This window comes from Erythrolamprus reginae, chromosome Z, assembly GCF_031021105.1.
Source record: "Erythrolamprus reginae isolate rEryReg1 chromosome Z, rEryReg1.hap1, whole genome shotgun sequence".
Classification (NCBI taxonomy): domain Eukaryota; kingdom Metazoa; phylum Chordata; class Lepidosauria; order Squamata; family Dipsadidae; genus Erythrolamprus; species Erythrolamprus reginae.
This window is the reverse complement of record NC_091963.1, coordinates 106,820,794-106,886,989: the sequence shown is the minus strand read 5'-3', so window position 1 is coordinate 106,886,989 and position 66,196 is coordinate 106,820,794. Positions and strand designations below refer to the sequence as shown.

The 66,196-nt window shown below is 39.3% G+C and overlaps 1 protein-coding gene and 1 long non-coding RNA gene across 2 annotated transcripts; both read right to left on the bottom strand.

The window, feature by feature from the left end:
* Window positions 1-21,306: 21,306 nt before the first annotated feature.
* On the bottom strand, window positions 21,307-24,703 carry LOC139153491 (uncharacterized). Its single transcript, XR_011556842.1, has 2 exons — window positions 24,353-24,703; window positions 21,307-24,264 (listed from the first exon to the last, which is right to left on the bottom strand). It is a non-coding gene; the product is annotated as an uncharacterized lncRNA (long non-coding RNA).
* A 4-nt stretch (window positions 24,704-24,707) lies between these two features.
* Window positions 24,708-62,891, bottom strand: IGFBP4 (insulin like growth factor binding protein 4). Its single transcript, XM_070727490.1, has 4 exons — window positions 62,437-62,891; window positions 30,771-30,940; window positions 30,049-30,183; window positions 24,708-25,952 (listed from the first exon to the last, which is right to left on the bottom strand). The coding sequence occupies exons 1-4, from the start codon at window positions 62,783-62,785 to the stop codon at window positions 25,818-25,820; spliced, it is 789 nt and encodes a 262-aa protein (XP_070583591.1). The 5' UTR covers window positions 62,786-62,891; the 3' UTR covers window positions 24,708-25,817.
* Between the last annotated feature and the right edge of the window lie 3,305 nt (window positions 62,892-66,196).

Below are 66,196 nucleotides of genomic sequence, written 5' to 3'. Positions count from 1 at the left end.
CGGGAGGGAATGGGTATTTTGCAGCAACCTTCCATCCTTCCGAGGTGGGTAAAATGAGGACCCAGATTGTGGGGGCAATACGCTGGCTCTGTTAAAAAGTGCTATAGCTAACATGTTGTAAGCTGCCCTGAGTCTAAGGAGAAGGGCGGCATAAAAATCGAACAAACAAACAAACAAATAAACAAATAAACAAACAAATAAATAAACAAATAAATAAATATCTGTCATCTCAGCACGAACAATTTCATCCTTCTCATTGATCCAAATAAAATGAGTAAAATGAGGACCCAGATTGTGGGGGCAATGCACTGGCTCTGTTAAAAAGTGCTATTGCTAACATGTTGTAAGCTTCCCTGAGTCTAAGGAGAAGGGCAGCATAAAAATCAATCAAACATACAAACATACAAACAAACAAACAAATAAACAAACAAACATCTGTCATCTCAGCACAAACAATTTCATCCTTCTTGTTGAACCAGTTGATCCAATGTTATTTATAATATAACTTTTATTTATATTTTATTATGAATAATTTTGTTTTTCCTTTATTATTATTTTGTGTATGCACCAAAAAAATAAAAAATAGTTTGATTGTTATTAAAATACATCCATTTTTTTATGACGGGTACTAAGCGTTACGAAAATTATAGAAGGAGTATACCTATATCAAAGGTTGAGGAAACACTCTTCTAGAACAATAATAAAGCAGTATTTAAAAAAAATAATAAGCCTAATAATTGGAACATTCTAGAGACATTTATATTTATTGACTTACCTCCTTGCACCCAGTTCAGCAGAAAATAAAAATCTGTGTCTTCCTCTCCCATCAATTTGCCCCCTTGCAGTTAGTTTCACTTTCAGTGTAGCACTGGTAAATACCACCTCTTACTGGCCCCGCCCTCGTCTCAGCTGTGGGTCAGGAAGCTGATAATGAGTTGTTCAAGTTAACAGGCTCTGTTCTGTTTGCTGCAAGGAGATAAATTGCTGAGAGGCAAAGCAAAAGTGTTGAGATGGCCAGGTGGGGCTACATTCAGTCTATAAGATGCACCCAGGTTTTCACCCTCTTTGGGGGGATAAAAAGATGTGTCTTATACTCCAAAAAAAATTGGTAAGACCCTGGAGGCAGAATTAAAGGACATGGTATTGATAATAAAATATAAGGAAGCAAAAGGATAGACACTGAGAAGATATTTTTTTTACTCCTGAAATATCAAGAAAATCAATTTGGTCAAATCCTGTTTCAAGAAAAGCAGTTTTGGACCTTTTTGATTCCATAACTCCATCTGTTTATAAGAGTGAAGCCAATTCACTCCCAGCTCTATTTTGTATATTGCAACAAAGTTATGTTTTCTTTTGGAACACTAAACTTCTGGACAGTCCAGTTTCACCCACTAGCAGGGACCCTTGCCTCATCCACCTCCCAGCTATAGACCTTCTCATATAGCATGCTACATGATAAGATGTATCATCAGCATGTCTCATTTCAAGAAACTGGCTAAAAGAAATCTTAGTAATAATAATAAAATTTTATTTATATTTATATTTATTATTATTATTATTATTGTTGTTGTTGTTATTATTATGGTTGTTGTTGTTGATGATGTTATTGCTATTGCTATTGCTATTGTTATTGTTATTGCTATTGTTATTATTATTATTTATTGGATTTGTATGCCGCCCCTCTCCTCAGACTTGGGGCGGCTAACAACAGTAATAAAACAGCATATAACAATAATCCAATACTAAAAACAGTTAAAAACCCATTATTATAAAAATCAATCATACATACAGATATACCATGCATAAAATTGTAAAGGCCTAGGGGGAAAGTGTATCTCAATTCCCCCATGCCTGGCGGCAGAGGTGGGTTTTAAGCAGCTTATGAAAGGCAAGGAGGGTGGGAGCAATTCTAATCTCTGGGGGGAGTTGTTTCCAGAGGGCCGGGGCCGCCACAGAGAAGGCTCTTCCCCTGGGCCCCGCCAAGTGACATTGTTTGGTTGACGGGACCCGGAGAAGACCCACTCTGTGGGACATAACTGGTCACTGGGATTCGTGTAGCAGAAGGCGGTCCCTGAGGTAATCTGGTCCAATGCCATGAAGGGCTTTATAGGTCATAACCAACACTTTGAATTGTGACCGGAAACTGATCGGCAACCAATGCAGACTGTGGAATGTTGGTGTAACATGGGCATATTTGGGGAAGCCCATGACTGCTCTCGCAGCTGTATTCTGCACAATCTGAAGTTTCCGAACACTTTTCAAAGGTAGCCCCATGTAGAGAGCATTGCAGTAGTTGAGCCTCGAGGTGATGAGGGCATGAGTGACTGTGAGCAGTGACTCCAGGTCCAAATACGGTCAAAGACCATCAATATAATATTAATAATAATTAAAAGGGGAAAAAACAGGAAACGGGACTTTTGGCTGAGCAACCAAGATTGACCCTTTGTAACTATACAAGAGATGTACATATCTCGCTATTTGCGACGAATCGCTGCCAGAACCTGGCATTTTGTTCCATGCAAGGAAAAAGGAAAATAGAAAGAATTCCTTTCAAGTCTCACTGGTTTCCTTCATCTGCGCACCAGTACACCCAAAACATAGTTACAAGATCTGGATCAGTGGAAAACAGTCCCAAATTATCCAGATTGTGTTCCCTCTCTTCTGCTGCCACAGCAACAAATAAACATGGTTCAGAGCTGTTGTGAAAAACTCCCGATTAGAAAAAAAAATGCTGGCATGCTATTCTTTCTGCTTCAGAACTCACAGAGATTTAAAATAAAAATAAAAACAGAAGAAAAGGCACATTTGCAGCTGGATAAATTTTCATCATACCAGCCTTTCAGAATTCACTCAGAATCTGAACAGCTGAAGCTGTTTGAGTTATGGGTACCTCACCACCAGCTCAAGGTTCACTCAGCCTTCCGTCCTTGGGTAAAAGGAGGACCCAGATTGTTGGGGGCAAGAAGCTGATTCTGTAAAAGCACTGGGAAGAGGTATAGAAGTCTAAATGCTATTGCTACCTGACCAAACATTCTCTTTTGTTGGTCACTTCTTCTTTGGAAAAATTATTGCACAAAACATCACGACACAGAAATACCCAACCTTCCGGCCCTTTGACAGCATTCTGCAATACTTCAGTTTATATGAATTCTTATCCTAATACCTTGTGACATGATATCATTGTACTGTCTTTCTCCACCTTCCGAAGTCTTGTTGAAAAATTCAAAGTAGTATTAAAAAAAATACCAGGTCTCAGCATGTTTTAGAGTTTTCTTTAAATGTAACCAATCACATCTTAGACATCAACACCCTTGAAAATGTCCAAAGATATTTCACCAGAAGAGCCCTTCACTCCTCCACTCGAAACAGAATGTATCCTACGAAAATAGACTAACTATCCTGGGCCTTGAAAGCCTAGAACTACGGCGCCTAAAACACGATTTGAGCATTACCCATAAGATCATATGCTGCAACGTCCTACCAGTCAATGACTACTTCAGCTTCAACCGCAATAACTCAAGAGCACGCAACAGATTCAAACTTAATACGAACCGCGCCAAACTTGAGTGTAAAAAATATGAGTTCAACAATCGAGTTATCGAAGCGTGGAACTCATTACCGGATTCAGTAGTGTCAACCCCTAACCCCCAACACTTCTCCCTTAGACTCTCCACGATTGACCTCTCCAGGTTCCTAAGAGGCCAGTAAGGGGTGTACATAAGTGCACTGGTGTGCCTTTCGTCCCCTGTCCAATTGTCTTTCCTTTCTTTCACCTATCTTATATATTCTCTTCCTTTCATAGTTCACTTTCACCCTCTTCTATATTATCACATGTCTATTTTTCTTCCTATGTATTTGTGTATTGGACAAATGAATAAATAAATAAATAAAAATAAAATAAAGTCACAGAGTAGGCTACTGTTTTCCTCAGCTTTAGAGCAGTTTTCCCCAAGTCTAAATTTTCGGAATGTCCTATTGATTGGAAAGTTCCGGTAGACCAGACCTAGATAAGTTAGAGAAAAACTGCTTGAGGGGATGTGTTATTTCCTTACGCTTCCCTTTCCTTTAAGCTTCCCATGGGATAAATTAAAATGCTAAGCTCTGCTTTGTTTTCCACCTCCCTTCCCACCAGATGCAGTTAAATGCTATCTGATTCTGTTATTCTACCTGGCTACAACATCATCTGTCCCCAGATCTCAGCAGACCTGAAAATCCAGGGACAAAGAATTATACAATGCACTGAAATGAAGGAAGTCCAAAAGATTTTAGAAAGTGCATTGGCCACACTGAGGGCAGCTGCACTTCTTGCTTCCTGGGGTAATTTCTTTAACAGATGATCTCACTCTCTCATCCCCAGTTCCTTTCAAATGTACCCTGCAGCTGTGTTTCTCACCCTCAGTAAATCTCAGGATACTGAATACTGTATAAAAATCCAGTAAACTTCCCTCTCCATTGCACTGATTATGTTGCCTATGCTTGTAATGAAACTTCTGGAAACTATTAAGTTTCAAGTTTCAAGTTTTATTGGATTTATATGCCGCCCCTCTCCGAAAACTCGGGGCGGCTAACAACAATCATGAACAATATACAATAGAATCCAATACTAAAAGCAAATTAAAACCCCTTAATATATAAAAACCAAACATACATACAAACATACCATGTATACAGTTGTAACGGCCTAGGGGGAGAAAAAAAGTCTTAATTCTCCCATGCCTGGCAGCAGAGGTGGGTTTTAAGTAGCTTACGAAAGGCAAGGAGGGTGGGGGCAATTCTAATCTCTGGGGGGAGTTGGTTCCAGAGGGCCGGGGCCGCCACAGAGAAGGCTCTTCTCCTGGGTCCAGCCAAGTGGCATTGTTTGGTGGGACCTAACTGGCTGCTGGGATTCGTGCGGCAGAAGGCAGTCCCTGAGGTAATCTGGTCCGGTGCCATGAAGGGCTTTATAGGTCATAACCAACACTTTGAATTGTGACCGGAAACTGATTGGCAACCAATGCAGATTGCGGAGTGTTGGTGTGACATGGGCATATTTAGGGAAGCCCATGATTGCTCTCACAGCTGCATTCTGCACGATCTGAAGTTTCTGAACACTTTTCAAAGGTAGCCCCATGTAGAGAGTGTTACAGTAGTCGAGCCTCGAGGTGATAAGGGCATGAGTGATTGTGAGCAGTGACTCCCGGTCCAGATAGGGTCGCAACTGATGCACCAGGCGAACCTGGGCAAATGCCCTCCTCGCCACAGCTGAAAGATGTTTCTCCAATGTGAGCTGTGGATCGAGGAGGACGCCCAAGTTGCGAACCCTCTCTGAGGGGGTCAATGATTCTCCCCCCAGGGTGATGGACGGACAGATGGAATTGTCCTTGGGAGGCAAGACCCACAGCCACCCTGTCTTGTCTGGGTTGAGTTTGAGTTTGTTGACACGCATCCAGGCCCCAGCAGCCTCCAGGCACCGGCACATCACTTCCACTTCCATTAAGCTCAGAGAACAAGAGGACCAACAACCCAATGAAGTCTTTATCCATTTGTACCTGCCCAAACTCCCAACAACTCTGGTAGTTCACAAAAAAAGAATGGGAAACATCATAGCGGTAAAAAAAAACAACTCCTCAAGAACAAAAATGGGAAAACCACGAGAAATTTCTTCCATAAAAATATCCATGTAAAATCCCTGTTTGGAGAGATGGTAAGCATGGTACCAGATTCTGGCATGTTAGGAAGGCTCCCTCACCCATGAGGTCTAATAAAAAAAAAAAGTGATGAAAGAACAGGAAATTTGGAATGTGAAGAGGAGTCCAAGGGCTTTAAGGCTGGAATGTTTGCTCTTTCTTGGCTTTGTGCTCTGCTTAATCGCTTTTTGAAAAGAAAAGAAAACAGTTTAAAGATGAACTTAAAGATGGGAGGCCGGACTAAGGCCCCACTCCATTATCACTGGCTCCAAAACTCAGCTAAGGAAAACATTTGTAAGGGAAGGTTTTTGTGTGTATCTAATTTCAAGGGTCTATTGTATAAATAGAAGTCCATCTCGGTTTGCAGCTTATCCTGCTTTTTTCCTTTGTTTGCAGACACTTTTTAGATGTTTAAAAATGGCCACATTTTTAAACTCATGTCTATGTGCCTGAGTTCAGCTTGGAAGAATAAAAGAAAAAGAAATCAAAATATGAGAATTCAGGAGCACGAATCTATCAAACAGCCTGAAGTCACTTCTGGGTCTTGGTGGAATGAGTAGTCTTTTTGTTGACACCATGGTGTTACTCCAATCCATACAAATAGCTTATTCTTCAATGAATCTTTACAACCAAAAGGATTTATATTCAGAGTAAAGGTGAAAAAAGAGGTATAATAAAAGTGTCCAAGGTTGACATGTCTTCTGTCCTGAAAACTTTTTCATAAAACTTTCATTTGCCTTGAAAGCTGAGTGTTTACTTTTCACAATCAGTCACTTTTATAGGAAAAGGAGACAGAGAAACTCCAGCAATGATAGAATACCTAGAAATGATTTGGGTTATTTGCAACCTCCCCGTCCTACACTTTTTTCTAAATCCACAAAATAACCAAAGATTATTTTAGCCTGTAATCTGGCTACCCTCTGTTCTTCTAATCTGGATAGAAGTCTTCAAGAGGGCTTTTGGTTGTTCTCCATTTGAAAAGTCTAACTAATAAAGTGGTTTAACATGAGACCATTTAAGCAAAATCAGATTGTATCCTCAATCTGATTGAATCCATCTCTGGATATGGTATTTCAAATGGTACTAATGTACCCTATCATTTCTGTCCAGATTGGTTCTGTAAATTAGTTTTTTCTGCCTTAGCTCCAGTTCTTAGTTCTATCAAGGAAGGATCAGTGTTGAGTTCTGGACTTGAGAATTTCTCAAGCAAAATGGTCTTTAAAAGATTGACCCCTTACTCATTACTACTCCTGTCATTTTGTCCTTAATCCTCTGTAAGGAATCTTTCTGCAAAAATCTTTTTGCCTTGGGAACATAAAGTCATTTCACATAGCATCTGTAAGCTTCCCAGAAAGTGCTCAATTTCCCCCTTTTTTCTACAAGCACATGACCAGATGCACACAGCCACCCAACTGGCACCCTACAATGTACCAAAAGTCATCATTGCCATGGTTTGGCGTCCCATAATTTTGTGTAGTGTGCAAAGTGTTCATGTCTTTGCGGCAGCAATGCACCTATCCGTCTTTTCATTGCAATTGATGCAGTGGTGAGAATGCAGTATTGCAGGCAAACTCTGCCCACAGCCTGGAGTTCGATCCTGATGAGGCTCAAGGTTGAATCGGCTTTCCATCCTTCCTAGATCAGTAAAATGAGGATTCAGATTGCCGACATTGTAAACTGCCCAAAACACTATGAGGCAGTATATAACCCTAAATGCTATTGGCATTGCCATTAGCTATCTCCTAGGAAGGGAGGTACATTTCTTGCTCAATCATACAGATAGGATAAATTGGCAGAAACACAGAGAAAAGCAGCCTGTAATCTGGCTACCCTTCCCCCGTTTATTGAAATATAGGCCATAGCAAATGCCTTATCATATGCTATTTCCAAAACTGCTCCTATGACTACAAATTCAAAGCTTTGCAATCCCTCTAACCCAATGTGACCCTTTTGGCGACAACCCCTTAACATTCTGGATGAATAATCCATTTCTGTATCTGTCATTCCAATTTAACTGAAGGATTTTCATCTGAATTCAAGAGAATACCTTTATAATTCTCTACTATGGTCACACATTTTAATTACTCTTTCTCTAATATTGCTGAAGTTCCTATCCAACATTTCTAATGGAGATGTTCCAGAAGCAATTCAAAATATAAAACATTGCTTTGCATATAAACCTTATCCTTGTGTTATTCTTTATTCTATTCTCCTGAAATTTCTGCATTTTTGGAAAGAGAAGAATGAGTTAACCCCCATCCCTTTTCTGTTTTCTTAAATTGTGTAAAGATGAAGATAATTCCAAACTTTATTTCTGGCTAAATGCTCTGTTTTCGTGGGGGTGTAAGAGGGGGAGAGAGGAGGAAATTATAATTTTATTCACTTCAGCCTTGTTCAGATTGTTACCAGGATCCAGTTTCATGACATCTTTGTATCCTGTTTGTGTAAGAACAGGCTGTTAACTCCAAATAGTGAATGATATATTCTTACACATTGTGTTGAGCACCAAACAAACAACAGTTTATTTTGGAGGACCTTAAACCCAATTCAAGACTTAATGCTTGGGGCCTGTTTCTGATGGTGCTGACCTTGGCTCAGCTATAAAGACATGATGGTCTACTCAAGAAACAGTGGATACGAGAAGTCATAAAAATTAATGAATAAGATTAAACTCCATACCATATAGATAAACAAAGAGTAAAAGAGCAAGAGGAGAGGCACTGTACCTTGTGATTACTACCTATTGTGTAAATGTGCCACAGTATTTTTACAATATCTGCTAATCAGTTAATCCACATTAATTCAATTCAATTCAATTTATTAGATTTGTATGCCGCCGAAGACTCGGGGCGGCAACAATAATAAAAACAATATAACAGTGAACAAATCTAATATTAAAAGAAAAGATATATAAAACCCCAACAATTAAAACCATACAACACATACATACCAAACATAAAATATAAAAGCCTGGGGGAGGTGTCTCAGTTCCCCCGTGCCTGACCATATAGGTGGGTCTTGAGTAATTTGCAAAAGTAATTAAGGTATTGTTGTTATGTGCCCTGTCCTTACATTAGAAATACTGCTGGGCATATCTGTTTTATGTGGTGCCTAGATTTGCCATCTGTTTATTGTTTTATGTAGATCATTAATTGTGAAGTACCTGGTGTTCATATAGCTTGGTTGTTTGCTTGCAGCTGTTTTATTATCCAGCTAAGTCATATCTTCAATATCTAATAATTGAATGCTGGCTGGGGACTTCTGGGAGTTGAAGTCCAGATATCTTCAAGTTGCCAAGGTTGGGAAACACTGATCTAGTTATCTAATTATTTGAACCAGTCTCTATCTCTTCCAGCTCTAGAAAATACCACACTCCACAGCCCAAACCCTGAACTACATACAGTAGAACATCTGGTCATGAATGGTTCTGACCATGACCAAATCAGATTCCGACTAAAAACATTCTTTTTTTTTTCACGGCCAATTTTTCCTTCTATGCCATTTTTTTTGTAAGTGCCAAATTTCCCAAATTAGGTTCAGGTCACAATCAAACCGGGTTGCAAGCAAAGTTATGGAACCAATTATAGTCGTGACCAGAGGTTCTACCGTATAGTCTCTTGGACTGGACAGGGCTCAGTGCCCATCATTCTCACAATAAGAAGAAATAAAAATATGGGGACTGCTCATCTGTCTAGGTTCCAGACAGATGAGCTGTATACAAAATTGGTCTAGCACAGGGGTAGGCAAAGTTGGCTCTTCTATGACTTGTGGACTTCAACTCCCAGAATTCCTGAACCAATCATGTCAACTCAATCATGCCTACCCCTGGTCTAGCAAATGTCTTGTTTTCTCTACTAAGCAGTACAGTATTACCAGAGAAGAACCTACAGAGCAAGATTAGATTAACGACCCTTAATGCCTTTTTGGCAATGTTGTTACAGGAAGCTCTGGCACTTAGATCATTGGAGATGAGAACTCCAAGGTCCGTGACAGAGTGAGGTTGTTTCCACCCAATTTATATTTTTTCTTTTTTCTTTTTTGTGTATTGTGTTCTATAAAGCTGTTAAGTTAGCCTTTCTTCACTTACAGTACCTCTGCTGAATCCCAATGATGAAAAAACCCCTCATCAGATCAGGTCATCAGAGAAATAAACATTTCTCTTACAAAATCAGAACCTTGGAAGTTGGAAGCAGGAGGCAAAGGTTCCTTTGAACACCAAAGGGAAGCCATACTATCTCAAATAGCCAGCTATCTTAGCAAGTCCTTTATCTGAGCATCTGGCTTTAAATTTGGTGGAATTTTGAGTAGAGCTAAACTTGTTTTACAGGGCCATATGTTTCTGCCCCAAGCACATATTTAATGTACCATTTCTATCCAGCTTAATAAAAATAAAATAGTGTAATAACTATCTGAAGTCTAAGAAATAACACTGGGGGGGGGAAGGAGTTTCCCTCTTTTTTTCTGCAGTCAGTTATGTGCAGATTATTCATTGTCATGATCTCCTTGTAAATCATAACAATTGCTTCTAAAGAGGAATATAATACAGAGTACAGTTTTTGCCTTGATATAAAATGAAGGAACTCTGTTTATTTCTTATTATTCTCACATAAAATGTATTCTGAAGGCTGGTTTTCTGCAATATTTTATTCTTTTATCTATAACTTCTGGATCAGGAGCCCAGAAAGAGGACAGTGTTTGCATATTATTCTCCAAGGAAACTAGTAATTACTATTAGTCTTCTGGAAGGCGAGAGGTATAAAATCCATGAATTAATAAATTACATAAAACCTTTCCTTAAAGTTGTACTAAACCAGGGGTAGGCAAAGTTGGCTCTTCTATGAATTGTGGACTTCAATTCCCAGAATTTTTGAGCCAATGATGCTAGTTCAGGGATTCTGGGAGTTGAAGTCCACATGTTATAGAAGAGCCAGCGTTGCCTACCCCTGTACTAAATCACTCGAGGTACTTGATGAAATAGTGTTTGTGATTTGGAATAGTGTTTGTGATTTGCCCAATAAGCCCTTCTACAGCCTGATATCATTTAGAAATCTCAAGACTACAACTTTTAATGTCCCAATAGGAGGATATTGAGAGATGAAGTCCCAATTCATTTTGAAGGCACTAGATTGGGAAGGACCCAATGTAGGTGAAAGGGGATGTCTCTCCTTGGTTTTGGCTGTGCTCCTCAACTTTTCCTGCTAAAATTGTTCTCCTTTGCTACTGTTGGCAATTGCACCATTCCAGGTCCCAGACTCCCTTCTAGTTCCCCACGTTCTTCCTTTTGTTTTCTTTGTAATAACTGAACCTGGAGAAATTTCCAAGCCCTTCTTACATCAGTCCTTATGAAAACAGAGAGTCACATTCCCTGCTGATGATCTTGTTTTTATAGCTTTATGCTCAATGAGTCAGAAACGCCAAATGAGATGCCCCCAATGAAGTGGAGGGGGAAAATTTGGCTCAGGTGTGGAATCCTATTGCCTTCAGTGTTATTGTGGATGGAGGCATCTTGGGCCAAAGCCAAAGAATGGCTGATCTTTCTGCACTTATTTGAGTTTAAGTGGTACGTAAAGTTTTTCCTGCAAAATTCAGCTTGCAAAAAAAACCCCAAGATTTGACATAGAATCTGCTATAGATATTTGTCTATCTTTACACAGTTGATATTTTTAGTAAATAAGATCGTGGATCTCTTTTTCCAGTGCAAGAAATAGAAAACAAATTTCATTATAATGATAAATTTATACACATCTCATGGCTAAGCAAAGGCTACAAATTAATATTAAGTAAGAAGGAGAAAAGAAGAAAGTAATTAAAGAGAAAGTTAAAAATGCAAGAAAGGAGGAAAATAAAAGAAAATTTGAAAGGAAAATAAAGATGCAAAGTAATAGATTCAGATCTTTTTTAGAGAAGTTATCAATACAGAGATAAATTTATCTTTTATTCTATCGTTTCAACATAGCTCTCTTCTTTCTATAATCTATCTGGAAACATTAACAAGACCATAAGTTTATTTTTCTTTTCTGTTTCATGCAAAAAGTCTACAGTTTCCAATACCAAGATGATTTTTTTTGTCTAATCAAGGAGGTCAATTTAGCTATCTCAGCAAGTTCCGTCATGTTCACCAACTATTCCTCCATTGGCAGTTTTTTCCATCTTTATGAATACAATAATCTCACCCTGTAATTATTATATACAAGCCAAACTTCCATGACTTCTTTCCACTGTTTATCCATCAATACCCAAATAAATAAATAAACCACCCTCTGATTTCAATTGTATATTAAACTTTAAAATCAATGTATATATTGAAATCCAAAATGTATCATTTTTTTATATGTCCACCAAAGTTGATAAAATATTTGTTGTTCACATTTCCAACACAGATTTGAAGTGCTTTTATATATTCTAGACATTTTTTTAAAAAAACATATACCATCCGCATATCATTTCATAACAATACTGGATGTTCTTATGAAATACAGTAGAGTCTCAATTATCCATCCTTCGATAATCTGACATTACAGATTATCCAATGGTGTGGCTGCTTGCAGACATTTCTGTGCCCCCAGACACGCCTCCAAACATGGCAGCCACAACGGGGGGAAAGTCTCCAAGGACCGACTTCTCTTTGCAAAGGGGAAAGAGGCGGGGAGGTGGAGATGACAGGAAGGAGGGAGAGCCACTTCTCACCTTTTGTAAGCTTCTTAAAACCCACCTCTGCCGCCAGGCATGGGGGAACTGAGATTCAATTCAATTCAATTCAATTCAATTTATTAGATTTGTATGCTGCCCCTCTCCGAAGACTTGGGGTGGCTCACAACAATAATAAAAACAATATTCCAGCGAAAACAAATCTAATAATAAAAAGCACATAAAACCCTATCATATTTAAAAAAGCAAACAACATATACATACCCAAACATAAATATAAAAAAGCCTGGGGAAAAGGTGTCTCAACTCCCCCATGCCTGGCGGTATAGATGGATCTTGAGTAATTTCTGAAAGACAAGGTGTGTGGGGGCAGTTCTAATCTCCGGGGGGAGCTGATTCCAGAGGGCCGGGGCTGCCACAGAGAAGGTTCTTCCCCTGGGGCCCACCAAACGACATTGTTTGGTCGACGGGACCCGGAGAAGGCCAACTCTGTGGGACCTTATTGGTCGCTGGGATTCTTTCCCCCTAGGCCTTTACAATTTTATGCATGGTATATCTGTATGTATGTTTGGTTTTACAATAAGGTTTTTTAACTGTTTTAATATTGGATTGTTATATGCTGTTTTACTGCTGTTGTTAGCCACCCCGAGTCTACGGAGAGGGGTGGTATACAAATCCAATAAAATAAAATAAAATCAATCAAATCAAACCCCTCCTCCACACACAGCTCCCCTGCAGGAGGGTGACGCCGAGAGGAGCCGTGATACGGGAGGTGCAGGCTGCTGCATTACCCGGGCGGGAGGGGCAGGCAGGCAAGCTGGGACCCTGCTGGCAGGAAATGTTTCTTATAAACTCTTCACTCTATTGGCCAAAGATTTGGGAAAAGAGGGAAAAATAGGAGGCTAACAGACTTCACAGACTGGGTTTAAATTAGCCCCCTAGGTGGACATTTCCACACGAAGCAAGGGTAAGGCGGCTCATTTCAATTTACCTCACTTCTGCCTGCATAATGGGGGGGGGAGAGAGAAAAGCCCACTGAAGGGAGGGGAAAATGCAGGATTGACTGTCAGGAACTGGGCAATTGGAGTCTCAATTCTTTCCAACCAGGAGGCGTCAGTCAGGGAGACGCCTTGACTCTGACGTCACCTGTCACTGCCAAATTCGCCTGGAAATGAACTTGTTAATAATAAGTCCCCCACACACACACACGCAAAAAGAGAACGCTACTACACCAGCCACATACAGTAGAGTCTGGATTATCCGACATTTTTGGCTATCCAATTATCAGCCCGCCCGTTTATGTTGGATATTCAAGATTCTACTGTACTGTAACGTACTGTTATATGTTACAGTATAACATACTGTAAATTTCAATCATTTCAATCACATATTTTTTCAATATCCACTTTGTATATTACAGCCAAATTTTTCAGCCAGGTCTAAATATAATAAAATTTCATTCATCCACGATTTAATGGCAAATGAGCATGAATATCACTTCTGACTGCAATTTGACTTTATTTGGCTTTAAGTGGTATGTAATATTTTCCTATAAGATTCAGTTTATAAGCCTGCTCATTATAGTTGCAAGTGGCAATGGTCATTAATAGTGTTGGGCGAACCCAACAAAGTTCGTGTTTGGCGAGTTTGGCTGAACTTTGCAGTGAAGTTCAGGTGTGTTCGCCGAACCCGAACGCATCCTTTTCCGTAAAAATAAATAAGGAGGTGGGGAATTCCCCACCTCCTTTTGCTTCATTTTATTTTTACGGAAAAGGATGCCGCAGTGGCGCTGCAAGCAAAAGGAGGTGGGGAATCCCACTATGGGATTCCGGGGGCAGGGCTTTGACATCACGGAGACTCCTTCCTCCCCGTTTCAGCTGGCCAGAAAGGAGTCTCTGTGATGTCAAAGCCCCACCCCCAGAATCCCATTGTGGGATTCCCCACCTCCTTTTGCTTGCAAGCAAAAGGAAGTGGGGAATCCCACGATGGGATTCCCCACTCTCCTCCCGGCCGCAGCGCTTTGAGGTGTTCGAGCGAACCCCGAACCCAAACTTTTTAAAAAGTTCAGATTCAGCATGCCAAACACTACAAAGTTCGGCACGAACCCAAACTTTGGAAGTTCAATTCTCCCAACACTAGTCATTAAGTGAAGTCACCACTTGATCATTTCCTTTAATGACCCCCCCATTGCAGCTCTTCCTGATGCAATTGTTAAGCAATCCTGCAAAGAGTTAAGCAGGGCAGGACATGTCTCGGGGAAAAGGATATGGGAGGCCTAGCATAGGCCCAGGCCTGCCTGCCCAGGCAACCCAAGGCCTCTAACCTCTGAGGTTGAGTTGGAAAGAAGAGCAGAAAACTTTGCCCCTGGCCATCCCTTCAGGCCGCACGGTGCCCTCCCAGAAGTAAGTGCTATTTCAGAATGGCCAAATTGCATGGTTTGTAGTATGTGAGTGCTTCCAGTGGGCGTTCCACTGTTGTGATTAATTTTGCCAATGTTGTAAGCTTAGAGCCAAGCAACTCTAATGCATCGCAAATTTCACCTTATCAAGATAGTATTCACTGGAAATGATGAGAGCAGCAACCAACTATTGGACACAATGCAAAGTAAAGCTATTGAAGAGAAATAAGAAATATTTCTTTTTTTTCTGTGAAGTTTGAGGAGGGGGGAATTTCCTGCAAGATTTGTAACAGTTCAAGGACATGAAATACCTTTTTGTTCCTTGTATTCTATAATAAAACATCTGGCAAGTGATGCTTTTGAGAGATTGAGAGTGGAATGGGCGCATCTTCAAGGAAACGTTGAGATGATCACATGATCAACACATATTAAAAAGGAGCAATGTTTCAACTGTGCAATCACAATTGGCTTCTAGATTATTATTATTATGTCAATACAACACAGCAAACGAGATCACTATGCTGGATTTCGTATTTCATCACCAGTTGGGCTCTTCCCAAGCACCTAGGACTGCGTGATGTAGCGGCGAATTATGTTTGCCAATCCCAGTAAAGCGGCCTTTTGCAATTGACAGATGGAGATCTTGTCAATTCCGATGGTTTTCAAATGTCCGCTGAGATCCTTTGGCACTGCGCCCAGCGTGCCAAGTACCACTGGGATCACTTTCACTGGCTTATGCCAGAGTCGTTGCAGCTCGATTTTTAGATCTTCGTATTTTACTAATTTCTCTAGCTGCTTCTCCTCAACTCTGTTGTCCCCTGGGATTGCAATGTTGATGATCCATACTTTCTTTTTCTCCACAATCAGGATGTCTGGTGTGTTATGCTTCAGAATTCGGTCAGTCTGAAGTCGGAAGTCCCACTTATTATTATTATTATTATTATTATTATTATTATTATTATTATTATTATCATCATCATCATCATCATTATTACTATTGCTATTGCTATTACTATTATTATTGACACCTCCTTCCCCTCTATGGATTTTCCTGAAGTGGAAGCAGTGGTGGTCTAGAACTGCTAGAATACTATTGCAATGTGCTATTGCATTGTTGCAATATTGTTGCAAACTACTTGCAGTATTTCTTGTCAATGTTCACACTGCATGTTCCAGAATTTGAACATTCAGAAAGCCAAAGTCCATTTAAGTATTTTAGGTTACACTGCCTGTCATAAATTGTGGTTTGTACAAGCACTGCAAAAATGCAGACTGTAGCATTTGGTATAAAGTTCAACCTCTTAGTTCAGGAGTTTTATAGTTTTATCACAGCTATGAGTATGAACAAAAATGCAAATGGCATCTGCATTTTTGAAACAAAGCAGTGGTGGTAAGATTTAATGGCAGTGGTAAGGCAGGCACAGATTCAATTTTTGATAAGTTCTTTGCCCCTCCTTAAAAGCAAAACTAATTGTGGAAATACAAACAATTAGTGCAAAAGTGTGTGTTATGCATTGTTCCTATAGGCTAAAGATTCTAACTTATGTCTGCCCAGAAATGTTGTAACTTTCTTAATATATAGTTCCAGCAATGTTATATTTAACTTGTCAATACAAATTAAATAGGCTATACCATACCATTCCCATATTTGCACTTTATATACTTTTCCCCCCATGACTTTGGAGATGGGATTGTTTGAAAAGGCACCAGTTCCAAATCCAAGTGAGGGAGACTTGAGCAAGCTACCTAAGCAAGTCTGTTTTTTGAAAATGACTGAAAATTGTAGCTGCTCCATCTCTTTAAATTTTCCAGACCCAGCTTTCATATTCAATATTATGCTGGAACAGTCTAACGATTGATCATATTCAATCCAAGGTGTTTTCTTGCTTAGAAGAGAGCCAATGGGCAGGCAGACTAACATTTTGTTGGTTTATCACTTCTCTGGACCAGTAAGTGCATGATTAACAAGAATATGATTGCAAGTGATCATGCTAATTTTAAACTCTATTCTGAGAGCTAGGCAACTGGCAAACGAACTCGCAAATGCTCTTGCTCAATTGTGATAAAGTGTAGCTATAGGCAGAGGTGGGCTACTGCCCAGACAGGGGGGAACCCAGTGGGGTAGCAAAAATGGAGCTCCACCCAAGAGCACCCAATTTGCACTGAATGATGTTGAAAGAAAATGCAGGGCACCCTACATAAGCCACGCCCACAGTGGTGGTAGTAAAAATTTTGGTAGCCCTTCACTGGCTATAGATAACTGTTTAACTCTTCAGTTTACATCAGAAAAATAGCTTGAATATAATGATTGAAGCAATATTGGGCTTTTCCACTAGGCCCTGTAGTACTTAGAAGGCACAAACACCCATACAAGGATATTTTTCTAAAACTATACTGTGTTTCATGCCAATTTGAGCCATTCTTGGGCTCAGATAACAAAACCTGAAAGTATTTTACTGTATTCTGTGTATATGAAGAGAGCGGGGGGAGGGCTTTATATTCTGGGGAGCAGGGGTACAGCCACTCTCCTTCAGGGACCTTCCATTTTCTTCAGGGAGAGGATTACATGTGAGGAAGCAGCGGTTTTCAGGCCTTTTGAATCTTTCTTTGGTAACTAAAGATTTTCCTGTTTTGTTTTTTTTTCTTTTTCAAAGATCTGAGCTGTTCTAAAGGGCTGTTGCCAGAGGTGAAGAGAGAAGACTTAGCAAGCTGTTGGCTCCCGTTCAGAATTTATGTTGATGGGTTCCTTGGCCATTTGCCCCCATCTTGAACATCTTTTTCTCTGTGTGTTTATCAGCTGAGTCCTTCAACAAAAGTGGGTTGGGGGGAACAAACAGTCTAAGAATTCTAAGATAGTTTGCCAAGAAAATGAAGAAGCAGCTGCAAATGACATTTATCTTATCAGCATGTCATTCCCTGATGGAAGGCCCATTAAAACGAATGCAAAAGTCTACATAATATTTGTTATTAGTTGGCACCAAAGATGGGGAGGGTATAGAATAAGGACATAAATCTAACTTTCATGCACTGGTCTCGCTAGAGCCTTCAAACTGGGAAAATAATCACAGGCTTTCTCATTTCTAAAAGTAACAACAGGCAAAAATTATTAAAGCCAAGAGTCACATTGCCAGATTTGGGGCTGAGGATAGAATGAGGGAGGAATAGCTAGCTGAGCAGCAGCAGCAGCTGCTGCCAATAATAATTATATTAACTTTGATAACATATTGAATATGTGTCAGCATTATTATGTGTTGATGAAAAGAGGCATTCTGCATTACCCAGATAAAATAGTATTTGGATTTACATCTTGCACTGATCATATATGGTTTGTTAGCCATGCTTAGTTGAATACACCATAATGGCTAACTTAAAACAATGTGCAAGGTATGATTTGCACACCACAATAGCAAAAATGGCAAGCAAAAATCAAGCCAAACATATTATAATTTAGCACAGTGGATATCCAGTCCAAGTAATTCAGAAAAGTCAACATAATGGTTGTAACCACCCAATTCAGGCATTGGAAAAGTTTTTTAAAATCTGAATCAAGGGACAGAGAAGAGACATCCAAACATATATATCTCACAAATTTCAGGTAGTCTTTAAGAAGCTGGAGTAGTGTGTGTGTGTGTGTGTGTGTGTGTGTGTGTGTGTGGAACAATTTGATCTTGTTTTCTCTTTGTTCTGCTTAAGAATGCCAGCAATGGAAGGAAGGAAACCTCAGCCTATAGAAATCCAGATTCGATATCAGAGAATTATGCAGCAAGGTATATGAGAAAAATTAACTGCTGGGTGCAATTATCTTATTTTATGGGCTGAGATCTGAGTGGTATTACTCAACTGCACAGGTAAAAGCTGTGTAACTTTTTACCCGTGTGTGTTTACAGTGATCCCCACTTGAAAATATAATTTATTTTGCTTTTTGTCTTCACCTCCAACTTGTTTTGTGCTTTCACTTTCCTTTACAGTAGTAATTTCACAATGATATTCACAGTGAATTCTTTTCACACATTATGAGCCAATAACATTCATTCTGTGGAAAGGGAACAAACTGTAGCACACATCCTCCAATCAAGTCAACCTAGAGAAGAAAAATTAGCAACCTGCCTCTTCTTGAGTAAAGTATTACTATGTCAGCTCTTCCAAGGAGCTGTGGAAAGGGTACCACCATTTGTGGGTAGAGGATTTAGAAACTCGTTGTGGAAATCAATGAATGCTATTCCTCCTTATTTCAATATGTTTACAACCTCTTCTACTATGGTAGTTCATGTAGAAGCACCATAGAAAACCAAATTTCTGAACTGAGCAATTGAATGTAAAGATTGGTAACACAAATTTGTATATCTTTTCAGGTTCTTTAAAGAAGAATGTATTTCTTTTAAATTTACAATAGCCTGGAGTTTGATCTTCACAGGCTCAAGATTGACTCAGCCTTCCATCATTCCGAGGTCAGTAAAATGAAGACCCAAGTTGTTAGGGGCACAGTAAACCACTTAGAGAGAGTGCTATAAAGTACTATGGGGTGGTCTATAAGTCTAGGTGCTGTTGCTATTGCTATCTGCTTCCCACCTCCCTTATAAAATGATTCTAAGAACGTTGAGTAAATAAATCAGTTTAACCTGATTAATAATGCAATGTTTCTCAACTTTAATGCGGTGGGGATTTCAAATCCCAGAATTTCCCAGCCAACACTGCAATAGTACTTTAGAGTATAAAGTTTGTATTTATTTGTGTTATGGTGGAAATAACATATATATTTATATCTTTTCTAAATAATAGAACCAATAGGAGGAAAATAATTAAATTCCCTCTGTTCACTCTATATTAAATTGGGAAATCTAATAATATACAAAAATATATAATATGCAAAAATATGGAAATTATGTTGTATGTTAAATAGATGTTACAACTCAGAGCAGCATAATGAGAATCGTCCTCTGCCAGTCAATCAAAGAAATTATTCGATTTATATTTTTACCTATCCTGTAGGATAGACTAGACTGAGAGAGAACCTAGTCCAACCTGTGATTTCCCTCATTAAAGTCTTATACAACTAGTTTCCACATTGCACATATTAATTATATTTGTATTCTGCTAATATTGTACTGCAATACATACTCTTTGTTGTAGGAAGTCCCATATGCAATTTCAATTACAGTTTCAAAGATATGATAAGATTTCAAGGCTCTTATCCCAAAGGACATTTCTGCTCCACATATAAGTGTATTCTGCATTTTTTACCCTTTGGAGAAGAAAATAATGTAATCTGAATGCTGGATTGGGTTCTATTAGATTTATTTCTGTTTGGGTGAGAGTGGATTGGAGATTGAGTCATGGTGACTTTTTAATCATTCTTTTCTTTACAAATTAAAGCTAAATAGAGGAAATGAGGCTTAAACAGAATTTGGGAATTGCTCCAGAGAAAACATTGGGAAGAATGATGGATGGGACATGGGATGTCTTGTTTGTTCTGTTGTGTTCTGTTCTGTTTCTTCTCATTCCTGAAGTGGAAATTTAGTTAGGAAAGAATGAGGTTGAGGGGAGAATATGAGCTATTTATTCAGTATCACCATCCTCATTGATTTAAAGAATTATGTGTATCTTTCAGCTCCTGCATTCTCTACCTCCTTTTTCTTTTGTGTTTCTCTTTTCATCTTTACTTTCAACAAATCTTGAAACAACGCATGACTAATAAGATGGAACATTGATTGCATAAACAAGGATCTTTCATGGTTGTATATGAATAAAGAAAAGAGACAGAAGTCTAGGGCTGCTTAAAACTCCTTCATATAATTCCAAAATATGCCTGAATAAATATTTTACACTCTATTTTCATGTAATGCCTTTGATTCTAATATGTGAGACTAATATGTAAAATATAAAAAGCTACATGCTAGAGAAAAAAGGGGAAACAGTTGCTTATTGGAATTTTGTTACTGGAAAGATGGCATTATAATCCTTTGAGGAAAGTCACTCTTCTAAAGAGGTTATTTGCACTATGAGGAAATTTGCTCTTAGTAAGATTGCATTCTTACTTACTTTGCTCTCTCAGAAGAGCAAAATAAGGGAGCAAGAGAGCAAATATTTAAATTCCTTCTCCATGCCTGCTAAAATCTCAATATTATTTTATGGGTTTTTTTCTTTTATCTGCAAATAGTACAATAAATAAACTGCATTTAGTTTGCACCTCTCTGTTTCTTTCTTATTTTTACTTTGGAACCATTTCTGGTTAAAAGTGTAATAAACTCACCTCTGTTTCTTTTGAAGAAAAAAGAGGAAAAGCATTGCTTATATTTTCATGTAAGATATACTGCATTTTAACTTTAATATTCTTTTGTCAAATGGTGGGGGGAGAGATGTAGCAATCAAAATCTTTCAAATGGCTGTTTTTCTTACTGTTTATGGTAATTATCTTTCTTTGTTTTGGATTATCTCAGTGTTTTTCAAACTTGGCAAATTAAAATCTGTTAAAAGTTGTTAAAGTTGCCAAGTTGGGGGGGGGACCACTGGATTATCTGGAGCACATGCAACATTTCATCATCCCCAGTGAAAAAAACACCTAAAATATAAATATAAAATATACCACTCTGGGCATTTTTAGTTTATTTTTTCTTTTATTTTTACCATTTATAAATAGCTTTTCCCAGAAATGCTCAAATTAAGTGATGTACAACAACCGTATCATTTGAAAAGTTTGTTTAAAAAAAATAGAATTAAAAGCAATAACATTCACAGCAACAAAAACATTGCAACCAATATATTAGCAAATAATCACAGCTCTTATTGTATGCAAAAGCCTGACAGGATGAAGAGAGGCACCATATAAAAGTATACAATACTACCAGATTTGACTGGATTACATGTGTTGTGTGAAGGTGTTGTATGTTCCCAGATATGAAAGATTTAATAAGATTGTTCCTGCTTCAAAATGAATTCAAAAGAACTGCTCTGGATTCCGTAGGATTTTAAACTCTGCACTTCTCAAATAATCTGCTAAAGAGATCAGCTATTAAAATGTGCTGCTATTTTAAGAGGTGACATTATTTTCAAACATAATCATGTCTGAAGGGTACACAATGTTACTTTCTGGCACTGAGAGAATATTTCCTCTCAACAAAATTTCACCCTCTCACTTTTTCATTCTTGACACCTAGAAGTGTAATTGTTGAGCATTGTATGCAATTGTGCTTGAAAGATACTATGTTTGATGTAGCAAATATGAAATAGGACAATAGGATGCATAGCTATTCAGATATTAGTTCCACTGAGTTCAGTGGGCCTGACTCAGATAACTGCAGTTTAAAAATGCACTGTACCTACAGAAAAGCAATAAAGAAGAAATAGAGAACCTGAGGCCTCATCATTTTGTGACCCACCAATCCCCTTTGTATCACAGCTATCAAAAACTGATCATGCCATTTTGAGGCAGGAAAACCTCCAAAACTGTTACTCTTCCCTCAAAGAAATATAACAATTCTTTTTCAAAAAAGAAACCTGTCTCTGCAGCCCTGGGAGAAATTGTGACCTCTTCTAATTTTCCAATTGAGCCACTTATTATGGTGGCTAGGGAATTCTGGGAGTTAAAGCCCAGTATCTTTAAATTGCAAAGTTTAAAGAACACTGCCATGAATTTTAGAGCAATCTGCAGATGCTAAAAGATTGCTCACACCTGTAGAAAGGCACTAACCATAATGTATGTCACTCTATAAAATATCACAGACAATATTAAGCTTATAATAACTAATACACTATTGTTATGGACCACTGTATATGAAGATTAATTTGTCTTCATCCTTGGCAAATGCTGGGTTTCATCTACAATATATTTGGAGTTATAGCTTTTCCTAAGTTGGTGAGCCCCAGATGTGGTGGGGAATTATGAAAATAGGAACCCAACAACTTGAAAATGACTATGGGGTTCCTGGAGTTGCACTTCTAAAGGATTGAAGAAGTAGACCAGGAGGGGATCAAGCAATTACCACTGGCCTGAAAGGAATTAAACTGAAGTCCAAAACCTTCCAACAGTGAATTGCAGCCAGATTCAGATTCAGTAGATCTGAATCTATTCTTCCCTTCATTTCACAGAAAAGATTAGATTCCCCAAAACCACATAATAAATACCCTGAAGGCAATGAAAACGTACAATAAAACCCAAATGCTGTTTTGGTCAACACGAGCAGCCTGGATTTGGAAATAGTAGATGATCTATTATTTATTCCTCTTTCCCTAGTTAGCTCTGTTAGATGTCAAGTTGACAGGTTTATTGGGAGATAGTAGTTGTTTATAGATTAAATGAGATAAAGTTCAACCATATGTTTGTTTTCCTCATGTTATGAATTAATTTGGGTTTTCCCCCTTTTTATTCCTTTCCTGTTTATCCTTTCATCCCTTTTTATTGTTCATTCATTATGTTTTTGTTTCTGGCTTTTGATATATTATTGTCTTAGTAAGTTCTTTAAAAAGAACCTACATTTAGAATAATGTCCTTTCGGGAAGAAAGGCTGCAGCTGACAGTTTCAATTCCTTATTAAAACTGTTCCCATTCTAAAACCAGTCATTAATAAGGGCAACAAGGTCAGTGGCAGGTTCTATTTACCTGTATACCGGCGCACTGCTCCTGCAACTTCCACATTCAGGCAGTTTCATATGTTCCCACGCACATCTGCATGCACTTGCATACATCCATCTCATGGCTCCTTGCATGATTTTGCTTCTGTGCATGCACAGAAGCAAAAACACACCAAAATCTAATGAGGGGACACTCACACATGCATTGATTTTGATTATTTTTGGCTTCTGCATATACGCCCCGCCCCCCCCAAAAGCCCCAAAATTAAAAAAAAAGATGACACCACCCGCCGGACCAGCAAAGACGGCACCGGAGCGGTGGAATGGAGCTTTGGAGCATACTGGTAGCAACCCACCACTTAACAAGTTCCAAACAAAGTTTTCTCCATTTGAAAGAGCAACAGCTTATGGTTCTTGTAATGAGTAATGAGTTTTTACACTCTTCGGAGGTAAAGGATTGCATCAAAAGTTAGTACTGCCCCGTGTTCTAAAAACATGCTTCAGAGTCCCCTTCTTGACAATTTGTTTATCTAAAAGTTAGCCAAACATATTTATAAGGAAGAACATTCTATTCTGAGGGATATAATTTTAAAAAAGGATAATGAATTTCATTGCACTTCACAGAGACCTATTTTGTCCTTTTAAAGGAAAAATGTGAGGAACTGCCCCATAAAAAATTACGGTAATAGTTTTGCCAACAAAACCATTTTGTTTTGGCAGCCCTAACTGAAGATTTTTATGAAACTCCAACAAGGGGGGTGGAAGTCTCTTATCTCCCACTCCCCAATGTTGCAAACTCTACTGGCTAATGAGGAAGGGATTCCTTGCTCTGCAACAAGTTTGTCTGATGGCATTAATTTTATTGTTCTAACTAGAAACTTTTTAACACTCAAAAGAAGGTAGGAAAAAAGTGGCCTTGTTTTTAGATTGGGCTCTAGGATGGACAAATTCAATTTTGGGTGCTCTAAATCAGGGGTCTCCAACCTTGGCAACTTTAAGACTTGTGGATTTCAACTGCCAGAGTTCTGGGAGTTGAAGTCCACAAATCTTAAAGTTGCCAAGGTTGGAGAACCTTGCTCTAAACATTTTCATTTCTGTTTCCAGATTAAAAGTATTCCTGGGTTGGGTACATCTCTTAATATCAGGGCTATAATTACTCTACATTTAACAGGAAGGGAAAAGAAAGCAAATAACTGTATCAGGTGATTCTGAATCCTATCTCCAATTAAATAAATACATGGACCCTTTTTTAGGTTTTTCCTCCCACACCCTTATTTTATTCAAATAAGCTAAAGCTTGAAAATGTTGCTAAATCTATCTCCCATGCCATTTTCTAAAAGTTCTTTTTTCACTATACTACAAATTGGAAGTCATTCTTATTCTTATTCTTATTCTTATTCTTATTCTTATTCTTATTCTTATTATTATTATTATTATTATTATTACCAAATGCCCTAGATTAGAATCTTATTTTTCTAGATTTCAAAAATACTATCTTTCCCACCAAAGATTATCTTACTCTGTTTGAAAATAAACTGGATAGTTAATTACCATGCAAGGATAGAACATCAGCTAGATTATATCAAATGACTTTTTTTCTGATTTTTAAAAAATATATGAATGTAGAAGCATGGTTTTAATTAATACATATTATGATTTGAGATTATTTTTTTTGTAATTGTGTCCACTTATCCCTATTTGGAACATGAATTAACAATTGTAACAATTGTCTTTTAAATTAAAGCTTTACTTGAAATTATGCCTGGGGAAAAAACATCCTAAATTCAAAATCTGTCTGGTCAATATAAATTAGAGCATTTTGTTCAAAAATGTTCTAATCTATATTGTTGCTTGAACATGTTTCGAGACTAAGCCATGGCTATGAAAACCAGCTCCAGTAATGGAGACTGGTGCATATCATGGCTAGAAAATGAGGCCTTTTAAATAAGCATACTTTTTCTCATCCTAAATGTAATTTATCCCTTGCATTAAGAAGATCATCAAGTATATTAGGGTGGAAGAAGTCTACTGAACTAGCTTGGATTTTAATGGACCTTTAAGAAAAGTGGGGGAAAGACCTTTGTCCCTTTGGTCCGCTGCTTGTCTTTTCCCCTTTCATAATGAAAGAAGAGCAAATTCCCCAACAGTTTATATTGAAAACAAGAGCAGGTCTACTCAGAGGAAACTCTCAAAAGACTCATTGAGGTACTCAAGATTAAAGCCAGTGGGGCTTTTTTCATCAGTGGTCATTCACCTGGAATATAGTTTCCACTCTCAGTGAAGAATGATCCATTGATGCAAATAGCTACCCAGTTAAACAGCAGAGAGATGCAGGTTGACTAAGCCACATTGTGCTTAGATTAATGCAGTTATTTTGAGGGGAGAGGCACCCATTGCTGCTATTATTCCCCCCCCAGAAAAAAAAAGGCATTGTGGTAACTCCCAGTTTGCATTGCATCTACTTATCAAACACTAAATACAACAAGTTTCCCTGGCAAATTGTCAAGGCAAGTCTTATTGTCCGCTTATCAGCCTGGTCACTCTTCCACTGCATCTACAGGCTGATGGCAATCCAAATCTTCCTTCACTTCCAGACTTCCTGACAATTTCACCCCTGACTTCCGATCCACACACCAACATTTCCCTCGTTGCCCATCCAAAGCTGGGTGACACTAAAGGAAAAAATAGAAGATTAATTCTCATAATTATGAAAAAATAATACAATCTTACTAAGAACTGCCCTCATTATACCCACAGCTAACACAACACAAACTTCAATTGTTCCATCCTCTTGTATAGATATTATACATCATCAACGTTTCTCTCTTGAGTTTCAGTATCTTTTTTCCTTAATTTGTCCTCTAGCCATATCCCTAATTTATTTGAAAATTGATTTTTTTGTTTACATAATTTATTTTTACTTTACTTTCTCTTATTGTTAACATCAATAACTATTGTAATAAATGTTTAATTTGATGACAAATGCTTATCTTCTCTGGACATTTTTAATACATTTTATCATTCAAAATATCCTGTGTTTTTTGAGTTCAGTATTACGGTTTACAAAATAATTTTTAATAAAAGCTTTACTTACATCCCAAACTATTTTTATATAAATAGGATATACAGTACTTGCAAATGGTTTCTTATAGTATACATTTATAGAAAGATTTAGATGAAAAAACATTTGGTTTTGAGCATTGCAAGAGTGGAATTTAAAAACAGACTCATTTACAAATGAACATATTATTACTAAAATGTATACATTTGAAACAGAAGATCAAGTGAAATAATATATGATAAAATGACTAATTTTGGTTACAATATGCAAATAGAATATGGGGAAATGTAGGTTGAAAGAATTGAAATGTACAGTATATTATGTAATATCTTAAACAGAATTTTTATAAAACAGTTGGTATAGGTCACCAAAAATTCACTAGAATGTATAAAGATACTTTAAATTTGCATTGAAAATGTAAACTGATGGTAAGAGTGTGGGGAGATCTGAAAATATTGGGTTCATTATATGCAAGCCAGTTTGATGTAGTGAACCTATGACATTTTGGGTGATACATCTTAGATATATAATATCCAAGAAAAACTATTCTCAAAAGCATAGCCCATTCTTGCAGAATTTTTGAAGATAGCAGGGGCCGCAGGAGAATGGGAAGAGCTTTTCTGCAGCCTCCAAACCTTCCAGAAGTCATACAAAAAGGAACATAGAAACATAGAAGACTGACAGCAGAAAAAGACCTCATGGTCCACCTAATCTGCCCTTATACTATTTCCTGTATTTTATCTTACAATGGATATATGTTTATCCCAGGCATGTTTAAATTCAGTTACTGTGGATTTACCAACCACGTCTGCTGGAAGTTTGTTCTAAGGATCTACTATTCTTTCAGTAAAATAATATTTTCTCACGTTGCCTTTGATCTTTCCCCCAACTAACTTCAGATTGTGTCCCCTTGTTCTTGTGTTCACTTTCCTATTAAAAACACTTCCCTACTGAACCTTATTTAACCCTTTAACATATTTAAATGTTTCGATCATGTCCCGCCTTTTCCTTCTGTCCTCCAGACTATACAGATTGAGTTCATTAAGTCTTTCCTGATACGTTTTATGCTTAAGACCTTCCACCATTCTTGTAGCCCATCTTTGGACCCGTTCAATTTTGTCAATATCTTTTTGTAGGTGAGGTCTCCAGAACTGAACAAAGTACTCCAAATGTTGTCTCACCAGTGCTCAATATAAGGGGATCACAATCTCCCTCTTCCTGCTTTTTATACCTCTAGCTATGCAGCCAAGCATCCTACTTGCTTTTCCTACCGCCCGAGGTGCTCTTACATGGCTTCTGGGGTGGAGGATCATTTTACACAGTTTTTAAAAGTTGAAGTTGTGGGAGAACCTTCTCCAAACCTGCTGTCAGGGTTCCAAAGAGCCAAATTCCCACAGCACTAATACATTCTCATATGTGGCAGGCCAAAGTCTCCAAGTCAAACAATGGCTTCGGCCTGACACCTGCTTCAAGAACAAAGACCTCATGCAACCAAGAACAGTAGGCCACAGGGGTTGTCAACAAAAAGAGAACACCATGTAAAAATAAACAATACAGAGCAGAACCAGGGAAGCACTGGCCACGAGGAATACTCTACCATCCCCCAAGGCTATTGAACAATGGGGGAATGGCAGAAGCAATAGCAATAGCACTTAGATTTATATATCACTTGACAGTACTTTACAACCCTCTCTAAGCAGTGTAAGAATCAGTCTATTGCCCCCAACAATTTGGGTCCTCATTTTACCCTCCTCAGAAGGATGGAAGGCTGAGTCAACCTTGAGCCTGCTGAGATTTTACCCGCCAAATTTCAGGCAGCTAGCAGGCAGCAGAAGTAGACTGCAATACTGCACTCTAACCACTGCACCTCCGTGGGTCAGGCAGCCTCTTTGAGTGATAGTGGTGGCTCTAGGTCTGAAATCAAGGCCCAGGCCTAGCCTCAAAACTATCACCAAATGCAGGTCCAGGGTGGTCTGGATTTGATGAGGAGTAGATGGTTATTTATATGCCAGTTCTTTCCCCTCTATTAATTTTATTTGGGCTATTGAAATGTCATCAAATTAGCATTTTCCTTATAGAATCCAAAATCCCAGAGTTGGGATGAAGGAAATGGCAAAATATCTCAAAAAAGCAAAAGCTACCGACTATATACCACAGATGACCTGGAAATAAATCACTTCACTTCTTCAACATTACTGACACTGTGGGAATACAGAGGTCCAGAGCTACTTTTAAAAGGCAAGATGTTTAGTGTTTTATCTGGAACTGTGCCACCAACTCCAGAAAAAGCAAAGGCAAATAGAATGGCAGAAGGTACTATTGTGAATCCAGCAGGATGATGAATAGTCACCTTACCAGCTTCATAATGAGTTCTCTGACCAATTATGGCCATCATAACAATTACTTACTGGAGATGTCAGTATAAACTATATACCGAAGTATATAAGTATACATCATAAGTATATAATATATGTTAATACAGTGATACCTTGTCTTACAAACTTAATTGGTTCCGGGACGAGGTTCTTAAGGTGAAAAGTTTGTAAGACGAAACAATGTTTCCCATAGGAATCAATGGAAAAGCGATTAATGCGTGCAAGCCCAAAATTCACCCCTTTTGCCAGCCGAAGTGCTCGTTTTTGCGCTGCTGGGATTTCCCTGAGGCTCCCCTCCATGGGAAACCCCACTTCCAGATTTCTGTGTTTTTGCGATGCTGCAGGGGAATCCCAGCATCACAAAAACAAGTGCTTCACTGGCAACGGAAGTCCGGAGGTGGGGTTTCCCAGCTAAGGGAGCATCAGTAAAATTGCAGCATCGCAAAAACACTGAAGTCCTTGAAACCCCACCTCCGGGCCTCTGTGTTTTTGAGATGCTACAATTTCACTGAGGCTCCCCTCGCTGGGAAACCCCACCTCTGGATTTCTGTTGCCAGCGAAGCGCCCATTTTTGCACTGCTGGGATTCCCCTGCAGCATCACAAAAACATGGAAGTCCGGAGATGGGGTTCCCATGGAGGGGAGCCTCAGGGGAATCCCAGCAGTGCAAAAACGGGTGCTTTGCTGGCAGCGGAAGTCCAGAGATGGGGCATCCCAGCGGCGGCGGTGGGTTTGTAAGGTGAAAATAGTTTGTAAGAAGAGGCAAAAAAATCTTAAACCCCGGGTTTGTATCTCGAAAAGTTTGTATGACAAGACGTTTGTAAGATGAGGTATCACTGTATACTGAATATATTTGCAGTAAGTTGTCACTAACATTTTTTACCCTGTATAATTTGTCATATCAGAAAGGTGTTAGGCTGAAGATTGTGTGACATCATGCCAGTTTTTGGAGTCAGAATAAGCTATTTATTAAATTTTGAGATATAAGAACAGTAAGCAGATTGTTATAATGATCATATCTGGCATCAAGGAGGATTTTCCACCACCATTGTAAGTTACAATTGCAGAACAGAGAATGGAGGTTTGTTGACCTTTCTATGTTTATTTTTGCACCCAGGTTTCTCAATTATGTTGATGCATTGTTGGAGTTCCATAAGATAAAGCGAACATACATGAGTTGCACAATTAAATTCCTAATAACTCATAACATTAGAAATGCAATTCCAAGTTGTAATGAATTAAAAATCTGCTTGTAAATCAAGAAAATTTGGTCAAAAAATATAGCCCACACAAAATAAAAGTTTACTCATGCCATCTCATGTATCAGGGTTACCTGTTTGGGATGAAAATTTCCATTTTGGTCACAGTTAGGGATGGTAATGAGATAAAGATCCTCATGGGTTCGGGTTTGGGAAGCTGCTAGTCTCTCTAAGGCTCTTTGAAGCTCACTCTGGCACAAGCCTGGGACCTGTTAACAAATAATTGGAGGAATTGCAGTCAGAACAAAGCAACAGGAACTGTGAATGTATCCAATGTCTCTCATAGTAAATGTGGGTATCATGTTAATGAACATTTTCATTCTCACCAGATTACCTCTCCCTGGAATGGAGGTGTCTAATGAGCCATCCATGGCTTGACTAGTCAAGCTTAGTGAGATATTCAAAAAGGCAACTTTGAATATAACCGGGAAGCCTCCAATGAGTTCAGCTGGTGCATTGGATTAAATGACTAGCAATAACCAGCACTGAGGCAAGCTGGGAATTAATTTTGTAAAGTATCAAAAAAAAAAGGAAAAAATGAACCAGAAACAGAAGTACAAATATTTTTTGTTTCAAATAAGTGTTCTTAATCAAATTGTCCTCAAATCTCCAAATGCATCAGGCTAAAATTTTTAGAAATTCCATGACTCGGCTGGCAGGCTAATTCTGAGACTTGTAATTCTAACACATCTGGAAGGCATCTGAAATGTTGGGAAAAGAAGAACAAAACTGAGCCTAATTCGGTCAAATGTGGTTTCTATTCCCCTTTCTCTGAAGAAAGACCAAAGCTCCTCACCACTGGCCGGATGTCCTCTCGGATCATGAGGCCTCCACCATTGCTCCTCATCTTGACACCATTGTTTAGTCGTTCCCGTGCTCTTGCTTGTTGTTTCTGCAGGCATTTACGGTCATGGATGTTGCAGGGGTTGAAGTTGTTGGTGGGTGGGAGCTCAATCTCTGCCTGTTCTAAAAACGAGCAGAGGAAATGGCAAGGATTAAAATAAAGCAGGTTGGTCTTGAAGGTACCTCAGGGACCTCCTTCTGCTGCACGAATCCCAGCGACCAGTTAGGTCCCACAGAGTGGGTCTTCTCCAGGTCCCGTCAACCAAACAATGTCGCTTGGCGGGACCCAGAGGAAGAGCCTTCTCTGTGGCGGCCCCAGCCCTCTAGAACCAACTCCCTCCAGAGATTAGAATTGCCCCCACCCTCCTTGCCTTTCGAAAGCTGCTTAAAACCCACCTCTGCCGCCAGGCATGGGGGAATTGAGATATACTTCCCCCTAGGCCTTTACAATTTTATGCATGGTATGTCTATATGTACGATTGGTTTTTATATAATGGGGTTTTAACTGTTTTTAGTATTGGATTTTGTTATATACTGTTTTATTGCTGTTGTTAGCCGCCCCGAGTCTGCCAAGAGGGGCGGCATACAAATCCAATAAATAAATTAAATAAATAAATTAATAAATTAATAAATAAGCATGTTTTAAGAACATGCCCATGCAAATTGTTTCCTACTTTTCTGAAAATCTAACTGCATAGGAGTTTCTTGAGTGCATTATTCCTATTCACAAGACAGAGAATTCTAGCAGCTTTAACCTTAATTCATTAGGAGGGCTCCCAGATCAGATTCCAAAATCAAAATGCCCACAAGGACACTCTTATGCCTTTGCTTCCATCTAGCACCTTCCCAGATTTTTGCAGACCAGCTATGGTAGTTTTCTAGTTCTCAATTTCTCCAAAGAGAAATGGCTGCTATTGAATCTTTCTTGGAGTTCATAACCTGCAGTCTAGAAACTTTGCCCAATAAGTTCATGATTAGGTCCATGGATGGGTTTAACACTAATAGAAATACTTTCTGTCCTATATTATTACGCTGTGTTCCTACAACAGCTTCCAGACAATCAGTACTGAACTCTGCTCAAAAATAAACACAACTTGAATAATGGAATACATGTTCAAAAGCTATTATGTTTTATATTATTGGCTGTCAGAATACTAGCTTGGTTCCATATGGACATAATAAAGCTTGCCACAAATAAATTCTAGGAAGAGCATGTTTCCAGCAAACTGGGCTGTCAAAACATTTTTTTGCCTGCCCCATTTAAAATTTGTTTTTGCTAATGCACAAGCCATTTGTGTTTTGCCTAAAGCTTTCTCTCCTAATCCATTTTTCTCTTCAAAACTTTGCCCATTTGGCTGCCTCTGAGTTTTCAAACTGTGGGTCATGTTCTTTTTTTTTTATTCTCCTTTTCCAAAAAAGCTGAGCCCAAGTTTCCAGGAATTTTTGTACAACTTTGGCTCAACTTCTCATAAGCTGACAAACATTGGAGATAGACTTGCATGTTTGCCAAACAAAGAGACAAGGTTTTCTTAATCAGTGAGGTTTCCCTCTATTTGCTTTACCCCAAAACTATGTTCTTCAGCATTTTCACTGAGAAATTTGGAAAGAACTTTGTAGATCATCTAGTCCAATCTCTTGCCCAATCCAGGCATCCATTATTGCAGTATTTCCAATAGAAAGATGTCCAGCTTCTGTTTAACCAACTCCAGGGAAGGAAAGGAAAGGAAGTGGTTTGTATATGATAATTCTTTGTCAGAGGCAGCATCCTTAAATCAAAAGTTTCTTTGTCTTAAGAGGCAGCATTAATATTACCTTTTTTCACACATCACAGTACCCTCACTTAGCATAACACCAACAAACTATTTATTTTATTTATTTGTTTGTTTGTTTGTTTGTTTGTTTGTTTATTATTTGGACTTACATGCCACCCAACTCCCGAAGGTCTTTGGGTGGTTTACAGCCAAATACGAATAAAAGATAACAAAAAACCTCCTAAAACAGTTCAAAACCATCTAAAAACAAGTCAAACAATTAAAACAATTAAGAAAAATCATATATTACGCACTCCTGCCAGAAAAGCCAGATCTTTATGGGTTTTTGGAGACCAGTAGAGTGGGAGCAGTCCAGACCTCGGGAGGTAGCTGGTTCCAAAGAGCTGGACCAGCCACAGAGAAGGCCCTCCCCCATGGACCTACCAGCCAACACTATTTAGCTGAAAAGACCTGGAGAATACCAACCCTGTGGGCCCTTATTGGTTGATGGGAGATCTGAAACATTTAAATGCTCATCCAAGTAGCTTCCTCCAGCTGAGCAAGCTGATTAGGCAGAGAGTCATTGGAATGTACAATTCTTCTAGCACCAATGTATACAATTCAATTTTCAAATAATTCTTCCTGGAGGACTAAGAATCTTCATTGACATATTGTCAGACACTTTGGGGAAGAAACCCTGAGTTTTGTACAGGAGAAGTTGGTATGTTCCAATGACTCTTTGACTAATTAACTTGCCTTAAGTGAGGAAACTGCTTGGACTAGCAGCCAAATGTTTCAAATCAGCAAAAATAAGTCCAGTTGCCATGGACTCAATTTTAAGGCGATCCTACTTGGAGGCCCGAAAATCTTTATTGATATATGGAAATAGAACTACAAAAAAAACCCACAACCCACTAGTGATTACTTGCATCATTGCTGCCTGCATACAATAGCCCAAGAGAAACCAACAGGGCCAGGTGAGTAGAACAATTCACAAGAATTGTTTCTACTGACGTTCCAGTAGAAAGGTGCATTAAGGCAAAACTATCTGGCTTGTATCTCCTTTCATATTTCTAACCCAAAATATATGTTGTTGATCCTTTTCAACTTCACTTCTGACTTTCAGATTGATTTATACCTCCAGTTTTTGCCCAGGTAACCTGCCAGGAGAAAAAACCTCTCACTGAGATTAGGCAGAAGTTGGAAAAATTATGTTCTATGTTCTATCCTTTCCCTTCCTACCTACATTAGCTGAAAGTAGGCCACCATAGTTACGTCTTCTAAATTAAATAAAAATAGTGCCTAGCATAGTGCGCATCCCCCACTAGTAACCTGTCTGTCGTGTCAGCAAGTTTCAACCAGCCTGACCAATTTCCGGCTATTCCCCCAAGCTACAGGAAAGCCAGATGATATACTAAGTTGTGCTGGCTAGGGAATTCTGGGAGTTGAAATCCACACCTCTTGAGATTGCCAAGTTGAACAACACTGTTCTCAACAGTAGAGGAAGTACAGTGGTACTTCATCTTACGAATGCCTCTTCTTCCGAACTATTTTCACCTTACGAACCCAAGCGGCTGCTGCTGGGATGAAGGGGTTTCTTTTTTTCCCCTTTTTTGAAGAAAGAAAAGGGAGGGGCGGCTTGGAGGGGGAAAGACTTTGCATTAACAAAAGTAGAACAGCGTGCTTGCAGGCACTGAAAGGGTGTCTTTTGAAGAAAGAAAAGGGAGGGGCGGCTTGGAGGGGGAAAGACTTTGGAGAGAACAGCGTGCTTGCAGAGCCACTGAAAGAGTGTCTTTTGAAGAAAGAAAAGGGAGGGGCGCCCCCCTTGCCTTTCTTCCTTCCCACTCACCCTTTAGCCTAGCCTTGCTTCTTCCACCCGCCCCCTTTAGCTGCTCCTCCCTGCCCTCTGTTCGCCTCCCTTCTAAAGTTTGGGATTTTCCTGAAGGATTTGCATGCATTATTGGCTTTTACATTGATTCCTATGGGAAACATTGTTTCATCTTACGAACTTTTCACCTTACGAACCTCCTCCTGGAACCAATTAAGTTCGTATCATGAGGTACCACTGTACTTAGAATACAGTCTAAAATTATTGTCATGCCTTATGTTAAGAAACAAAAGCAACATCTGCAGAAATATGTTCGAAGAGAAATACTGGTTTCTAGCTGACCTTGGCTGATCTCATAAAAACTGAGGGTGTTTGGGCTTCATTAATATTTGAATGGAGAACCACCAGGAAATAGTAGTTCAACTGAGAAGTTGAAAGAACATCCCAGGAGTGTAAAGTCCGCTTTTTCTTCCTCTTCTTTCTAAGTCATTACTTTTCCTCCTCACCAACTGACTTTTGGCGGAAAAGGAAATTTATCCCAGATTTTAATGAGTGCAATACAACCTCTTCAAGCTTCTTTTGCATCATAGCAAGGCAGCATGGCTAGCTTTTCATATACTAATGAAAATAGATTCCCCTTCCGGCGTGCAGTGGGGAGAGAAGCATTATTGTGTACACATTGAGTACAGATTACACAACAGCACCCAAAAAAATCCCTCAGGAAGCAACTTAGAACCATAGCTATGAAGGTAGTAGTGAAAAATATTAAATCTTCACATCACACTCATTGTTGGGTTTTAAGCTCTAAATTTAAAGCAGATTTTTTTTTGTTTTATTTTATTTAGTTAGTTAGTTTGTCAAACAAGTACGAGATAACAGGTGTAAGTATAAACAAGGACATGAACACATGAAATGAGTACAAAAATAAATGGAGACAGTTGGACAGTGACTTGTGTTGCTGTTGGATTCGTGTGCTTACAGACCTCTTAGGAATGGGGTGAGTTCAACGATTGACAGTTTAAGGTTGAAGCTATGGGAGGTTTGAGGAAATAACAGTCAAGGAGAGCGTTCCAGGCATTGACCACTCTATAGAAGTAATATTTTCTGCAACTGAGTTATGAGCGGTTGTTTGCCTGTGTATTATTGTGGTTGAAGCTGAAGTAGTCATTAACAGATAGGACTTTGTTGTAGACAATATTGTGTACTATGTTTAGATCAGACCATAGGGTTGGTTGTTGGGTTCACTCAGTGATTTTTGTTTTGTATGACTCAACATTCCTACTGGGTTGGAAGCAGTTGTATTTAACTTCTGCTAGGGCTAGTATATAGTGGCTGTACCCAGGGGTGAGATGCTCCCGGTCTGGGTGTGCCTGCCGGTCATCAGAGACCCATAATGATGACAGCACAAGACTTTGCCCACCCACCTATGGTTGTGTCGTAACATTATACATAAATAGAGAGGGAACTTCCATTGTTACGTTGTCATGCCAATTTTGTCACTTGCTGCTCTTGGGTCTCTTCTGTGGATACTCATGGTTAGGGATTCATCTTGATGGAACAAGACAACTCAGAAGACTTTTAGCTGGGAATCAGTTATGGAAATCATAACCCAATAAATATGGAGAGGAATAAATTAGAAAACGTTGATACATATTACTATTGACAAAATCTCATGGTAATGTTATCAATCCTACAATATGGACAACCATCGTTTAAGTTTTTAGTATATTCCTTTCATGCAATTTTACTCATTATAATTTCTTCATGATGTTTGTTTTTTTCAGACTGAATCTTTTATTATTTGTAAGATTATCTGTACTGATCTAGTACTTACGTACAGATTATATATTAAGAGCTACATATAATTTTATTTTTATTTATTTATTTTATTTATTTATTCATTTGTCCAATACACAAATACATAGGAAGAAAAATAGACATGTGGTAATATATATAAGGGTAAAAGTGAACTTAGAGGAGAGGATATATGAAAGGAAGAGAATATATATGATAGGTGAAAGAAAGGAAAGACAACTGGACAGGGGACGAAAGGCACACCAATACACTTATGTACGCCCCTTACTGGCCTCTTAGAAACCTGGAGAGGTCAATCGTGGAGAGTCTAAAGGAGAAATGTTGGGGGCTAGGGGTTGACACAATTGAATCCAGTAATGACTTCCTCGCTTCGATAACTCGATTGTTGAAATCATATTTTTTACAATAAAGTTTGGAGCGGTTCGTATTAAGTTTGAATCTGTTGCGTGCTCTTGTGTTGTTGCGATTGAAGCTGAAGTAGTTATTGACCGGTAGGACGTTGCAGCATATGATCTTGTGGGCAATACTCAAATCGTGTTTTAGGCGCCGTAGTTCTAGGCTTTCTAGGTCCAGGATTGTCAGTCTATTTTTGTAGGATATTCTGTTTCGAGTGGAAGAGTGAAGGGCTCTCTTTGGACATTTTCAAGGGTGTTGATGTCTGAGATGTGGTATGAGTTCCAGACAGATTAAAAGATCATTGAAAATTGGGCAAAGTTTATCCTTCACGAAATTGTCTTCTACACATACAAACCTTTTCACAAGCCAGTTCATTAGGGTCTCAGAAATTACTAAAAATGGCATTTCTCTTGACTACATAAGTATTTAAGGACATCACTTTTGTAATAAACCACCTGTTTTCACTTGATATCATAGGAATTGGAAAGTAAAGTTCTTTTCTTTATTCTATCCACTTGATAAGGAGTCTGGGGTCTTTTTAATAGAATTAAGTTATATAAAGACTTCACAAACTTTAATGTGGAATAATAACTTCCCTAGGTTATCATTCTGTCCGAGAGATTGATAAAGTTTAAGGATGCTTTGTGGATTATAAACCACTGTAGTATTTACACATGTTCCTTTAACCATCAGCATTTCTGGCCAGATGCCAGAATATGTTTAAAGATTAAGATTTGTGAGCTTTCATTTCTTAAATCCCCTATCATTAAGGTTGGCAAATGGCTACTAAGAGTAGCCTGGCTACTTGAGCAGTATTCCATTTGTTGCTGAAACATACTGTATGCTCAGTATCACTTATCCCTGGCTGTGCTGGTTAGGGCTCATTTCAATTGTAATTCAGCAACACTGGAAGACATAAATTTCTTACCTTTCATTTTATGGGAGGCAGGTGCCAGGTTCAGTCTCCTTCCTTTTCAATGCTCCTATCCATCATCTTAAAGTAGAAAATAGTGACTCATTGGCTGAATACTTGCTTTGCAAGGAAAAATTCCCACTGCGATTCCAGTCATTTCCTAGTAGAGGTAGGAAACTTCCTGTTGGGAGCTTGTAAGAGCCATTCCCATTCAATTGGGCAGATTCATATTCTCTGCCAAGAAATAATGGTTTGCTTATGCTTAATGTGTTGTCTGAATCCAGTCTTTTGTGGTTGCTTAAATGTGGTAAAGCTTAATGCAATGTGTGGACCCTGCCAACAATCAGAAAAGGTTGGCAGGCAAACACAACAGGGCAACCACAAGCATATTTGGGTCACCAGGCATATAAAGGAGATATAAATCTAAGTATCATATTGATGGTGTCTGATCCAATGATGTTGGATAATCTCATCCAGCACTTTCACGTTAAAAGGGTTGGATAAAATAGCACCTCACAAAGGAGCAGCAGTGGGCTGGATGTCTCGCACCTATCAACACCAATTAGAATTTTATTTTATTTTTATTTTATTTTTTTATTTTGTCCAAAACACAATACATAGAAGAGAATAGACATGAGGTAATATATATAAAGAAAAATATAAAATAGAGGAGAAGATATATGAAAGGAAGAAACTATATATGATATATGAGATAAAGGAAAGACAATTGGACAAGGGACGAAAGGCACACTGGTGCACTTATGTACGCCCCTTACTGACCTCTTAGGAACCTGGAGAGGTCAATCGTGGATAGTCTAAGGGAGAAATGTTGGGGGTTAAGGGTTGACACTAATGAGTCTGGCAATGAGTTCCACGCTTCGACAACTCGATTGTTAAAGTCATATTTTTTACAGTCAAGTTTGCAGCGGTTAATATTAAGTTTGAATCTGTTGCGTGCTCTTGTGTTGTTGCGGTTGAAGCTGAAGTAGTCATTGACAGGTAGGACGTTGCAGCATATGATCTTGTGGGCAATACTTAAATCGTGTTTTAGGCATCATAGTTCTAAGCTTTCTAGACCCAGGATTGTTAGTCTGTTTTCGTAAGGTATTCTGTTTCTAGCGGAGGAGTGAAGAGCTCTTCTGGTGAAATATTTTTGGACGTTTTCAAGGGTGTTGATGTCCAAGATGTGGTCGCAAGAAAAGAAATGGAGCCACCGCAACAGGGCATTGCCCAATGCCAAATCAGCTAGTTTGAAAGCATGCCATAATCGATCATATCAAAAGCTACCAAGGAATCAAGGAGAGTAAGGATGTGTGCACTACCCTATCTAGAGTCTAATCACAAGTTCTTGAGGAGGGGCAGATTATGGTCTCCTTAAAGTATGTCAAGAATATCCCCTCTTGCAGTAATGTGTTAACCACTGCATCCATCTACCCAGAAGTCACCATCCTGAAGCTTTCAATAACCAGGAAGGACAAGGATCTAATAAGCAAGTGGTTGTGCTGGCAGCCCTGGGGACTCCATCCATTTCCCAAGGACCAGGCTGCTGCCTGATAACAGGGCAACTCCATTCCCCAGGTATCTCTAATGGACTTGCTCCATGCTTGGAGTCCAAGAGCAAATCTGAGCAATTGTATCCATCATGCATTGCCTAAACCTCTCCAGGCAACCCTGAAGAGGATCATCTCAGCCTCCCTTCTCAAGGAAAACTGGGTGATTTTGAACCAGACAGTCAGGTGACATTCTGTGGATGCAATAAATGCAGAGAAATATTGGTGTTTCACGGCTCTTATTGCCAAATTACGCATTCATTGCAGTTCTAACCTGTGTTTGGTCAAATTTATTCCTTGTTTTCCTCCAGCAGGGCTCTAGATGTCTCTTGGTTCTTTTCAACTATCTCAGCTCCTCCGTGGACCAGGGAGAGTATTGGATCAATAGGCCAGAAGACGGCACATGAGCACAATCCTGTCCAGGGCTTTGGTCATTCTCTGATTTCAGAGCCTCCACAGGAGCATTCAGCAGTGTCCCCAGGGTACCACCAGCTCTCTTTGGAACTGCAGTGGATCCATTGTTGAGGGTTGCCTAAGAGGATCTCAAACAGCCAGGGTATGGCCTTATCATGATAGAGGGGACAGATCCACCAAAAAAGTCACATTGCTACTGCTCCAACAAGAAGTTCATATCTAGAATGTGCCCACTGTCTCAGGTTGGGCCATGGATAACCTATGGCTATCATAGTGATACTGAACACCCAAAACACTTTCAAGGTCAAATCCATGGCCAGCAAACCAAAGTCTCTCAGGACTATAAGCCTGGAGAACTCCACTGCCAGCCTTCAGGTGACATAAGAACATAAGAAGAGCCATGCTGAATCAGGCCAAAGCCCATCAAGTCCAGCATTCTGTGTCACACAGTGGCCCACCAATTGTACATGGGGATCTTGAGCAGAAAGAGAAGGAAAAACCCTCCCTTTCGCTAGACCCCCAACAAATGGTACCCAAGGGAATCCTGCCTGCCTCAACCAACATAGAGGCGGCACATGGACATCCGTTTCAATAACCACCGATACACTTGGCATCCATGAATCTTTCCAATCCTGCCTTGAAGCTATCAAGGCTGACAGCTGTCATGACCTCTTCTGGAAGTGAATTCCATAAACCAACGACCCTCTGGGTGAAGAGATATTTCCATTTATTTCTCCTCGCTTTCTTACCTATGAGCTTTACGGAGTGCCCCTCGTCCTAGTATTGTGTGATAGAGAAAAGAATTTTTCTCTATCCACTTTTTCTATCCCATGCATGATTTTATACACTTCGATCAAGTCACCCCTTAAACGCCATCCTTCAAGGTTGAAGAGACCAAGGCGTTGCAATCTGGTTTCATAAGGGAGGTGCTCCATTTCTTTGATCATACTTGTTGCCCTTTTTTGCACCTTTTTCAGTTCCATTATATCCTTCTTGAGGTGAGGTGACCAGAACTGTACACAGTACTCCAAGTGTGGTCTCACCATCGATTTGTACAGAGGCAATACAACTAGCATTTAGCAGTTTAGGCAGGGAAGTTGCTAAAAGCAGGGAAGCTGATACAGTCGCAACAATCCCAACTGATCGTGCAAGAATCATGCTCAGGAATATGGTCTGGAAACTTGAGGAAGTTGGTTCCTGAAGGTCAAAAGGGATTCCCAAATAACAACTGACATTCCCCTCCCCCCCACCCTGTAGCTTTGGTTGGTGCCAAATTCTAAAGTGCTCTTGCTATTCTGCTAACAATCACTAGCAGGCTATCTCATAATGTTCATTTTCATTGCCAAGTCAATTTCTAGTCCTAAAGCATAAACTGGGCAGATTAAAGGATGCTCGCTATACAATACATAGCACTTATGAACTCATTCTCTTCTTAAGCAACACAGAAAATTGGGGGGAGGGATTTGTAGCAAAGCGTATCAAAGTGAACAAATATGGAGAGTCTTGGCAACCACTTTCTGGGTTAGATGTGATTCCAGTGGTGGGATTACCAGATGTTGGCAACCCAGAAGGCAAGTGTCAAGAGAGCACATCTGGTTAGTTTAACTAAAAAGAAGAAGAGGAAAGAGCAAATGTAGGATACTGTGAATTCGGGGCATTTAAAGCTTAATATTTTGCTAGAGCACAACATGATTTTCCCCCAATGTGTACGCATATGTGTTCTACTTTCTTCTTGCTGAACTTCTCTGCAGCTGTAAGGTCGAGATGTCACGCCTTTAAACACATGTTCCCACGCCCGCTGTAGTCTGTATTGAATTATCGATCTATGTGAACAAAAAAGCTCCATGGTGCTTTTGCTGCGAAGAGGAGCAGCTCTGGTGGACAGAAACGAAACAAAGCCTCTTCCAGAATGCGAGGCCTCTTGCCAACAACTCTGAAACCAAGCAGGCTCCTTCTCTGCAGAAGCCCACATGAAACACTGTGAGAAACGCTTTAGCCCAGTCAAATGGGGATGGGGAGTCCCATCAATGGAAAATATTGATTTTCTGAGCTCTTGGAACAAAAACACAGCTGACAAGCCTTGATTATCCAGAGCCAAAGCCAATTAAGAAGAAACAATTTAAATCGTTACGAAAATATACGAAGGTTAACAAACCTATATTAAGAACAGGTTGTTGATATAGCCATATACCCAGCATGAGGACTATTGCCGCATGTGCTAAATATAATTATTCAGGTTTTTCCTGTGTTAGACTCAAGCTGTGCATATTCTGCTGGAACTGGTTGAAATATAATCTGTTATGATCATATAGGAAGCGTTTGAGCCTATGTGTCCCAAATGAACAGAGCCCTTTGGGTTGTTGCACAGCCATCTGTTTGTTAGAGCCATGCGTCTTCCAGTTGTTTAAAATCTCCCAGGATGAATTAGCTAATTGAGTCCAAATAGTGGTAAGTTCATCTTTGAAAAACGGTGATAGTTCCTTCTGATTTCATGGAGTAGGTGATATGGAACAGAACGGATTGGAGTGGAGTGGAGTGGAGTTAGATTGGATTGGATTGGATTCTTCATTGGCCAAGTATGATTGGACACACAAGGAATTTGTCTTTGGTGCAAATGCTCACAGTGTACATAAAAGAAAAGATACATTTGTCAAGAATCATGAAGCACAACACTTAATGACTGTTGTAGGGTACAAATAAGCAATCAGGAAACAATTAATATTAATATTGATTAATATTAATATTGATTAATATTAATATTGATTAATATTAATATTGATTAATATTAATATTGATTAATATTAATATTGATTAATATTAATATTCATCAGGTTCTGACCGGTTCTGGAGAACCAGTAGCAGAAATTTTGAGTAGTTTGGAGAACCGGTAAATACCACCCCTGACCGCCACCACCCCCATCTATTCTCTGCCTCCCGAGTCCCGCTGATCAGGAGGAAATGGGGATTTTGCAGTAACTTCTCCTGGAGTGGGGAGGGAATAGAGATTTTTACACTATTTTTCCCCTGCCCCACCCACAAAGCCATACCACACCCACCAAGCCACACCCACAGAACCAGTAGCAAAATAAATTGAAACCCACCACTGATATGTACCTTCTTCAAGAAGCCATGATTAGACCCAGTAGCAGTGGATTATTTCCAGTCCATCTGTAACTTTCCCTTCTGGTGGGCAGCAGCATCAGGGGGCCCAGATGAAACAGATTACCTGCATTCCTTCTAATTAGGATTCAAGCCTGGACACAGAACTGAGATGGCACTGAGCATACTTGTGGATGGTCATTTAACTGTCCTTAAACTCCAGAATGCACTAACCTTAGTATGTTTTAATACATTCCCTAGAGCAGTGTTTCCCAACCTTGGCCACTTGAAGATATTTGGACTTCAACTCCCAGAATTCCTCAGCCAGAAAATGCTGGCTGGGGAATTCTGGGAGTTGAAGTCCAAATATCTTCAAGTGGCCAAGGTTGGGAAACACTGCCCTAGAGAAGTTCTCGGAGACAAATACCAGAAAATTCCATATAAGTTAAGGTTCTGGTCCTGTGAATAAGGATCTAAATGAAATCATAGTCCGTGTCTTCTATATTTTTATTTTTAAAAACCCCGCAAAAGCTCATCTCTTCACTCCCCATTTCAAAAAGAACAGGCATTTCTGTGATTTGTTCTGCATACATTTTTTTTTATTACAGACCTACATGCTCAAAAATTAAAACGGATTTTCAGGATGATCAACTAAGTGAGGAACTGAGGTTTTTGCCAGAAGCCAGTTGTCACATTTATTTAACATTGTGATGTTTGTCTTGTTTAAAATAAGAAAAGGTAAAGTCAAAGTTCTGGAGGACCTCTAGGTTTTACCATGTGTATCAATGCATCAAGTGCAGCATTTAAACCAATGTCAATTTAACTATCAGAGTTTCCGTCAAGATATCCAGGGAATTAACATTTCCTGGAAACTAGAGAAACCCTCATATGTTGATATGAGAGACTAAACAGCTATTTTTGCTTCCTGTTCTTTACCTTCCACCCTCCACTTCAACAAGTTGCTGTGAGCAGGATTCGCAATTTGTTGCACAGCAAGTGAGGGAGATGGATAGATGAACAAACCAGGAAGGAAATAGGAGGGGAGGAATTCTATAGTCTTGCTTATTTATTTTATTTGCATCCTGTATTTTTAAAGAAGATGAATGGGGTCAGAAATATGATAAAAATATACAACCAGGAAGCGCTAAAATAAAACTAGCATTTATTTTATAGAATTAAAAACCAGGTTAAAAAATACTAACAGTGTGGATTCTGTTTTGTGGGAGACAAAGAGCTGTGTAACTGGAGTTCAAGTTACAACAACGCAAGAATCCTCATTATTTTGCTGGGGAAATTACTCAACAGCCCATGGTCTGGTTTACAGATGGAACAGAAGGAGGCGGTAACAGAAAGAGGTCCAAGTTGAGGTTTTATCAACGCGCCCTCTGGTGGACATGTGCTACCAATCCATTTAATAGTAATAACAACTGATATATATAATTTTGCCACAATCCTTTTATATAGCATTGTTCCACTATATTGCGGTATGAACAAAGAGGAGTTCTGAGCCCTTCAGTGCAGGAGGTTCAGGGAGCCATCACCTGTAAAGCACCTTACTGGGTACTGAGCTCTCAAAAGGTTTTAGCGGATCTTGTATATTAAAACCTGGAGTTGGCAGAACTAGACTGATATAGTTTAAAAAGTTGTGCTTAAATGTTTTCCCCATGGGAAACAATTTTAGAGTGTAGACATTTAAACAATAACAAATATGTTCTTGTCTGACAGAGTCCATTTCTTCTGCTAACTCTTCATAGGAAAACGGTTAAAAGGTTCACTTGTAACTTGAAATTATACAGTCCATTTTATTCTTTGGAAATAATGTCATCTTATACTTCTGCATATATACATGCAAGACCTTATAGGACTATTCAGTAATTACTAAGATTTTCTAGAAGAAAACCTGGCAGTTGAAACAGCTTCAGGCTAATTTCATTTCTGTGCTCCAATATTTTTCTTGGCTTTTGATTTTTTAGCAAGTATGTTAGCCTTAACAGATTTTTGCTGCCCTTCTGCACTATTAACCACATGGTAGTTAGACCAACAAAATCACAGAACTTGACATTTAAAAAAAAGAATACACAAACTTTCTGGAATTGCAGGACTTCTACACGCTCCCTTGCAACTTGATTAAACAACATCAATTTAATTTAAAATGTTTGCATTTCTGGTGCCCATTACAAAAACCTCTTGGGGCAGAGAAGTTGGCTTGGTCAGTTCTACAAAAATTTAAATCACCCTTTTAAAGTGTTGAATTCAAATGGGAGCAAATAAAAACATTTTGAATGAAGCCAGATGCAAATTAAAGTTTGTTTAATAAAACCATTGGAACATAGAAGCAACAAGAGGGAAAAACAGGGCAGTGGCAAAGGAAATTTGATCACAGATGCTGATTTGGAAAGAAAAGCTGGCCCCAATTTGCTATTCTCCATCAAGACAATAGATTCATAGCCAATTTGTCAGCGTTTTACCAATGCTAACGGGCAGCTATTGCTTAGTTTTAATTATTTAGCAGGTCATGTGGATTAAAAAATAGAAGAATTTTTTTCTTATCTTGAAATCCTAATGATTTCCTATGCAAGTGGAATAGAGACATGAATTTAATAATAGCTTTCACGAAACATTAGCTACAGGACTTATATTAGCAATCTTTTTAAAGAAATGAAACATTCAAAATAGTTAAGGTGTTTACAAGTAGTTTGTGCAAAGCAGCCTTCTAGCAAGTTAAATCAAATGTACACCCAGTCCAAAACTGTTTACTTCAAATAGTAGCCAGTTATTGTAAGTGACTATTGTTGTGGCTTGTCCACATCCCACGCAGCTGGTCACGGATCCTGAGGATCGAGAGATGGTTGTGGTGCGGTATCATAGGCCTGTGTATCTGGCACCTGGGTTTGATAGTGAGGAGGTCAGAGAGGATGTGGTGTCAGAGGCTGAAAGCCAATCAGGGCCTTCTGCACTTCCCCAAATGCACATGAGTGACTCAGGAGAAGAGGAGGAGCCTCTTCTTGATGCTAGGGCATGTAAAGCTGCTAGAAGGCAGGAATGGTTAAGTAAGATGAGGACTCTGCTTTAATAGATCTATAGAACAATTGGCCATGCCCTTAATTTATTTGTTGTTAGCCGCCCCGAGTCTATGGAGAGGGGCGGCATACAAATCCAATAAATAATAATAATAATAATAATAATAATAATAATAATAATAATTTTTAAAAAAACTATTTAAGGCTTAGTCACATCATGATTCAGTGTGGAAGTCAACTTTCGTGTTGTTCCAGCTGTTCGCTCAGACTTCTCTCTTGGATATTATTGTTTCAATGATGATTTACAAACTGGCAATTTGGACTAATTATATACTGGCTTCCTGCCAATCTGTGGATGAAATCAGTGTGATCAAAGAAATGATCTGTTTGTTTTGGTTTCTGCTTGGACTCTGGCACATTGCGGGAACGCTAATTAGCAGCTGGCACCTTACAGGCTTATTTCCTGATTTTCTGAACTTTTAAAACCAAACCTTCCCTGCTCAAAAAATGTTATAAGGAAAAGATTAAATCTTATTCCCTGGGGGGCTCACCATAGAACAACTATATTATAATAGTTTCTTATTTTGATATTTTTTCTACAAACTATTTCTCTTTTTCCCCAATTGGGGGAAAAACTAACAATTGGGGGTGGGGGAACAATTGGGGGTGGGGGGAAACAGCAGAAATTGACCTGATGAAATTTCTCACATCAGGAAATTGTTCTGAATCTGAATATTTCTTTGGGGTTTGTTGTTGTTGTTCTTGTTGTTTTTCTCTGCATTCAGATACAAGCAAAACAGAGGTGGGTTTCAGCAGGTTCTGACCAGTTCTGGAGAACCAGTAGCGGAAATTTTGAGTAGTTCGGAGAATCGATAAATACCACCTTTGACTGGCCCCACCTCATTCTAGTTTCTGCCTCCCAAGTCCCATCTGATTGGGAGGAAATGGGGATTTTTCATTAATCTTCCTCTGGAGTGGGGAGGGAATGGAGATTTTAAAGTATCCTTTCCCTACCACTCCCACCAATTCATGCTCACCAAGCCACGCCCATAGAACCAGCAGTAAAAAAAATTGAAACCCACCATTGAAGCAAAACCTTGGTCATGCACTATATAATAAAGGTATATTATTCATCACTTGCACATTTATTTACCAATAGAGAAAGGCTTATTTAAATATACCGTATTGCCTTAGTAGAAATGGCCATGTCTGACCCTGTCAAAAAGCACACTGGGTCTTCCAAGTGTATATTGTTTTATTTTATAAAGATGCGACAAATATGTATTTCTTAAAATGTATTTTTCTATCTAATTGTTGTCCCCAATAAGGAAAGGTTCTATTCCCATCTACAATGTGTAGCAAGTTCATTTGATCCAGATGTTTGGTTTCATTATACTGCTGCCTGGATGTTCATTGAAAATCCTTTAGAAAATCTGAAAATATTGTTCACACAATACTGAAAGAATCCCATGTACCTTCTTCATTTATATGTTCCCCATTATCTCACCGAGATACTGATGCTCCAGTGGTTTGGGCAGAACTAACCAACTGGAGATGCTTTTGGTAATGTCTGTGTGAATGCAAGCTTGTTTTCTAACAAACTTTGTCTTATAACATTCCCAGTGTTACTTAATACGAAGTCTTCTGAAAAATATTTGGGGGATAGTTATAGTGGATTTCATTTTTAAAAATAATAATTTATGTTTAGATTATCAGCATTTCATTTTTATATCTGATTTCGGTATTTTTATTTGCTTTTCATCATTAATTTATCATTTATCATGTAATTATGAAAATGACTTAATTACTTTTCTAGTTTGATCTGTGACTGATTGTTTCTAATTTTATTTAGATTTATCATGGACATTTTAACTATTTTTTAACTATTGTATACTTAACCTAATGAATAAAAGGTATGCAATTCTGTCATTTCTCATTTTCTCATTATATTATTCTATCAGCTAACTTGAACAGCGCACACCATGTATTCCTTCTCCTAATGTTATTTATCTCCCCATGTCCTCCCTCTGCCCAAGAGGAACTACATTTAATCAGCATTTTTAAATGACTGCAATTTTCTGCCACTGTCCAATTCCTGCTGTATAATCTATATACATTATTACACTTGGGGGGGACAGTTTTTAACATCAGAAAGAGTTTTCAGAATGGATATCCATTTCTCTTCCTATCTCTACTTTTAATGCTTACACAATTGAACAGCTGCAAGCAATCAGAGATTTATTTAGAATTTATTTTAAATTCTGTGTAACTTTGCACAGAGAAAGGGAGGAAGGATGGAAGATATCTTGCTTAGCAACATTAATGGAGAAGACAGCATGCCTTCCGTCCCCTGTCCTATTGCTCTCCTATATCTCCTACACCTTTCTTCTATTCCTATATCCCTTCTTCTATTCTTTCATTGATATGTTCTATTCTTATAACTTCTCTTCTATTCTTTCTTAGATATATTTTACTATAAGTGTATCCTCTATAACCTTCATCATGTATTTTACTATGTGTATACCCACTAAAACCCTCATTGTGTATTGGACAAAATCAATCAATCAATCAATCAATTGGATTGGACTATCTCGACTCTGCTACAGATTTAATAATGAGAGCGAGCAAGTCTGCTATTCTCTCATAGTTGAATTTCTTGTTTAAATGAAATTCTGGAAGATGGTGGCATTTGTATGTCTAATAAAAGCAAAATATAAACTTCATTGGACTTTTGTGTTGTGATATGTTTCAAAACTGCAAAGGTAAGCAATATTGCAGGAAATGAGCATGGCCAGTCTGGCGAAGAGGAGCATTAGGGGTGACATGATAACAGTGTTCCAATACTTGGTGGGCTACCACAGGTTGTTTTCAAGGTACCAGAAAGCCAAACAAGGAATAACAGATGGAAGCTCACCAAGGAGAGATTCAACCCTGAAGCGAGGAAAAACTTTCTGATGGTGGGAGTGATCAATCAGTGGAACAGCTTGGCAGAGGAGGTTGTGAGAGTCCCAACACTTGTGACCTTCAAGGGGAGATTGGACTGCCATTTGTCTGAAATGGTGTAGGGACTCCTGCTTCAGCGGGGGTTTGGACTAGATGATGTACAAGGTCCCTTCCAACTCTAATAATAATCTAATCTAATTGTCCTGAATAGTGATGGGCGAACCCAATGATGTTCTGGTTTGGCGAGTTCACACAAAGTTCGGCCGAACCCGAACCCAAACGGTCCGTGGTGTCAAAGCTCTGCCCCTGGAATCCCATCGTTTTTTTATTTTTATAGATTTTTAATTTTTATGAAAAAGGACACCGCAGTGGCGCCACAAGCAAAGGGAGGTCCTTTCATGTAATTTTTTTTTTAACATGAAAGGACCTTCCTTTGCTTGTGGTGCCACTGTGGCGTCCTTTCACATAAAAATTAAAAAAAATATTTTTACATGAAAAGACCTCCCTTTGCTTGCGGCACCGCAAGCAAACGGAGCTGGGGAATCCCACAAAGAGATTCCGGGGGCGGAGCTTTGATGTCAAGTATACTGGCAGATTGCTAAGCACGCCAAGGTGATCTCTTCCTGGATTCTGGGGGCGGCACTAGAATAATGGAGGGAGGATGGAATCCAGGAAGTGAATCGCCTTGGCGTGCTTAGCAACCTGCCGGTATATGTGACATCAAAGCTCCGCCCCCGGAATCTCTTCGTGGGATTCCCCAGCTCCTTTTGCTTCTGGCTCCAGCTGATCAGCGATTGTCACTTCCTGGATTGTCACTTCCTGGATTACTGGTCTCAGCTTGGCTCTCCTTTTTTCCCCTGCTGCTGCATCTGCGCTCCTTGCTTTTTTTCTCTTTCCGCCTTCCTGGCCTCAGATGAGCTTCCCTCTCTCCTGCCCTCCAGCCTCACATGGCCACCTCCCACCTGAGGTGCAAGCAGAAAGTGTGGGTGGAAGTGGCGCTGGCAGAATTTATGCTTCTGGCAGCACCCGTTCCCCTAGCTATCCAGCCTGAGTTGGAGGGGGTGACCCAGGAATGAGAGCGTGGGAAACACGAAGCAAATTGTCACCCCAGTGATCGACACTGGTAAAGTTGTAAGTCGAACACTTAACGGTTTACTTGAACTATGATGATCGCTCAAGCTACTCCCACCTGGTAACATAGCCGGCAAGCCATGCCTACCCAGTCACATGACCATTAAGCCACACCCACAAAATAAGCCACACCCACAGTGTGGCAGTAAAAATTTTGGCTGCCCATTACTGCTTACAACCATTCATTTAGCAATTATTTGAGCTTACAACAGCACTGAAAACAGTGATTCACACAATTTTCACACAATTTCCTGCAGTGACATAATGAAAATTAGGATGCTTGGCAATTTGTATGTATTTATGAAAGATCTATCATCTCAGAATCATGTGATCTCTCTTTGCAACCTTCCCAGCTACCTTCCAAGAAGCGAAGTCAAGGTGGGAAGCAGAATTCACTTAATGACCATGTGATTCACTTAATAACCAGAGAAATTCATTTAACAACTAAGAGGCAAAAAAAGGTCATAAAAGCAGGCACAATTCAATAACCATCTGGCCCCAAATGTGGTCATAAGTCAAAGACTACATGTATTTGGTGTTTGCATGCTTTCCCCTCCAGCATGTGATGCTTGATGGGAGAGGTATAAAAGCCAAATGAATCCACCAATTCATTTTCTTTGTTTTGCGCTAAACCTGTCAGGGTAAGCACAGCTCCCTGGCTTTATTCCTAAGATGGAAAATGCTGTGCAGGTAGACAGGGAAGAGAATGTATATTATATTTGTTCTTATTCTGAACTCTCAAATTTAAAAATAAATGATCTAAGGTAATTGTGTATGCACAGCCAATTAAGAAAGTAATATCTGGACAAATATTGCTGATATTATTGTACTGATATGCAAATTGATATTGCTAAATGTAACTTAATTTAATGAGCCAGGGTAGAGTGCTGTACCGCCAGTATACTTGACTGTAGATCTGTAGGTCAGCGGTTCAAATCTCATCGCCAGCTCAAGGTTGACTCAGACTTCCATCCTTCCAAGGTGGGTAAAATGAGGACCGGATTGTGGGGGCAATATGCTGGCTCTGTTTAAAAGTGCTATTGCTAAAATGTTGTAAGCCGCCCTGAGTCTAAAGAGAAGGGCAGCATAAAAATCAATCAATCAATCAATCAATCAATCAATCAATCAAATAAATAAATAAATAAATAAATAAATAAATATTTAAGGTAGAATGTGCTATATTTGAAATGGGAAAGTTTGGGATAAGAACCCATGGAGATCATGCAATCTCAGGTTTACCACCCACTTTCCTTTAGTCATTTGGTATTAGGACATTAGGAGAAAGCATATTCTACCACTTATTGAGGGATATCCTGGCCACTCGGACGTTGCCTATCTCCGGTGGTTGCTTGGGGATGAGCAGGCCAGGATTACGGCACAGGTGGCCAGATCCTGTGCAACAGCAGCGGGGATTTGTCGCAAATGTGAGCCTTCATAGCGAGATATGTACATCTCTAGTATAGTTACAGTGGGTCAATCTTAGTTGCTCAGCCAAAAGTCCTGTTTCCTGTTCTTTTTCCTTTTAATTATTATTAATATTATATTGATGGTCTTTGACCGTAAATAAAATTATATATATATACAGTGTTCCCTCGATTTCCGCGGTGGAAGCGTTCCGAGACTGCCCGCGAAAGTCGAATTTCCACAAAGTAGAGATACGGAAGTAAATACACCATTTTTGGCTATGGACAGTATCACAAGCCTTCCCTTAACCCTTTAAACCCCTAAATTACCATTTCCCATTCCCTTGACAACCATTTACTCACTATTATTACTGGTACTCACCATTGAATAAGACACAGTGATCCTGATATTTATAAACATAATTATTTATTAACAATAATTTTTTTTTGTTATTTATTTGCAAAAATTATTAGTTTGGCGATGACATATGATGTCATTGGGTGGGAAAAACTGTGGTATAGGAAAAAAAACCACGAAGTATTTTTTAATTAATATTTTTTGAAAAACCGTGGTATAGGCTATTCGCGAAGTTCGAACCCGCAAAAATCGAGGGAACACTGTATATATATTTCAATTTTAAAATAAATCACGTTGTGGTTTGGGCAAATTGACTAACTGTCACTTGGAAATAAGGGAAAAATCTCAGACTTGCATTATTGAAATAGAGACAAAGTAGAGAGGAAATCAGTCCAGGGCAAATCAACAGTTTTTTTCACCAGTGGGAAGGGGGGGTGTCGTCTGGCTGAGGGGAATAGGGCCACACTAAATGAGAAACAGATTTAAAATAGGGAGGGGAAGGAGAGAAAGCTTTGGTTAAAAGCCACAAAACTGGCAGTGGAGGGGGAAATCTAATTAGGGGGATGTGGGGGGTTGGGCATGGAGAGAGGTAGTAAAATAAATAAACAAACAAAGGAATTGCCTTCAGTTCAAATCATACCATAATAGGGAATGGCTATGCTGCCATTCTGTTTTTGGTTACCTAGCAACCACCAGGTGAGATGATGTTACTTACTGGGCCCACAGTATGGGGAAAGAAGGCCCATGGTGCTTCTGTTACTTGTCAATTATTATTCAGAAAGTCTTTCCCTATCTCATCTTGCTTCCCTGCTTGTACCTATTACCCTCTATTAGATTTCTATTTGGGCTCCAGGAGGGGGGGAGTCCCAATTGTTGATTTAAATCACAGCTCTGCTCACCCCTGCCTGCTCCTTTTTCCTGTTATGACCTTTTCCCTCTCTGCCAAGGGTACTGACTTGTCCTCACTCAGTAGGTGATATCACCAAAAATAACAATTTCAGAAAACCTGTTCCTGGTATTGAAGGTGACACTAAACAAAAATGTTTACTCTCGACTACACATTAACCTGCCTGCCGAGGGAACCTGCTGTAGAATAGAAAGTGATATCAGCCAATCTTCTCCTCAACCATGTTGAACTTTTAGGTTTGAAACCTGGCATTTAAATCACGGTTTTGTCCAGGGAAGCTGGCCAGGACGGGGTTAAAAATGATGGCCACAATCATGCAGTTGTAGAAAAGGGACAAAGGCTTTGACAGCCGATGAAGAGGATAACAGCTCTTTATTTAATAATCAGGAACATTTAAAGTGATCAGCTCGCAGGCAGGTAGTGACTTAAAAACAAGCGGCCAAAACCGCACCTTATATACTTTGTTACCAGCGCTGGGATTGGTGACAATGTTTCAAGACTTCGCGACGGGGCTTCCTATTGGTTGTGCCCTGAGGCTCCTTATTGGTCGTGCCTCGGCTTCCCATTGGTTGCGCTTGCGGGCTTCTTATTGGTCACGCCTGCTCCAATCAGCGATCACATTTATTCTAACAACTTGCAAACATAACAGTGGCCATCTCTTAACATTTTTGACCCTCTCTTTATGGACACTTCAGGTTTTATCTAGCATGGCAGTCCCATAGTGGTTTTACAAGAGGAAAATTGATTCCATCTATGGTCATTGAACTCTAATATTGGGTAATCTCTGAATGGTTTCATGACTCTCATAGGACTTAGTAATAAACCTGCCCCTCCATATGTATCTAATCAGTCTTCCACAGCTTTTGGGCAAGCTGATTGTTATTTTAGAAGTTGAAGTCCAAACACATGTGGAAAGCACCAGGTTGGGGAAGGTTGAGTAAATTTCAGGGGGAGGGAGGAAAGAAAAGAAAAGAAAAAAGAAAATGAAGCGATATTAGTTGCCAGTACTGCTGGAACAAATTTGCCTAGGGCAGTGTAGTTAATAACAATTACCAAAATCATCAACGTGGGTTATGAATTTTTAATAGGTCTTTTTATTTATTTAAAACACTTATATGCCAACAATCTTAGAACTACAACTCCAAGTAGCTCACAACAGTTTTCCCAACATTATAGGTGGAACTTATAGAGAATAGTCCACTATAATGGTCTGCCTATCTTGTTAATAACAGCGGTGAAATAATGGTTGACTGTTGTTTTTATTTTATCTTTGCTATTATCTTATAATATTGTTATCTGTTGTTTGGTTAGTTTTCTTATATAAAATATATTGCATGTTAATTTTTCACGTTCAATCTTATTTTACTTTAATTTAACTTTTAAAAAAGATAGCAAAATATAGGGCTTTGGGAGGTTTTTGCAAACTATTTTATAAGATAGTAGTTGGGATTTTAACCTACAGACCACTCCTTCTCCGCTCCAGCAAATTAGTAACTAACAAAATGCACAGGGAATAGTAAGTAATCTGTGATTATTCTTTCTTGTGTTCATGATCAGCCTACTTTGTATCAATACCCTACCACACTTCTCTAGCTAATGTACCTTGAAAGCCAACTTGCAAATGTCCTATATTGTGTAACATAACATTAATATGTTAGTCATTCACCATGATTCTACTTGAAAATAGTTTGACATTAGACTGTAAGTCCAGTTCATTAAAAACCCAAATCCTCCATCTCAGAAAATTAGAATGTTACATATGATCAATAAAACAAAGATTGTACATAAAACAATATCAGACCTCTGAAAATTATAAGCATACGTACTCAGTACTTGGTTTGGGCCACTTTTGCAGCAATTACTGCCTCAATATGGCGTGGCATGGAAGCTATCAGCCTGTGTCACTGCTGAGGTTTTATGGAAGACCAGGATGCTTCAATAGTGGCCTTCAGCTCTTCTGCATTGTTCAGTCTCATGTCTCTCATCTTTCTCTTGGCAATCAATGCACCATAGATTCTCTATGGGGTTCAGGTCAGGCAAATTTGCTGGCCAATCAAGCAGAGTAATCCTATGGTCATTGAACCAGGTTTTCACGCTTTTGGCAGTGTGGGTAAGTCCTGCTGGAAAATTGAAATTAGCATCCCCATAACACTCGGCTACAGAAGGAAGTATGAAATGTTCCAGAATCTCCTGGTAGATGGCTGTGTTGACCCTGGACTTAATGAAGCACCATGGACCAACACCAGCAGATGGTGTATCCCCAAATCAACACAGACTGTGGAAACTTCACATTAGACTTCAAGCATCTTGCTGTGTGTGCCTCTCCATTTTTCCTCCATGCTCTGGGTCCTTGGTTTCCAAAAGAAATGCAAACATCTGCTACTATTTCAAACATTGAGGACATTTAAGATGGGAATTAAGGTAAATATATGGGCAATCCCATTTTGTTTTACCTAGATCCTAGCATCATCCCAATTAGACTAAAGCCTATGTCCTGGAAGCTCAACAGCAGTTGATCCAATTTGTTCCCTTTGATTTGTTCCAGGCCGACCAGCATGAGGCAATCTCCCTTGACAATGGTTAGGGGTAGCTTGCCTTTAAAGTCCTTGAAATGGACCTATGACTCGGATGGGATTTCCCTGGAAGTCTCTGATTCGGATTCATTGTGGTTTGAGTGCTGCTTGAACCGCTAGTGATGGAATGCTTTTCAGGGTATTCCAGGATATTATTGTGAATACAGACCTAGTATCTAGTTCCATTCTGCAAGGTCTGATCTTGATGGAGCTTGTGACATGGAACCTATCCCCTCCACCTGCATCCGAATGTCCCACTGTTGTGTGGCATATCCCTCTGTTGTCCTGGTATTAGTCATGTGTCTGTTTCTTTGACCCCAGAATCTGCTCAGTTCTTGCCTCTCTGGTCCCATGGATAGTTTGGGAGGATATTGGGCTGATAGGTAGGGAGTTGGTTGGGTAGCTCTGCAGGCCCCCATGAGATGAATCCTTTTCTGGCACTGGCAGAAAATCACCTCTTTAAAATGGCAAACTGCCCTGGCATGGCTCCCTAAGGAACCCGAGCAACAGACTTACTTGGTTTCAAAGTCTCTGGGGCTTACTCTCTTTCCTGGATGGATGCGATGCACTGGTTCTTCCTCCTCTAATTCCTCATCATATTTGGGGACCTCAGTAGTCCAGTCGGGATCCCTGTGGGTGTGATTGACTGCGATGATCTCCCAGATGTTGGCTGCTGAGTTGTCTGAAGTCTCAGCAGCTCTAGCTTCCTCCACGACATCCTTGAACGTTGCCCTCTTCTGATCAGCAACTTCTGGAGATTTCCAAGAATGATCTGATCCTTCATCGTCTCCTCCGGGTTTAGAAATTTGCACTTTATTTTGATCTCCCAGAGTTTGATTACAAAGTCATTTATTGTTTCACCATCCCATTGGAGGCAATGATAAAATATGTTGTTGCTGACCATTGGGGTTGCTGTGGGGACATAATTTTCCTTGAAGGTCGACTGTAGAGTTGGCCACAAAATGGACTTGATGTCCATAGGGGCCATCAGTGTCTGTGCCATCTTATAGATTTTTGCCCCTAGTAGGTTAGGAAGAGCACTCTCTTCCTGTTGTCTGGCAAATCCTGGAAAATATTGGTTTCCAAGAACATGCAAAAAAACCCACATATATGTCACCCATTCTTCACTCTTGGGATTGAAGATTGCTGGAGCAGTAGAGGGTCGGTGATTGCTTCTAAGATGGCCATGGATGCCACAAGGTGCCTTTGTCCTGTTGCCTTCTTCAATCACTCTTATCGCCAGTATGGAGCGAAATACAGGAACAGTTCAGCACCTTTTATTCTTCTGCTGAATTGCAATACGAACTGCTGGCAAGCTTCAGGGAAGTCGCTTTTAAGGGCTGCCCTGTAGCCAAGCCAACCACTGACAGCAGTTTATTTCTCCCACCACTAGATTAGCCAATCAGCAGCAGCTATGCAAATCCATGCTACGTACAGCCGTATGTAAGAGTCATAACAGCAAACAGCCACTAGGAAGTGTTTAAACTAAAATTACTTGTACATTTTAAATCTCCCCCCTATTTAACATTCATTAATCTTTTAGGATTATTAGATTGGAGGTGGGGGAAAGGGTTCTTTGTTTCATGTTGTACTTAGACTTTCAAACCAGTATTGATTTTCTTATGCTCTTGATTTTTGCAGGATATAAACTTTTCCCAAGTACATTTTTGTTTCTCCACTGCTCTTCTCTTAATATTTCCCTGCCTCATTGCATTCTACATATTGTCTCCAACCACCTGTATTATTACTGTTTCTACTGAGCATACCAAGATCAACAAATGGTGTATCCCCATTTTTTTAATGGATTTGAACAATATCCCCAAGTATCCTCAAATATGGATTTGAACAATATCCCCAAAATGGTACTACATATTTGAGCCAATGAAGGAAGACACAAACAATAAAAAAGAACAAGTGTTTTTGGAGGGGTATAGGGGGAAGCTATACAGTTTAATTTTTTTGACATCCACAACAAAAATGACAATGAAAAACTGCAAAATATGCCTACAAGTATACAAACGTACTTATTCCAGCATTAGAAACACTGGGGGGGTTTAAATGGCAGGAGTGTAATAGAGCCTACAGAAGAAGAAGAAAATCTTCACTATATTATCGATCACCATATAAGTGAGAAATACTAATCAACTAGAGCTTATTAGCTTGCAATTAGCACTTATTAGCACAGCAAAAGCTGCTCACGGAAAAAAAAAGCTTGCAGATACTCCAGTAAAGGGCTACCAAAATTTTTACTACCACACTGTGGGCGTGGCTTATGCAGGATGCCCTGCATTTTCTTTCAACATCTTTCAGTGCAAATTGGGTGCTCTGGGGTGGAGCTCCATTTTTGCTACCCCACTGCATTCCCCCACAGTAGCCCACCCCTGAGATACTCCAAAGAACCTATAATATTGGATTTAAAGGCTATGCTTTCTGAATGGAGGACATCAGGTTGCTGGATATTTGGTAATCTTAGCTACATAGACTTAACACTGTTTTTAGAAGCAAAATAAACTTCAACTATATTCAGAAAACAAGAAGAAATTGGTCTTCTAGACCTGCCTACATATATTACATACTGTACATGCAATCTACTTTGTAATACCAAATTTCTACTATAGCTTTTTGATAAATGATATGCAGAACATCTACATGCCAACCATTTGCCAGGTCCTGTACTGCATTTTTCAGAATTTAGTCACAGTTCCAGTTCTTTCCTTTTATAGACAGCTTATTTTATGACTAGTGATGGGCGAACCAAACCCGCACAATTCGGGTCCGTACCAAATTTTGTGGTGTGCAGTATGCTGAACCCGAACCCGAATTGTTTTCAAACTTCAGGCAAAGTTCGGGGTCGTGTTCGGCGTTCGGAGCTTTGACGTCACCGGCAGGTTGCTAAGGACGTCAAGGTGATCACTTTCTGGATTCCATGGAATCCAGGAAGTGATCACCTTGGTGTCCTTAGCAACCTGCCAGTGATGTCAAAGCTCCACCCCCGGAATCTCTTCATGGGAGGGATTCCCCAGCTCCTTCAAAGGGAGGTCTTCACGTAAAAATAAACATTGTTATTTTTACAAAAAAGGATGCCACATTGGCGCTGCAAGCAAAGGGCAGTCCTTTCACGTAAAAATAAACAAGTTTATTTTTACGTGAAGACCTCCCTTCCATGGATTCCATGGAATCCAGGAAGTGATCACCTTGGCATCCTTAGCAACCTGCCGGTGATGTCAAAGCTCCGCCCCCAGAATCTCTTCATGGGAGGGATTCCCCGTTTGGGTTCGAGTTCAGGTTCAATTCCGGTTCGGCCAAATTTTGCGTAAAGTTCGTCCGAACTTGCCGAACCCGAACACCATTGGGTTCGCCCATCACTATTTATGACATATATTAATTTCATCAGCCAGATTGTAAATTTAACCTTACCTTAGTGAAACGGAATAGATATCATTATGTTCCTTAAATAGCAGAGTTTCATGGACTTTCCAAATGGTATAGCAGCAACAAAGGATCTGCATAATGCTATTATAAGTGCAATATAATATAAATATCTTAGTCATACCTAGTGTTCAGAAAGCTGTTTCTATCAAGTTACGGAGGAAGTTTTTGCTCAGGTTTCTTTTTCAAAAAAGATGTTTTGAATATGATGATCCAGCTGTTTCCCAGATGTCTAATCCCCCCAACCTATTTGAGCAGGAAAGTCAGCAGTTCCTGTAGCAACTTCCAGGATAGAATGCTTCAGGATGTCATGATTCAAAACAAAAATTCCAAAAAGAAGATTCTGCTCTCTTTAAAACAAAAAGCTAAAGGATTGTGGGCAATTCACCAGCAGAGAGGAGAATCTAAAAGAACTCTATTAAAAGGATGAACAGAAAGATCCATGAATATACTTAATTTTAAAAATTAAGTAACACTATAGCTCATGGTGCTTTGACCAGTTATTTGAATTATATGAAGCCTATGATTATCTGTCTGTCTGTCTGTCTGTCTGTCTGTCTGTCTACCTATTTATTTATTGGTTTAATGTATCATATTTAGAACTGCCAACCTTCCTCATGGATGGGACATTTACATGGACATTCTGTATTATATTTATCTTGCCTGTAGTTCTGTTTTTTAAAAAATCTCAAAACACCAGCAGTTCTTCATTCAATGATTGGTTTCAGATATTGTACTGGGGGACTTGTTTATTGTAATTGGGTGAATTCTCTAAGTATCAAAAAGTCTTCTGTAACTTAGTGAGTCACCAAACCCTCCTCCCAATGTTTTCCATCATTTTGCTGGTGGGAAATTTGGGGGCCTACATTCCCTATATGTTGTTTCTAGAAGATCATAAACTGGGGTAATTGCACAAAACCTTTATAAATGGCAACTACCTTTGCCCATATTTGGGGAAACGGGATTGTTTTAAATCTTAATTTAGGGCCTAAACACACATAATTTAGCTATCTTCATTTAGAATCACAATTTATGATTACATTTGGAATGTTACAAGAGGATCTTTTTATGCTGTATCATCTAAAACCCTTGGTTACAAAAACACAATAGCCAAGGCTTTCCGTGATTAACTTAGTAAATACTGGTATCTATTATAGCAACACCAGTTTTTATTGTTATTTCACCGTGTGTTTGTTGTTTGTCCTAGCATGTGAATCTACTCGTGACAGGATTGTCAATTGAAGGCTATTCTTTTCAGATCATATTCTGTAACTTTTATCTTCTTCCTTGTTCATAACAGCCACCGAAGAAATCATTCTGGCCCTGATTTTAATGTTAGTTCTGTTTTTGCTTTGAGAAACCTATTGCATATGCACAATTAACCCTTCCTTATTCCAGAGTAATTCAATTGGAATAACATCGCATGGGTTCCATAGTATGTACACTCATTATAATGAATGACATGTTTTCAAAAGTCATATAAAATAGATGGACATGAAATAAACCTCTTATAACTCTTTGCATGCCTTTCCAGCAGCATGGAGGCCCTTTTACATAGATTTATTCTATTTTGTAGTGGAAGTCAGTAAGAATGATTAAATAAGGAATTATTAAATCTTATCTGATCAGATTAACAAATGCATGAGAGAAACCTACCCACTTGATCAACTCTTCGTAATCATAGATTCTGCGTTATCCTTGTCCACAAAAAGTGGGACGTACTACAAGCCTATTAATTAATAGAGGGGGGGGGGAAGTTTCATCCTTAACATGAAGGTTTATTCTTTCAATGTCTTCCATTGTAGATATCGACACCACCTCCTGGGAAACCTTGGCACAAGATCGACCAACATGATGTGTGCTGATCTACCAAGGCTACCAGACACCTGAGGCCAGAAGAACATTCATAGCAGAAGAGAAGCGAGCACTCCACAAAACCAGAGCTGCAAATGCTGCAACAGTGGTAGTGGCAGAACATTTTAGTGCCCGTATAGGCCTTACCAGCCACCTCTGGACACATCGCTTACAGCCCACAACCCATTAGATGTCAAGGTCCTCTTCAAACACGATGGGCGATTATCATCCTCATCCTCATTGTAGCACTACATGGAGCAATTCCAGCAGATATCAAATCTCTACTAACGAGGAAATGAAATGATGGGTGAAATATCATCACAGGAGTTGATGTTTACCTATTCCTTGTGGCTGATAGATACAAAAAGGAGGAGAGGAAATCCTTGACAAACCATTTACAAAGAATTAAAAGATGTGTACCTTGTTCTTTTTAATGCATGTTTGTATCTACAGCAGAAGCTATGATATGGTTTAGTGGTTTAGGACAAGTCTAGAGAAGAAATAGTTATTATTATGGATTTATTTAATTCAAAGGGAAGTATGACTATCAATCTAATGTATATGTATTATCATTTAATGGGTATTAATTATGGCTTTGTAAGCTTGAAAACCTCTACTGCTTTTTACCATTAAGAATTTCAAACTGGAAATAACAATTAGCCATCCATTATATGTTTTTAAGTAATCTGAGGATATGAATTTCCTCGAGAAGACCTAACAAGCAATAATTATTTCACATTACTATGAAATACAAAATACAGTACTGATTGTGTGTATGTGTGCGCACGCATTGTGTGTAAGATATATACCATTTCATACATATTTCCACACCTGAGAACACATATAGAAGAAAAGAAACCCAACCAGTCTTTCAATATACCAATATATCATTCAGGATAGAGTCTTATTCCCTCTATTTTAAGATTAAGCTCATTCAGTTTATTTCAATTTATTTCCCAAATATTCATTTTTATCATCATATAGGTAAATTATTGATGAGTGAGTTGACCACTAATTGTATTATAGTCTACATTCTTATCCTTGATACAAAAGTATCAGACTCATACAAAGAAGGAACCATTTTTAGCTCCATAATGAAACATCTTCATAACTTTTACAAAGAGGAGATATGGTTTGATCAGCAAAGCTCCTTCTGTTAACAATTTTTTTCTACCAAGACAATTTTGAAGATAATTTTTTAAAAATTTCATACTATCTCTTTGAGTATTTGTACATATGAAAAACACTGTTATTAGACAGACAGACAGACAGACAGACAGACAGACAGACAGACAGACAGACAGACAGACAGATAGATAATAGACAGAGAGCGAGAGAGAAAGAGATTGAGAATGAGAGAGAGAGAGAGAGGAACTCTTTGTAGCCTTTTTTAAAAATTCAGCATATGAACCCTAATCTTCCTCAATTTCCAATTCTCTTTTTGCTAATAGAAACCTTCTGGTGATATGAGTAAAATGTGTGGGGAGGGGGTGTTGAGGGGAGAGGGTTGTTGTTATTTTTAGCTTGAAATGATTATTTAAAAATGGATCACCTTTAAATCCTATTTAGCAATAGAAGCCAGAGCAACCAGGTAGGAAAGATATTTCCCCAGCCACCTTGGAATACCACCAGGTATTTGGTCTCCTCCCTGGCCAGGAATTGGGCAAGGTGAGACTGTATTCATACAGAGTCATTTCTCTACAGATTTCTTCTCCTTACAGCCCTGCTGTATGTCATTGACAGTAATAGCTGCCTTGCTAACAGGATTGCTTTCCTACTATCAGTAAATAATTACACCGAAATCCTCACTCCCTCCAGTGATGTTCTTTGCCAGCCCTTTTCTCTTTGATATTTTAGGATCACCGCTAAGGACATGCTATTGAGCCAAATTAACTTATAGCTAGCCCTAAATATGACACACAGTTCTGCTGATTTCTCAAAGAGATTACAGGGCATTTAATTGTGTCTAAAGCAAGCATACTGAATGCAAATGTGACGCCAATTTCCTCCCAGGCATTGGTCAGGAGATATAGATGTGGGCAGCACCAGCAACCTAAATCCTGTGTGATCAAATCATTGCCCCATCATCTAAAGTATTCCAAATCAACCTTTTCTCCACCACCACCCCCTTCCCTCCCATGGAATAGCTCTGTAAACCATTCCCAACAAACAATGCATGCCATAGATGATTATGTCTTCTAGCCTTAAAGGTCCAATAACCTGATGGCACCTTACCTGTTGACTGCATGCTCTCTTGGATCGCCTCGACTTCAGACAGGTCCATGCAAACACCTTGGCCATGCATCAGTGTGTGCAAGGGCTTTTCCATTCCCCGGGGCGGATAACACCGCAGCCCTGAACCGCAGCGAGATGTGTATACCCCACAGAGCATCCCTTTTGTTAAGGCACACGTGGCACAACATCCACAGCCTGGTTCCTGCACCAGCTCCTCGCACCCAGAGGGTGTCCTGCAGCGTGCCAGCTTCTCCTCAGAGCATGGAGGGCACTGGATAGCCTCGAGGCTTACAGCAAAGGCCACCAGGGCTAGAAGCAGCAGGGCAACAGGCACCCCGTGGGAGGGCATGGTGGGCAGGCTACGGTTCCTGGAGAGCGAAGGGCCAAGAAGCAAAGGCTGCACAGAACAGTCTTGCTGCCAGAGCAGACTGCCTGATCTCCAGCGAGGGGGACTCTGTACTGAAGGGGGAAGAAGCTCATTCTTTGGACTTTATACCACTCTCTGGCCACACCTCCCTGCTCTAGGGAGAAGCAGAGAAGGAACAGCACAGCAGCCACATAACTGAGGCAGCTTGCCCCAGAGCCAAGAAAAGACCTTATTTGCCCTGAGGAAGGAAGCACAAAGAGCCTGCCGCAGCTGCAAAGACTGAAACCTGTGCTAGGAATGGAAAACAGCAGCCCTCCCACCATGCTTCCCTTGTTGCTTTAGCAAGTTGTGAGTGAGGGCACTTCCCCAATAGGTTTCTCACAAACTCTTTTGTTACATTGCAGCACGCGGTATTAAAAAGCACAACTCTGCTTCTTTGCCAACCCGCCAAGGTGAGGTCATCCTCTGTTCCCTTCAGCAATAGAAAGCTGGGATACACTGCCTTCAATTTGGAAGTTCCAGCTTAATGACTGTGCTACGTGTTTCATGAATTGTCTAAAGTTCCTTTTCACAAACTTGGGAGGATGTCCATTACCTGCTTTCTTTCACGGTTCGCTAGAAGCAAGGGAAAGTAGGTACACGTTTCTCTCACCCTTTTGCATTTCCTTGCTTGAGCAGAAAGTCGCACACCAAAATGTGAGGTTTTGGAATATGCTCAAAAATGTGTCTGGAACTTCTCCACATTCCTTGGAGAGAGATGCACAGGTTGCCTCTACTGTATAGGCATTCCAAGCGAGGGAGGGGGGAGATAGACAGCTCTAGCATGTGTATGCCACATTGCCACAATATCTAAAGATACCTAGGATGGACGCTAAAGAAATATTTACTTTGGTTTGTCTCTCACCTCACAGGTCGAGAACTGGGGAAGAAAACAGATAAAATTAGATAAATAACACTCTCAGTATTACAGTACTTCCTTTTTTCCTTCCCCCCTTTTTATTTGTAAGCCCAAGAACATCATTGTAGCCTACAATTATAGTCAATCTTTATCAGGTATGTCCCTTCCATTGATTGTGTTGGTTGAACATTTTGGAAATGATTATTGCATCACCTCTGAAGGGCATCAGATTAGGGAAAATAGGATTATTACCTGATCATTTTGGGGCTGAGTTTAGATATCATGTCTGTTTAACTAGTGTTTAGTAATTAAATCACATCTATACAACTCATTTAGCAATACTAATTACCTGCAGACATCTACTTTACCCTGCCTAGTGACTTGCCCCATCTTAATTCTTGCTTTTTTTAAAAATGAGACACTGGGGTGCTGCAAACGCTAGATACCAGTATTGTTTATTTCCATGAATGTCTCTGGTTCTAAATAGCCCCCATAATCTAGCTCAGTTCTTCATTAGAAAGTAAGCCAACTTCCTGATGAAAACTAGAGCATTCTGCAACTTGGGATAGGAAAGGCAATACCAAAATTGTTGGAAGGCAACATTTTCTTCATATGTCCCCACTGTAGCACACACCACTGTGTGGTGAACATGCTTGTTTTGTAGTAGGTTAAAACTCCCTATGGAGACCGTTCAACGCCCCCCCCCCACCCGAGTAGCCTGCTTAAAAGATTGCCTGCAGCATGCTGTTAAAATTCCACATGTGTTCATCAGCCCCGAAGTTGGATATCTTTGCATTAAGCTATAAATCACAGCTTACAACCCATAAAAGCTGGTTCATTCACCATGTTAAGTCACAAATAAGCAATCATATTGTGATTGACATATTGTGCTTTAGTACGGCTCACAAACTCTGTCTTTTTCTGTTTAAAATTATGGGAAGAGAATCTTGAAACCTGGGAACACTTTTCAAGGTTATTGTTATCCTGAAAAGTTTTAAAGGCATAATTAGGCTTTTAGAGGATTTAAAAAAAATTCCTATTAATAAAATGCACACCTGAACATTCTCAGTATGCTGGGTATTAATTTTAGATCCTTCTGGATTGATTTTGGTTACCTGGTACCATAAAGCCTGAATATCTTCAAGAGCATCCTTATAATTACTTCTTGGCCAACTCCAGGAGTTGGTTTTGGCACTAAAAATAAATTCCAGAATAAAGCTCTGTGAAACTTCATAATATTTGTGTTCAGGACAGCAAGATGAAAAGGAGGACACAACTTCATTCTTCACTATAAAATATTGTGTGAAGAGGGAGAGAGGGAATGTCATTAATTATATAGCTTGCTTGCTTGCTAAACAATCCTCTTGAAATATTCTTTCCTGCCTGTGCTAAAGAGGCAGAATTGAGTCTTATCCTTCCTCTTTCTTTTCTTTTAGGCATTAGAGTTTTTGCCTTTTGCCAAAGTCTCCAGAGTGATCTAGATACTGTATATTTGACATTCGGAAGTTTGCACCTTTACATTTCATCTAAATTGGCATCTTTCCTATCACCTATCACATTCTGGAGACAAAAATCCAGATTGCCACTAAAAGGCAGTGAGAAATACAAATATTTTTATTATTTGTTTTCTGTTGTTGTTTTTTGCAGCCTGCATGTGTTAGCATTCTACTTCTACCAAGATACATTTAAACATGACAATCTAGTCCTATCTTCCACTCAGTTAGGAAACTTCATACCATTTCAGACAAATACTTGTCCAATCTCTTCTTAAAACCTCCAGTGTTGGAGCACCCACAATTTCTAGAGGGAAATCATTCCATTGATTTCTTATTATCAATAAATTTCTCCTCAGTTGTATGTTAGTTATCTCTTTTATGAGTCTCCATTCATTTATTCTTGTTCTTCCTTCAGGTGTTTTGATTGATCCCCTCTTCTTTATGGAAGCCCCTTAGATATTGTAACACTGCTAGAATGTCACCCCTAGTTCTTCTTTTAATTAAACTAGACATATTCTATTCTTGCAACCAGTCTTCGTATGCTTTAGCTTCTAGTCCCCTAATCATCTTTGTTATTCTTTTCTGCACTCTTTCTGGAATCTCACTATCTTTTTTATATTGTGGCAATTGAAATTGCTCTGGCAATCTCAGACTACTTACCAGAGCTTACAAAACGTTTGCCAGACCCATCCTCGAATACAGCTCATCTGTTTGGAACCCATATCGCAACTCAGACATCAACACCCTTGAAAATGTCCAAAGATACTTCACCAAAAGAGCCCTTCAATCCTCCACTCGAAACAGAATACCCTAAGAGAATAGACTTTCAATCCTGGGCCTAGAAAGCCTAGAATTAAGACGCCTTAAACAAGATCTAAGTATTGCCCACAAGATCATATGCTGCAATGTCCTGCCTGTCAGCGACTACTTCAGCTTCAACCACAACAACACAAGAGCACACAACAGATTTAAACTTAATATTAACCGCTCCAAACTTGA

Bases quoted from the DNA above. Each gene is read 5' to 3' on its own strand.
- IGFBP4 (XM_070727490.1), bottom strand. From the start codon at position 62,785: ATGCCCTCCCACGGGGTGCCTGTTGCCCTGCTGCTTCTAGCCCTGGTG. The intron at 30,941-62,436 runs GTAAGGTGCCAT...GCTCGTTTTTAG, and splicing joins AGAGAGCATGCAGTCAACAG to AACAGGCAGAGATTGAGCTC. The intron at 30,184-30,770 runs GTGAGGAGCTTT...ATTTGTTAACAG, and splicing joins GAGAGGACATCCGGCCAGTG to GTCCCAGGCTTGTGCCAGAG.